The sequence below is a fragment of the Eublepharis macularius genome, chromosome 1, assembly GCF_028583425.1.
Source record: "Eublepharis macularius isolate TG4126 chromosome 1, MPM_Emac_v1.0, whole genome shotgun sequence".
NCBI classification, from domain to species: Eukaryota; Metazoa; Chordata; class Lepidosauria; order Squamata; family Eublepharidae; genus Eublepharis; species Eublepharis macularius.
In genome coordinates, this window is record NC_072790.1 from 157,209,038 (window position 1) to 157,281,126 (window position 72,089).

A 72,089-nucleotide genomic window follows, 5' to 3' on the forward strand; every position below is an offset into this window, starting at 1 on the left:
GACGCCATTTTGGAGAAGGGAAAGGGCAAAACTTCAGTTAAGAACCATAGAGAAAAAACGCCCGACATTTTGATGGACTTAAAGCATTTTTCTTGTTATTTTGACACCAATTGATTAAAATTGGGCATACAAATTAATCAAACTACAGAATTAAGGAAGAGATCAGACTCGTGGGTGGGAAGCAAAGCAAGCCCAACGATGTTGAAGAAAGAATGGCAATCGGCTTTTGATAACTTAGATAAAAAAATGATGGAAGGCAACAGAGAATTAAAAGAGACTATGCAAAGTATGATGAACAACATTAAAAAAACAATAAAATCGGAGGTGGTGGAGCTGGCTAAAAACTTGGAAGAAGTGAAGAAAGAATTACAAACAACGCAGCAGAAAGTTACAGAGGTTGAAGAAAAGACAGAAAAGTTTGCTACGTCTTTTAAAGCGGAGACCACAGGACTGAATGAAGGATTGGCAGTAATGGAGTGCAAAAATATGGATAAACAACTGAGATTTTGTGGCATCCTGGAGGAAGATGGGAAATCCACCCAAGAGCAAATTTTGGAAATATTAGCAGGATTTTTGAATAAACCATTGGAATAAATAGCAAGCAATATTGATGTGGCGTATAGAATTAACTCAAAGTATGCAGCCCAGAAGAATTTACCGAGAGATATGCTTGTGCAGTTAATTACAAAGAGAATGAAAGAAGAAATTATCAGCAGGCAATTCCAAAACCCACTTGTAATGGATGGGGGGGGGGAAGTGAGAATAATGAAAGAACTACCCAAGAGGATTTTGTTTGAAAGGAAGAAATACAGAGATTTGACTCAGATTTTGAAGGAGCTCAATATACGATATAGATGGGAGATACCAGAAAGTCTGAGCTTTGAGTTTCAAGAAAGCAGGAAAATTATCAAATCACGACATGAGATGGAGATGTTCTTTTTGGACTATGAAAAAGATTTACCTAAGCGACCCAGATCATAATCATGGAGTGCAAAATAATATCATGGAATGTAAATGGACTTAATTCACCTTCTAAACGCAAAGCTATTTTTCATTGGCTAATAAAACAACACTGTAATATAACTTGCTTACAAGAAACCCATGTAAAAACACAAGATTTAAAATACCTAAAAAATAACAATTTCGGTAGAGAATTTGTGGCCTCAACAAAGCAGAAAAAAAGAGGAGTTGTTATATACATAAAGGAGGAGCTTCAGCCTAAGATGATTTTTAAAGACCTGCAAGGCAGATTTTTGGCTATGGAATTTGATTGGAACTCTCAAAAGACATTAATTGTAGGGATCTATGCACCAAATGGTGCCAAGGACCTTTTTTTAAAAGAGATATTGAAACAATTAGATCAACTGGCATATGCACAAATTATTTTGGCTGGAGATTTTAATGGTGTGGTGAATTTACAAGATGATAAAAAAACAAAGGGGACAGAAAAGAAAAGGGGGCTGTTACCGAAATCCTTTTTTGAATTACAATGCCAAGAGAATTTGGAAGACGTCTGGAGGAGAAACAACCTTAAATCTAAGCAGTATACCTACTATTCAGCAAGACATGCATCTCTATCGAGGATAGACATGATCTGGGCTTCAAAAGAGTTAACAATATGGACTAAAGATGTTGAAATAATGCCTAAAGTAAGCTCAGATCATAATCCAATTTTGTGGAGATTTGGAAAACGTACTAAGAAGTTCAGATGGAGACTTAATGAAGACTTACTACAACACCAAAACAACTTAAAATTATTACAAAGAGAGACTAAATTCTTTATTCAATACAACTTGGACCAGACAGTACCAATGCACAAAGTATGGGACACTTACAAAGCCATGATGAGAGGGATCCTAATGGACTTAAATGCCAGAGATAAAAAAGCCAAAAAGGAAAAAAGGAAAGAAATTCAAGAAAAAAATAGAAGTGAAAGAACAACAGTTAAAGAAAAGACTGGGGGGGGGGGGAAACTGCAACAGGAGATTCGGATGTTACAAGAACAAATAAAGGCAATGGAAAATAAAGAATTGGAATGGGAACTGAAGGGAATGAACCAGAAGACTTTTGAAGGTGCCAACAAACCTGGAAAATACCTGGCATGGCAATTGAAAAAAAGGAGAGAGAGAAAAATGATAACCAAAATTTTGGATGAGGGAAAAATATTGACTGACCCATCTGCAATTAGTAGAGCATTTTATAAATTTCATGCAAAACTGTATCAGAAGGAGGCTATAGAGGTGAACTGTATTAACCGATATTTGGAGAGAATGAATTTGCCAGCAGTACCAGAGAGGTTAAGAGAAAAACTGAATGCAGAAATTACAGAAGCTGAGATTAAAGAAGCTATACAAATGACAAAGTTGGGGAAAGCGCCAGGGCCAGATGGAATATCAGCTAAATTTTATAAGGTCATGGCAGAAGAGCTTGTACCATTTTTGAAAAAAGTGATGAATGGAATTTTGGAAGGGCGAAATTTGCCAGAAACTTGGAATGAGGCAAATATAACATTGATTCCAAAAGAAGATCAAGATTTGTTAAATGTGAAAAATTATCGTCACGTCTTTGATAAACAACGATTATAAAATTTTTGCCAAGGTAATGGCGGAAAGATTAAAAGAGTGGTTGACAGAATTCATAGCGGAGGAAGAAGCTGGATTTTTGCCTGATAGACAGATTAAAGACAACTTGAGAACTGCAATAAATGTAATTGAATACTATGAAAAACATCCTGAAAAAGAAATTGCTCTCTTCTTTGTAGACGCAGAGAAAGCGTTTGACAATTTAAATTGGGACTTTATGTTCGCCACAATGGAGAAATTGCAACTGGAAAAGAAATTTATTCAAGCTGTCAAAACAATTTATAAAGACCAATGTGCAGCGATTGTAGTAAACGATGAACTTACTAAGAGATTAGAGATAAGAATGGGAACAAGACAAGGTTGCCCACTGTCTCCATTACTGTTCGTTATGGTACTGGAAATTTTATTGACGCAGATACGAGAGGATGATGATATAAGAGGTATGAAGATAAAAGGATTTACATATAAAGTAAGAGCATTTGCAGATGACGTAATGATTATAACAGAAGATCTGATTCAAAATATGCCAAAACTGTTGACTAAGATTAAAGAATTTGGTGATCTGGCGAGATTTTATGTGAATAAAAGAAAGTCTAAGATATTATGTAAAAATATGACCAAGCAAAAACAACAAGAATTAATGGAAATTACAAGTTGCGAGGTAACACAAAAAGTGAAATATTTAGGAATTGAACTTACTGCAAAGAACATAGATATATTTAAGAACAACTATGAGAAGCTGTGGCAACAAATAGACAGAGATATGATTAAATGGAATAAACTGAATTTGTCATGGCTAGGAAGAATAGCAGCAATTAAAATGAATGTGTTACCGAGAATGTTTTTACTGCAAACGATACCAATAATAAGAGATAACAAACAATTTAACAAATGGCAAAGGAAGTTATCAGATTTTGTGTGGCCTGGGAAGAAGCCCAGAGTAAAAATGAAAGTGTTATGTGATGCAAAAGAAAGAGGAGGACAACAATTGCCTAATATAAGATTATATCATGACGCAGTATGTTTAGTGTGGCTCAGAGATTGGATGCTATTAAAAAATCAAAAACTACTTACACTTGAAGGATACAAAAAGCTTTTTGGTTGGCACGCCTACTTATGATATGAAAAACTTAAAGCAGACTCTATGTTCTTGCATCATTATATAAGAAGAAGCCTTTTTACGGTTTGGTCAAAATATAAAAAATATTTAGATGACGGTATCCCGATGTGGGTGGTGCCACTAGAAGTTGTTGAACCAAATATAATTTACAACAGAGAACAATGTTTGACCTATGAAGAAATTTTGAAAAAGGAGCAAAATATGGCTAAGTTGAAAACATGTGATGAGCTGCCAGTTGAATATGGTTGGTTTCAATATAGACAGATCAAAGACTTATACGATTCGGATCGTTTGAAATGTGGATTTAAACTGAAAAACTCTGAATTGGAAGAAAGCATACTGCAAGATGGGGAAAAAAAGATATCTAAAGTTTATAAGGTCCTGTTAAGATGGTACACAGAAGATGAAACAGTTTAAGTGCAAATGGTGAAATGGGCCATAAATTGTAACAGAGACATAACAATGGAGGCGTGGGAACACTTGTGGAAGAACACCTTAAAGATATCAACATGCACCAATATTAAAGAAAATCTATATAAGATGATGTACAGATGGTACTTAACACCGAAGAAAATAGCATACAGAAATAATCAAATGTCTGATAAATGTTGGAAATGTAAGAAGCATGAAGGTTCATTTTATCATATGTGGTGGACTTGTGATGTTGCAAGGCAGTTCTGGAAGAATATTATAGAAGCTATGTCTCAAATTCTACAAATCCAAATAAATAAAAATCCAGAACTGCTTTTGCTGGACTTGAACTTAGACGGAATTATTCCACAAGACAGAACATTAGTATTTTACATGACAACGGCAGCAAGAATATTGTATGCTCAAGTGTGGAAGACACAAGAAGTGCCATCTGTAGAGAATTGGATACAAAAATTACTACATATGGCTGAAATGGACAAATTAACAAGGAAGCAAAGAGAACAAAATCCAGAAGAATTCTTTAAAGACTGGGGGAAATTGAAACAGTATATAGAAAAAAAGTGGGATGTAAAAGGGGAGATGTGGGCATTAGATAATTTTTAGTTTTTGATTAAGGGAGGAGTTAGTGATCATTACAAGGGGGAAATATGGACAATGATGTGAAATAGTAACTGAATTAAGAGAACAATTTATTTGCTAAATAGCCAAATAATATTAAGCAGAGTAGTTAGATATTGGGTTGGAAAGCTGTTGGAAGTCTATAGTAGAAAGGGGGGAGGGAAAGGGTGGGTGAATAGATTAAGAATGGGCAGATTTGGGAAATGTAAACATTTATATTATACTCACCCAATAAATTTTTTTTTTAAAAAAGGATTCTATAAACTTGAGAAATCTATTTTTCCCTCCATCATTCTTCCTTCTAAATTACTCAACTTATCTCAACATTCCAGACCTCCTGAAGAATACTCAGTCCTCATTGGGCTATTCAGGTTTCTCTCACCACCTTTTGGTTCATTTACAAAATCATATTTTTCTGCATATCTGAGGAATTGCTGAATATATACAAATGCCTAATTGCCCATTGGTAGCTCAATTTTTGCCCCTTTTATGATTAAAATTGAGCCAGCTGCTTAACTACAAGAAGGAATTATATAAATCTTTACCTTATTTTATTGGCAGTGCTGCAACAGGCAGGAATACTACTATTTAGTAGCAGTTAAATAATGTGTTCATATTTTAGAAATAAAATAAATTCAGCTTGTTCACCTAACCTGAGATTTTTTTTTATTAGGCTCCTTCCTTTATTTCTTAGATCGTTAGAAATTGTGCAAAAGAGTAATCTTGCTTAATGCATAACCTGTATAGTTTCTTGCACTCATGGAAAAGGAGATTTTTCAATTACACTACATAAAAGTTTTGTCAGACTAAAACTTTAAATCAAAAATAGAGCTCTTCATTCTCTCCTCCATGCTTGCTCTCCTCCCTATTCTTTCAACAGTTTAGAGTTAGAATGTAGCATAATTTTCAAGTTGAAATGGTGGAACTTTTCCCCCAGTATTGATTGTGTTGGCCTGGCATGGGATGCTGAGGAGAGTTTGGCTATCTACTTGGTGTACCGACCACCTAGTGCACCAGTAGCTACCCTGTCAAGCTTGTTAGAGGCAGTGTCGGGGTGGGTGTTGGATCATCCTAAACTGTTGGTCCTGGATGATTTCAACGTCCATGTTGATGACGCCGCCTCTTCTCAGGCTTTGGACCTGGTGTCTTCCATGACAGCACTGGGACTCTCCCAATTTGTTTCAGCTCCTACGCATCAAGCGGGCCACATGCTGGATTTGATCTTTGGGGCAGGGATTCAGGCGGACCTGGACGCTACTAAAGCGGTGCCATGGTCGGACCACCATGTCCTGAGGGCTCATCTGGGTGCGCCAGCCCCCTCCTGCATGGGCGGTGAGCAGATTTATGCTCGCCCGCGGAGACTTATGTATCCAACTGGCTTCTGGAATGCCCTGCGGTACCCGATGCCCCCTGGTGGTTAGTTGGATGATCTGGTGGGGGACTGGCATGACTGTCTTTCAAAAGCCATCAATGAAATTGCTCCCTGTCGCCCTCTCTGTCCTCGTGTCAGACTGGCTCCCTGGTATACAGAGGAGCTACATCTGATGAAGCGGGAACTGAGACGACTAGAGTGAGTGTGGTGGCGGAATTGGGGTGAAGAGGCAAGAACATCTTATAGAGCGTTTATGAAAACCTATGAGGTGGCTGTGAAGGTGACAAAGAAGGAATACTTTGCCGCCTCCATAGCATCTGCAAGCTCATGCCCGGCAAAATTGTTCCAGGTAGTTCAGTCCTTGGTTTCCCTATCTCAGGGAGACCGTCAAACTGGAAATTCGGCTATTAGCTGTGAGGCTTTGGGGAGATTTTTGGAAGTAAAATCTCGTCCCTCTGTCATGATCTGCCGGCCATGATTGATACAGTAAGGGAGCTGGAGACCCCTTGGCCGTCTTCCAGCTCATTTTTGGATCACTTCAGCCTGGTCTCCGGGGAAGAGGTGGACAGGATCCTGCGGCTGGTGAGGCCCAGTACGTGCTCCCTGGACCCCTGCCAATCAGGGTTGGGGGTCCAGTTGGGGGTCATTATTAATACATCATTGAGCTAAAGGAAGCTGTAGTGAGGCCTCTTTTGAAAAAAAACATCTTTGGACCCCACTGACCCATCCAGTTACCACCTGGTATCGAACCTCCCGTTCTTGGGAAAGGTGATTGAGCTGGTGGGGGGGGGATTGGCTACAGGTGTTCCTGGAAGAGACCTCTGTCCTGGACCCATACCAGTCCAGGTTCCGTATGAGTCATGGGGTAGAGACAGTATTGGTTGTCCTCATGGACCATCTCCTTAGGCACCTGGATTGGGGCGGGTCAGTGCTGCTCATCTTGTTAGACCTTTCAGCAGCGTTTGACATGGTCAACCATAAGTTGTTGGCCCACTGCCTCACCGATGTGGGGATTCGTGGGACAGCCTTGCAGTGGCTTGTCTCTTTTCTCCACAGTCGGGGACAGAGGGTGGCACTGGGGGAGAGACTGTCCGTACTCCAGCCATTGGAGTGCAGCGTCCCACAGGGGGTAATACTCTCTCCCCTGTTGTTCAAACTTTACATGCGCCCCCTCACCCAGTTGGTGCAGAGTTTTGGACTGGGTTGTCATCAATATGCAGATGACACCCAGTTGTATCTGTTGATGGGTGGCTGACCTGACTCTGCCTCTGACACCCTGTTGAGAGCACTGGAGGCTGTGTCTGGGTGGGTAGAAAAGAGCAGGCTGAAGTTGAATCCCACAAAGACGGAGGTCCTGTACTTGGGCCATGGGCTGTTGGAGGCAGGGATCCTTCTCCTGGCCTTTGGGGGAGCACCACTTGTGCCCGTACCATCGGTTAGGAGTTTGGGCATGATTCTGGATTCCTCCTTGTCTATGGATGGACGGATCGTGGCTGTGGCTTGGGTGGCTTTTTTCCACCTCGGCAGGCCCAGCAACTGTTGCCCTACCTCTTGGCCCAAGACCTAACAACAGTGATCCATGCAACGGTCACCTCCAGGTTAGACTACTGTAACTCGCTCTATGCAGGGCTGCCCTTGGGCTTGATCTGGAAACTTCAACGGGTCCAGAATGCTGCTGCGCGTGTCCTAACTGGAGCTTCATGCAGGACACACATTACACCTATGTTGCAGCAGCTTCACTGGCTCCCAGTAGAATTCTGGATCCGGTTCAAGGTGTTGGTTTTGACCTATAAAGCCCTAAACGGACTGGGACCAACATACCTAAGGAACCGTCTCTCCCTGTATGTGCCCCAGAGAGCACTTCGTTCAACTGGAAAACATCTACTGGTGGTCCCTGGCCCTAGGGAGGCTTGGCTGGCCTCTACCAGGGCCAGGGCCTTTTTGGTCCTGGCCCCAACCTGGTGGAACGCTCTGTCTGAGGACACTCGGGCCCACTAGGATCTTGTATCATTTAGGCGGGCCTGTAAGACTGAGATGTTCCGCCAGGCATATGGTGGAGGCTAATTTTAGCTCATCATTGCCGAGCCTTCCACCAGTATCCCTCTACAAGGGGTATGGAGAGTCTACTCCCACTGGTTGCCCCGAAAGGGGCACAGTATTTATCTGTTTTTATAATTGATTTTAAGTTGTATTTTAATCAATGTTGTACCTCACCTTGAGCCTGCTTGTGGGGAGGGTGGGTTAAGAATAAATAAATAAATAAATAAATACTTATGATGTTTGGTTTATTTTTTAATTATCAACGTAATATTTTTAAAAATAAAAATTTAAGAACTTAAAGACAGGTTTTAAAAGAATCTGGACAATAATTTATAATAACCAAAGACAGCTATGATGTTGGTAGGCATTTATTCATCCGGGAGGGTAATTCTGATCAGCCATTCCCTAGGAATGTTTTAAAAATAGCAGTCTCAAAATTTGTTTTGTATTATTGAAATGTTAAATTCATTTGTTTTAAATTTGGGATTTTGTAATTGGTTCAAACCAGTATTAATGGATTGACCAGCTAGCTGTTCAAGGTCTTATGACTGTCATTTGTTTTCTATTTTGATATATCAGGTCATAACTGGTTGTGTTATCAAAGTAAATGCATGGTCATCTTGTGGATGGCATTGTTGTTTTTGGTCCAAGTTCTCTTGGAACCAAGCAGTTCTTCCAAGTGTGTAGGTGGATTCTCTAGTTTCAATTCTCTAAACAGTTTACTGTTTTCTGAAAATATTTTGTATATGCATTTATTGTTCCACTGTCTGTGACTAACTGTAAATTATTATTGCTAGTATTAAACGATTTGTTGATATACCTACAACTCTCTTAAGAATCAGAGCAGGGAGAAAAGGCCTAATTTCCTCCTGATACCAAGCACTAATAAAACAAGACTCAAGATTATCATATCTCTGTAATAAGAAATATCGCTTTTTAATAGAGATGTATAGGGGTATGCAAAGGCACACTGTTTCGGGATTCTTGTTTCGGGTACACCCAAAACGAGAATCTGTTTCGGCAACAGCTAAATCCGAAACGGCAAGCTGTTTCTGGTTTAGCGGTTCGGGTATCGTTTCGGGTTGTTTCGGGTTTCTTTTCAATGGGAAAATGCCTCCGTCTTCCCGGACGGCTGGGGGAGGCATTTTCACACCAAATCAAGCCAAGATTGGTGGGGACCTTCCTCTAACTCCTCTCTAACAACCCCCCAAGTTTCAGACCGATTGGACTTTGGGGGACCATGATATGGCCCCCCAAACCAGGTCCCCCTATCCTCGCCTAAAAAAGGGAAACGTGAACGTATTTTTAGCTTGCTGCTGCTAATCTTCTTCATTTTTTCCTATGGGGGAAAAATGAAGAGGCAGGCTTGTCTTGCCAGGGGTGGCATTTTACATGCAAAATGCCCCCCAACCCTCAGGGGCCCTTCTCCCACCTTTCCTCCCACCCCCCACCAAGGCTCAGCCTGCTCCCACTTGGGGGGGGGCATTTCATGGCCTCCCCAAGTAGGTGCTCTTTTCTCCACCAATTCCACCTTGGGGAGGCTTGTCTTGCCAGAGATGGCATTTTGCATGCAAAATGCCCCCAACCCTCTGGGGCCCTTCTCCCACCTCTACTCCCACTCCCCACCAAGTCTCAGCCTGCTGCCACTTGGGGGGGCATTTCATGGCCTCCCCAAGTAGGTGCTCTCAGCCCCCAAAGTCCACCCCCCACAGCCCCACACAAACCCAATTCCCCCCCAGCAGCCACACACAGACTCAAATCCTGATTCCCCACATTAGCCCCTCACAGACCCAAATCCACCCCCAGCAGCCCCAAACCCATAACCCCAGGAATAGGCTGGCAAAGGCCAGCCCTCCCCTTTTGTTCTCTATGCTGGGAACTTCTAAACTCTCTTTCCCAGTGCAATTCCGCACAGCCCAGGGGTGCCACAATGGTGGGCAAACTTCTGTGTGCCAACTTGTCCCTGGGAAAGAGCACCTGACCTGACACACAGACAACCACCCCCTGACACCCCCACCACCTACAGAGAAGCCTGGCCAGCCTGCCGTATTGTTTCCTATGATGGGAACCAACTGCACATCAAAGAATAAAACACAAACAACACAAAATAAATTTTTTAAAAAATTATTTTCTCACTTTCAAAGTACAAGTAGGCAAAGCATTATGACACATTACACCAGCAGTCCCCCACACAGAAAAATAACATGACTCACTTAACATCAGAGAATCACAAAAACACAATTCCTGTCAAAAGCACTTTATTTCTTGAACAGCTTTAGGTTACACAGCAGGGGGGCACACCAAAGGGTATGCCAGAAGTATCTTACACAAAAATAACACAACTCACTTCACATTAAAGAATCACCCGAAAACACAATTGCTTTCAAAAACACTTTATTTCTTTACCTGTTTTAGGTTACACAGTAGGAGGAATTGTATTTTTGTGATTCTCTGATGTTAAGTGAGTTGTGTTATTTTTGTGAGGTGGAATGCTGGAATGCCCTTTGGTGTGCCCTCCTGCTGTGTAACGTAAAGCTTTTCAAGAAATAAAGTGTTTTTGACAGGAATTGTGTTTTTGTGATTCTCTGATGTTAAGTGAGTCATGTTATTTTTCTGTGTGGGGGACTGCTGGTGTAATGTGTCATAATGCTTTGCCTACTTGTACTTTGAAAGTGAGAAATGTTTTTTAAAAAACTTTGTGTTGTTCGTGTTTTATTCTTTGTTGTCCAGTTGGTTCCCATCATAGAGAACAATGGGGCTGGCTGGCCAGCCATCTCTGTAGGTGGTGGGGGAATTTGAGGGAGGGTGTCTGTGGTTCAGGTGCTCTTTCACAGGGACAAGCTGGCACTCAGAAGTGTGTCCACCATTGTGGCATCCCTGGGCTGTGCACATTTGCTCTGGAAAACAGAGTGTTATAGTTCACAGCATAGGAAACAAAGGGATAAGGCTGGCCAGCCTGTTCCTGGGATTGTGTGGGGCTGCTGGGGGTGGATTTGGGCCTGTGAGGAGCTACTGTGGGGATTTGGATCTGTGTGTGGCAGCTGGGGGTGAATTGGGTTTGTGTGGGGCTGTAGGGGGTGGACTTTGGGGGCTGAGAGCACCTACTTTGGGAGGCCATGAAATGCCCCCCCCCAAGTGGGAGCAGGCTGAGCCTTGTGGCTAAGCCTTGGTGTGGGGTGGGAGGAAAGGTAGGAGAAGGGCCCCTGAGGGTTGGAGGCATTTTGCATGCAAAATGCCCTCCCTAGAAAGAGGGCATGCAAAATGCCCTCCCTAGAAAGACAAGCCTGCCTCTTCATTTCCCCCCCATAGGAAACATGGAGATCAGCAGCAACATCCACAACGTAAGAGATCAGCAGCAGCAAGCAAAAACCTTTCCCTTTTAGGCAAGGGAAGCCTCTGTTATTTCCTGGCTGGAAATAGTGGAGAAAGGGGAGGAAGAGCACCTACTTTGGGAGGCTCCCCAAGTGGGAGCAGGCTGAGCCTTGGTGTGGGGTGGGAGGAAAGGTAGGAGAAGGGCCCCTGAGGGTTGGAGGCATTTTGCATGCAAAATGCCACCCCTAGCAAGACAAGCCTCTGTTATTTTCCAGCTGGAAATAGTGCAGAAAGGGGGGGGAAGAGCACCTACTTTGGGAGGCCATGAAATGCCCCCCCCAAGTGGGAGCAGGCTGAGCTTTGGTGGGGGTGGGAGGAAAGGTAGGAGAAGGGCCCCTGAGGGTTGGGGGCATTTTGCATGCAAAATGCCCTCCCTAGAAAGAGGGCATGCAAAATGCCCTCCCTAGAAAGACAAGCCTGCCTCTTCATTTCCCCCCCATAGGAAACATGGAGATCAGCAGCAACATCCACAACGTAAGAGATCAGCAGCAGCAAGCAAAAACCTTTCCCTTTTAGGCAAGGATAGGAGGACCTGTTTTGAGGGGCCATAACTTGGCCCCCCAAAGTCCAATCTTTCTGAAACTTGGAGGGTTGTTAGAGGGGGGTTAGAGGAAGGTCCCCACCAATTTTGGCTTGATTTGGTGGGAAAATGCCTCACCCAGGCTTCCAGGAACCCTGGGGGAGGCTTTTTCCCATTGAAATGCATTACTAAAACAAGCTGAAATACCGAAACGTTTCGGAAATCGCTGTTTCGCATTACCCGAAACGTTTCGGGTTAACCCGAAACAACCCGAAACAGGCTGTTTCGGGTTTTTTTCGGGTATCATATACCCGAATTGCACACCCCTAGAGATGTATGTAGTACCCTGAACTTATAAAGACTATATGGAATTGTCCCATAAATTATGAACAATTTTTTTCTTTTCTTTTTTTTTTCAATTTCCACCTTATTGATTTATTTAGAGAAATTATGTGGTGCCTGTGCAGAGGCCCAGCTAGTAAAACAAGCGTCCCAGTGGACCTTAAAGACTAACAAAACTTTAAGTTTAGTTTTTTAAAGATATATATATATATATATATATATTTATGAACATGGTTTGGATTGTTTGAATTTTTTTTGTTTTCAGATTCTGGAAAGTGAAAGTGCCTGCAATATCACATGACATCACTGCAGACATCCAAGGAAAAGCAATTACTTTTCAGGATTGTTTTGTTGCTGATACACCTTTCATCTTTGCTATTCCAGAAATGAATTTTTCTTTTGCACATGAAGTCAGCATCTCATCTCCACCTGGCAGTAATATCATCCTGTCATGGTCTTCATGTGTTCCAACAAAAGCAGTTTTGGTGACAGAAAGTGGAACTTTCCTAACAATGAATGGATTCAAAACCACAAAAGAAATAAAATTCCCATCCACTCTAATTGATAGCACCCTAGCTTTCAGTGTCACAGATGTAGCCCTAGGCTATAACAACATTTTATTTTTAATACAAGGTAGTGTCTATACTGTAGTAAGCCGTGGTGTTTACAGACTTGGAGGAAGAACTGTTCCAAGAACAGGAATTAAAGGAATAAAGGCAAGAATGTGGTGTGCATCTGAATATCCACAAGACGTGCGTTATTTAAAATACTTGTTTTATATATTGAAAATGCCTTAGTGCCATTCTAAGAAGATTTACTTAGAATCATACTTTGGTAGATTTGTTGGGGCTTACTCCAGGGAAGTGTTCTTAGAATTTCACTGTTTGAGGAATAATTATTTAAACCATACTAATCAATAGGTCCAGGAGCCCAAAGGTCTTTATGGCCTTATTCTGGCATGCTATCTATACTGCCAACAATGTCACACCAGCTCACCACAAAACATAAAACTATGCTTGCATGGCACACAGATTTAGGACTGAAATGCAAAATAAATAATATCTCCTCTTCAAAGCCAGTTTATACTCTCAGGGCAGTGTAAGTAGCCTTTATTAGACAGTCATTATATGTCTGGGAAAAAAATGTCAATAGAAAATGAGGCTTTTAAAAGTCAAAGTTGTTTCAAGCCTAGAAAAGCCAGTTGAGATAGAGGCTTGTGCCCAAGAAGTATCAATTGTAGGTATTATAAAGTTACTATTGTAGGTCCAGGCTGTCAGGGCTTGTCGCTGCTGCCGCTGGGCAGGGCCCCAGCTGGGCCTGCCCTGGCGGCAGAGGGGCACCAGGGATATTGCAGGACCCTGCTCTGTGGAAGGAGGGGCGGTATACATCACCCAGACTCCCTCTCAGTCCACTCACTGGCCTGCTCAACCTGGCCTGCTTACCCTCTGCGTCCTCCTTCATTTCCTTCTCCCAGAACTCTCCTCCAAGCCTCTACTCTTGAACTGCACTGCACTGCACTGCACTGCACTGCACTGCACTGCACTGCACTGCACTGCACTGCACTGCACTGCACTGCACTGCACACCATCACTCCTTACTCACACCCACCACCCCCAGAGCTCTTCCTAGCCACCTTATATAGGGTTTCCTTTCCCCACCCTGCCCCCCTTCTAGGCTTGTTCCCTCTCCTGACTTGGCCCAGATGTGCCTTCCCTCAGGTGTTTCCCTCCTACCACTAATCCCTTCTTGGCTTCCTTGCCTTGCTGGCAGGGCGGGGTTGAATGCGAGCCATCCCCAGCTGAGGTCTCCTTGGCCTTGCTCACGAGGAGCTGCCCCAGCCGGCTTCTGTGCTGCTGAGCATGCCTGGCCTTGCTTGTGAGGAGCTGCCCCAGCCGGCTTCTGTGCTGCTGAGCATGCCTGGCCTTGCTCGCGAGGAGCTGCCCTGGCCAGCTTCTGGGCTGCCTGCTCATTGATGCCGGGCGGGGCTACCCATCTCCTCCCCCAGAATGCCTGTGGCAGCCCCACCTGGAGGGGCTTGGCTCCTAGCACCTCCTGAGCCAGGCTGCTGTCCTCTAGCCAGGGTGCGGCTCTGGGCTGTAGTGGCTGCTTCTCGTCTTTGGCAGGTAAGGGCTCTGTTTGGGCTGTTGCTGGGTCCCTGTTCTCCCTGCCTTGGCCCTTTGCCTCTGTCCTGCTTAGCCCCCTCTCTTCCCCCTGGAGGGTGGGACTGGCTGGTCTCCCCCTGCTCCCCCCAGCCCTTTGAGGCTTGGGCCTTTCGCCTCTTCCCCCTGGAGTGGGCAGGTTCTGGACCTGGTTGCTGGCTGGGGTGGTAGGGCCACTGCCTCCCGGTTGCCTCCCACTGCTCCCTCCTACCAAGTCTGGGGGCTGGGACCCAGACCTCAGACACAGGCATATCTTCTGGAGTTAAAATAGCTGATGATACAAAGACAAAACTGGGGACAGACACAGAGAAGGAAGGCTAGAAGGAAGCTGCAAAATAAATATCGATTTTCTGTTGTTGTTTTATTCACACAAATAACTCTGTGAGGTTGGTTAGGCTGAAAGAGAGCGACCAACCCAAGGTCTCCCAGTGAGCTTCATGGCAGAATGGAGTTTGAACCCAAGGTTCTCCAGCCCTGATCCACCACTCTGGACACTACACCACACTGACTGTTCATCTTCGTTCTTCTGTTCCTCCACACATGGGGACTGCGCAGGCGCAGGCCAGCCGCCGGAGAACTTTCTACAGCTTCTATAGCTCCGAAGGGGCCGTTTGTCGTGCGCCTCAGCGACCGTTTTCCCGCCCAAATGGTCACATGCTCCTCCAGCGACCAACGGCCCCTTCCCTCAGTTCTCTTCTTGCCGCCGCTTGGAGAGAACGTGAGCTTCATTGCTCTGTCACCTTTGGTGTGTTTTTGGATCATCTGGATAGTTGTGACTTTTTGGATCTCTTGGCTTGACTTCGGAACTCTTGACTACGAACTGTTGACTGATTCGGACTTTGTTAGAAACTGGTAATTACGACTCGGACTGTTTGACCCCTCTTTAGCGTGCCCCTGGAGATGGCCTCAAAGGCGCTCTTCAAGCGCTGTGTGAAGTGCCACACGAAGATGGCACAAACTGATGGCCATGATCTGTGCCTCTTTTGCCTGGGGGAGACCCATAACGTGACCGCATGTAAAGTCTGCCAGGGGTTCACCCACAAGGCCCGGCAAGATCGCCAAGCCCGGCTGAACTCCACCTTGTGGAAGTCTGTTATGTCGGAGGCCACCCCGATGCCCTCGTCCAAGGCCGGCCCTAGCCCCTCTGCCGAACGGCGATCTAGAGCAGGTTCGGTGGTCTCAGCGAGGTCGGGGTCGAAATCGTGGCCCCCAAGTGTCTCGGCGTCGAGAGCGGCCTCACCGGCACAAGGTTCGGCAAGGCCGCCCCGAAGCGCATCTTCCACCCGCTCGGAACCGAAAGCACCCTCTTCGGGACCGAGGATCGTGGTGCCGAGCCCCCGGTCGGAGCCAACGTCCGGTTTGATTCCGGTCAGTGCAAAGGGGTCGAAGCTGAGGTCCGCTTCAATGACGAAGAGCCCTTCGGTTCCTAGGTCCTCGTCAGAACCACCGGCCAAGAAAAAGAAAACTAAACATCGCCACCGGTCACCACGTCCCGTTCCACCAGAGGACGTCATTATACTCCCTCGCACACCCTCTCCTCACCTGGGTTCCCCAGAACTGGAGGAGGTCCCGGAACTGATACCGGAACCGATGGCGTTTGAGGTCGTGCCGGGTGAGTTTTCTCCAGGGCCGGAACCAAGCCCCTTAGCGAGTAGGAGCCGACCATCGCCTGCCCGTCGTTCCCCTGCTGCTTCCATCCGTGAACGGCGTCGGTCCTGGGAGAGTGTCGGTTCCGACCGTTCCATCCCATCATCGCCAGGCTTCCTATCTCCCCCGACGTACCACTGTCAGTGGGAAGGGGCACCTGCCGGTTTTTCCTACTCGGAACCGAGGCCTTCTACATCAAGGCAAGCGTGGCTCCCTCCGCCGATCCAGGGAGAGGAATCACAGCACGGTTCCGAAGGTGAAGAAGTGGAGAGCATGGGGGACTACCGTTCCGAGTCCTGCTCCGAGCCTTCACCGGATGACAATGTGGCGCCAAGCACCAGCTCACCATAGGAAGATCTGAGGATCTACTCAGACCAGATGGCCCGGATGGTGCAGGCGCTTGAGATGGACATCTCATCGGCGACCCCCCCAGACCAAGGACAAAATCCTGAAAAGGATTTACGGGGACAATCCAGCATCCATCGGTTTCCCCATGCTGGAAGGCCTTGAGGAGATTGTGGAGAGGGTTTGGAAGGTGCCCTGTGACCAGCCTGCGACTTCCAAGAGGATCGAGCAGCTTTATAAGATCAAGCAGGGCACCTGGCAGGCACTGGTGAAACACCCTCCGCCCTCTTCACTGGTCACGGAAGAGTTCCATCCTCGTCGTTCGGGCCCGCCTTCTGCACCACCAGACAAGGAGGGCAGGAGGCTTGACGCACTTGGCAGGCGCCACTACTCGATCGCTTCTCTGGGCCTTAGGATTGCCAACTACCAGACAATTATGGCTGGTTACCAACTTTATCTCTGGGAAAAGTTGGCATCCTATGTTGGTGACCTCCCACCTGACAAGAAGGCGGTGGTATCTCTTCTACAGACTGAGGTGGTGCGGCTATCAAAGCAACAGATGAACGCGGGGAGCCATGCTGCCGACACTGCTGCTCGGGGAATGGCTTCAGCGGTGGTCCTCAGGCGCCACTCCTGGTTGAGGTCCACCGCCCTCTCACAGGAGGTGCGGTCCAGGGTAGAGAGTATGCCCTTCGAAGGGGGCTCGCTGTTCTCCACTTCCACCGACGAGGCACTAAAAAAGAAGAAGGAGGACAGACAGACAGCACGGTCCTTGGGGCTGGCTCCTTCGGACAAACCCACTTCCAAGCCACGGTACGCTCCCCGGTACGGCCCATATCACTACCAGGGCAGGTACCAGCAGCAGCGACCGGGCTACCAGCAATATCAGGCCTACCCGCAACGGACCTATCCTCCTGCACAACAACAGAGGAGGCGTAGGCCATTCAAGTCTCGCCCGTCACAGCCACCGGCCCAGCAGAGGGATCAGCAGGGTCCCGGGAGGCAGTACTGATGGGACACGCCAGCCGTATCCCCAAATTTTTCGGACAGACTGAGGCCTTTCCTCTTCGAGTGGGAGTCAATAACATCTGACTCATGGGTCTTAACTATTGTTGATGAGGGATACGGGCTGGAATTCATTGAGCTGCCTAGGTGCAGTTCTCCCCTGACAGCTGTGAATAACACTATGGCCGAGCTGGATGCGGAGATCGTGTCGCTCTTGGCCAAGGGTGCTGTGGAAGAGGTGGCCTATGAGGAATCTGTGAAAGGGTTCTTCTCTAGGTTCTTCCTGGTACCCAAGAAGGATGGGGGTTTATGTCCCATTTTAGATTTGAGGGGCCTTAATGCCTTTCTCAAGGTTACCAAATTCAGGATGGTCACGCTGGCAACTGTGATCACCTTGCTGAAGAAGGGGGATTGGTTTGCAGTCCTTGACTTGAAGGACGCCTATTTTCACGTGGGGATACGGGAGGAGCACAGGAAATACCTGAGCTTTGTTTATCGGCGAAGGGTTTTCCGGTATAAGGTGCTTCCCTTTGGCCTATCCATTGCCCCACGAGTGTTCACAAAATGTGTGGCTCCTGTGGTCTCCTTCCTTCGGGAGGAGGGCTGTACCATCTTTCCATACCTTGATGACTGGCTCATCGTGGCTGAGTCAGAGGCTAGGCTGGTGCGGGACATTGGCTTAGTGCTTAGCACTTGTAAACGCTTGGGGCTCTTGGTAAACTTTGAGAAATCCAAGCTGGTGCCCACCTGCAAGGTTTCCTACATTGGTGCACTGTTAGACTCCGTGGAGGGTAAGGCTCTACTCCCCCTGGAGAGGGCTAGGTCCCTAAGAGGTCTTGTGTCCATGTTTAAGAGGAACCGTTTCCAGTCCATGCGCACTATCCAGTGCTTATTAGGTCATATGGCAGCGGCCACCTCTGTGGTCCCCTTCGCTAGGCTGCATATGCGCCCTCTCCAAAACTGGTTTGTACGGAGGTATGATGCCATGCAGCACCCTCTGTCCCTCAAGCTCTCCATCCCACGGGCCATCCTGTCTTCCTTGGACTGGTGGCTGTCTGATGACAGTTTATTTAAAGGGACCCCTTTTGGCTATCAGCATCCTGACATCACAGTGACCACTGACGCCTCTCTGCTGGGATGGGGGGCTTATTGTGGTGATGTATGTGTGCAGGATGTCTGGTCTGAGAGGGAAATAACCCTCCATATTAATGTGCTTGAACTAAGAGCCATTCGTTTCGCACTTGTGTCCCTTACAGCACTGCTGAAAAATCGCCGGGTGTTGGTACAGACGGACAACACGACAGCCATGTACTACATAAATCAGCAAGGGGGCACAGTGTCCCTGGCTCTCTGCCGGGAAGCCACGCTCACTTGGCAGTGGGCAGTCAGGAATGGCGTGACGCTTCGAGCTATACACGTGGCAGGTTCAGACAACACTCGGGCAGATGCCCTGAGCAGGGTCCTCTTGTTGGACCACGAGTGGGAACTGAACGTAGAGTACGTTGGGCCGATCTTTCAGATGTGGGGCCATCCGGACATAGATGTGTTCGCAACTGCGGGCAACACCAAGGCCCAGAGGTTCTGTTCGAGGGCTGGGACCGACCCCCTCTCTATTGGGGATGCGTTCCAATTTATGTGGACCCAGGGATTGCATTACATGTTTCCACCGTTCCCCTTGATTCCCAGGGTCCTGTGCAAAATAGAGGAGGACAGGACGGACTGCATCCTGGTGGCCCCTTTTTGGCCGAGGCAGGTTTGGTTTCCAAAGCTCCTGCGGATGTCCCAACGGACATAGGTGAGTCTGCCCCCTCGGCAGGACCTTCTCCTGAATGGGAGCTTAGTCCATCACGACCCCGGGAAGCTGCACCTAACGGCTTGGCGGATCGTTCCTCCCCTGTAGGTTTTTCGGATCAGGTGGAAAGGGTCCTCCTGAATGCTCGCAGACCGTCCACCAGGCGCTCCTATGAGGCCAAGTGGCACAGATTTGAGGTATGGGCACTTGCTGAAGGAGTGGTGCCTGCCAGCAGCCCCCTGGGGGTTATATTCGACTATTTGTGCTACCTGAGGGACCAGGGCTTGAAGGTTACCTCTCTCAAGGTCCACCTTGCAGCTTTCTCTGCTGCCCATACTCGAGTTGATGGTGGTACAGTATTTTCTCACCCCAAGTCCCGCCAGTTCCTTAAGGGGATGTTCAACCTTTACCCACCAGTGTCGGCACCGGTGCCTCAGTGGTTGCTGTCCCTGGTGCTTTCACGTCTAATGTTGCCTCCGTTCGAGCCTCTGGCAACCTGCCCCTTGGACCTGTTATCGTACAAGGTGGCATTCCTGGTGGCTGTAACCTCTGCCAGAAGGGTCAGTGAGCTGTCTGCATTGAGGTCTGACCCCCCGTTCCTCTTATTCCATCCAAACAGGGTGGTCCTGCGTCCCTGCCTAGGCTTCCTGCCTAAGGTGGTGTCCGCTTTCCACCTCTCGCAGGATATATCGCTGCCTGCATTTTTTCCCCGACCTTCTTCAAAGGGGGAAAAAGCCCTTCATACGTTGGACCTGAAAAGGGCCCTAGCATTCTACTTGGACAAGACTAAGGTCTTCCATGCTAGTCCTCACTTGTTTGTGTGTTTTGGGGCCAAGGATAAGGGTAACAGGGCATCTTCACAGACCCTGTCACGATGGATCGTGTCAGCCATTGCTAAGGCCTATTCTCTGGCTGGGGTGGCTTGCCCGCTTCAGGTCAGGGCCCATTCCACAAGGTCCCAAGCTGCCTCTTCGGCGCCCCTCAGGGTGTGCCCCTGGTTAGCATTTGTAAGGTGGCCACATGGTCCTCTGCTGACACTTTTGTGAGGCATTATGCCGTTGATGTCAATGCAGAGCAGGATGTATCTGTGGCCAAGGCTGTCCTACATTCCCTGTTTTCCTAAGGGAGTCTTGGATGGTATGGTGGTATTACAAGACCTCTTGTGTTTGTATATATATATATATATATATATATATATTTATTGCACATGTTGTGTATATGTGTAGATATTCCTGTATAGTTAGTAGTATATTTATTGCACATGTTGATTGTTACTGTGTTGTATATAATAAAATTGAGTTGGACTTCACCCCACCTTCCTCATTGTGTGAAGCTTGGCACTCTCCCATGTGTGGAGGCACAGAAGAACGAAGATGAAAACAGGGTTGACATACCTGTAACTTATGTTCATCGAGTTCTTCTGTGCTGACACACAACCCTCCCTCCTACCCCGCTGTGAATTCCAATGCACGATGCTGTGATGCCTATAACGAAAATTGGTGTCTTTGAAGGGTTCTGGCTATGTGTATTGGTTAGGCGGCGGCAAGGGAGAACTGAGGGAAGGGGCCGTTGGTCGCTGGAGGAGCATGTGACCGTTTGGGCGGGAAAACGGTCGCTGAGGCGCGCGACAAACGGCCCCTTCAGAGCTATAGAAGTTGTAGAAAGTTCTCCGCCGGCTGGCCTGCGCCTGCGCAGTCCCCATGTGTGTCAGCACAGAAGAACTCGATGAACATAAGTTACAGGTATGTCAACCCTGTTTTATTAATGTAGAAATTATACAAGTGGTGACCTGCAAGGAGTTGTGGGAGGGGGGGGAGATCTCATTTTTACCTCCTCCACCATGTTCTCTTTCCCTTCCCTTCCCTGCCTCATAGCCTCTCCCCCTTTTCCTGCTTCCTTATCTTCTTCCCACCTACCTTTGTGTTCTGCTACTGGGTGGGAATTGACATATACCAATAACTAAGTGACCCTGATTTGAGGATTCTTAAATTGGGAGACTGGAACCATGAATAGACAAGACAGATCTTCCTACCCACCTGAAAAATGTCCCAGGTTTTGCAGAAAAATCTGAAATCTGGAAAAAAATACATTTTTAAAAACAGTTTAGCCTGTATTCCTGGCTTGGTTGCTGTCAGTAAAAGGCAGGGGGAGGGGGCAGGGCTTTCCAGGGCTGTTTTGGCCTTTGAAGGAGGACTGATTGGGGTCAGACCCTTGATGCCACATGACTTGCATGACTCACTCAGGTGTAGCTGTTTGCTACTGTTCAACAATAGCCCCCCCCCCAAAGCCAATGTAGTGTAGTGGTTAGAGTTTCAGTGTAGGAACTGGGACACCCATGTTCAAATCACCATTCTACTGTGGAAGCTCACTGTAACCTTTTATGCATAGGCTCTTTGCTCCCCAATTGGCTTTATACTGTGTCAGATGCTTTTTCTTATTTATGCACAGCATTTGATACCTTCAGTGGTGATCTCATCACTATGCCGGGTTTAATGGATGCTGGTTTCTTGCAGCTCTTTTCTCAACATGAGAACATGTTGTGTCTGACTCCCTTGCAGATGTTTACATTTGCCTTTCCTCCATCCTAGACCCACACCCTGTGCAATAATTGGTCTGTTAATCCCCTCTCCTTCCCTTTCCTTTTCCTCTCCTTTCCTTCCCTTTCTGGTTCCTTGGGGCTGCTTGAGTCCATCTATTGCACACCACAGGCCTCTTACCTTGTTTTGGACATCCATTCAGCACCTGCATTCTATCTGTACAATAGGCTTGCCAAACTCCAGGTGTGGCCTGGAGATCTCCCAAAATTACAATTCCAAAAAACGGGGATCTCCAGACTTCAGTGATCAGTTCCCCTGGGGAAAATGGCTGCTTTGGAAGGTGGACTCTATAGCATTATACCCTGCCGAGATCCCTCATCTCCCCAAACCCTGCCCTCGCCAGGCTCCCCCACACACACCAAATTTCTAGGAATTCCCCAACTTGGAGTTGGCAACCTTACTATGCACATGTAATCTAAAGGTTTCGGGATGAATTGAAACCTGTCATGCCTATTACACAGTGTGATTATAGATAACTCTGCTTACAATCACTGCAATTAGGATCACCCAGAGTAAAAAATGTAAAATAGATTATCGAGGCTCAGCCCCTGTGTTTGTGAGGAGATCCCACTTCACAACAGATTTTAGCTGTAGTGGCCAGGAAGATACTGCCTTAATCTGTCAGTACAAGTTGGTTTTAGAATTTAAATATGCTGCAGTTGTGAGAGAGGACAGTATCTCAGGCAGGATGTTGGTGATTGGTTGCTTTATCAATTGTGCAAAACAAATCAAGTGCAATGAGGTATGCATTTTCAAAAGATCTTTCTTTCAATCAGAACTCTTTTTCCAATAAGGGAGTGGGCTGTGTGTCCAATTTATGTCTGAGAAAAATCCGGCACAGAGATGGAGGTGCATAATGCATCCAAAAAAAATGAGTCAAATAAATGAGTTTTCATTTCTGTAAAGATCAGGAGCAAGGCAAGAGTGCAAAAAGGACCTGGGAGACTTTGATTCAGTCACATACTCGGCCTAACTTACCTCTCAGCATTGTTGTGAGGGTAATATGGAGGCAAGGAGAATGATGTAAGCTGCTTTGGGTCCTCATTGTAGAGAAACGCAGTATACAAATGAAGCAAATTAAGAAATAAAAGTGAATATGGGGAGCAGATAAAAGGAATGTTGTTTAGTAGGTTCGAAGGAGAGAAGAATATGGGGAAAGGTGAGCATATGGGGGCTGCCAGGAAGAGGGAAAGAGGAAATAGTGTGGGGAAGGGGATGCAAGGCAAAATGAAGTACCTCCAGCAAGTCCTTGCAAGTTCCCCACTATGCAACTCTACCTGGATCAGCTGGCACCACATAATTGGACCATAGGGGAGAGGCTGTGGTGGGGTGCTGACGATGGGGGGACAGACAAAGGTGGGTGGGAAGGAGAGAAGGAAGCAGGAAAAGGGAGGGAGGCTATGGGAACAAGGAAGGGAAAGAGGATATGGTGGGGAAGGAGAAAATGAAATGACACCCCTACACACACAGGTTCTTGTGGATTCCTACTTGTTAGACTTTGATACTCTTACCTGCAGGACAGCACAAGCTGTAAGAAGAATTAGAAAACCCAAGGTGGGGGAGTAGCAGCCAGAGGGAGGAGCATGAGGTGATACAGAAAAGCCAGGGGGAACTGGAGATGAAGTCAGAGGAGTGATGGGAAAACAAGCTAGCAGGTGGGACTGTAATTCCTCTCCTCCAGGATTCCTTGCATGTCCCCCACATACCATGTTTAATTTAGCTTCAATGTTATCCATTGGCAATATCTTTATAAACTCCTTAGGTCCTATATTTCAAATTGTTTTTACTTTTAAAGTAATGTCTTCATGCTATTTATGGTAAACTTGGTTAGAGCTTTGAGGAATTTTACTGAATGTTATTTTCTCTTCCCCATCCCCCTTACCCCCGGAAAAGTATTCAGGAATATTAAGTGAATATATCATGTGGACAGAAGATGCAATTTTTCTTGGAAAATATGGCATTTCGTTTTTCCAAATAGCGGATACAATCATCTTAAAGAACCTTCTAGGACTGCGGTCAAATGTTGATATAGATTTGATCAACGCTTGCTATGATTCACTTATTTCTGAAGTTTCCTTCTTGATAGCGTGCACTGGGTGCAGCTCTTCCAGAATGTTTTTACTGGCAGTGTATAATGAAGAGGGTCTGTGGTACTTGAGAGACTTTTTCCTACCTGCACCTACAGGTAGAACTCTAGATATGGCAGTTATAAATTCAGCTGTCTCATCCATGTTGCTGTGGGATAATGACAAGATCTATTATTCTTACAAAGGAAACCAAATTAATGGTTATGTTAAAGAGTCTGGCACAGACAGGCTATTATCTGCAGTATCAGAAGGAACAACTATTCAACAGATTATTATTGGTAAATATAATACACTTTTAATAGACATTTGTGAAATAGTGCAAATTGCTTATTTTTTTGGAAATTATAATAATGTTATAGCTACAAATGGGCAGTATTCTTAGGTTTTATATCCTTACCTTCAGCACCCTGAGATAAGCATAGACCTTCACACTGAAAAGTAGGAGTGCAATTCAATATCTCTAGTCTGAAGACATAGCTGGAAAATACCCTATTAGCATTTTCCAGGTATATTTGGGGATCCCTAATCATTTCAGAATTTTCAGATATCCCAGTATTGCCATTCATGGATAAACATGCAACTATTTGACTTGATTTGAGAATTGCTGCACCAGCATGCTGAAGGTTGCCATCAGTTTGTTTCCCTTCCCCCCTTGACAAGTTTTCCAGTTGCAGAAGGAAGAGGGGAGAAGAGACAGCTCATAGGAAAAGGGGATCTCACACTTGAGGGAGCTCTAACTGTGTGGCCAATCATGGTGATTCTCTCATAGAGTCGCTTTTTTCAAGCTCTTTCTAACCACGAGGAAAGAGCATAAAAGCAGACCTGGGTGGGAGCGGGTATCCCAGGATGCACCTTCTCTTTGCGCATGCTCAAATATTCCTCGACAGTACAGAGCAAATTTGGTAAAATTCGGCCATTGTTTCCAATGGAAAATGTGATTCAGGGCTTTCTGGGGTCCTGAGGAGGCATTTTTGGACCGAATCTAACAAAATTTGCTGGGGATCTACTCCTTTTTTTTTAGTTTAAATTTTTATTTTATTAATGAGATTAAAAGCCTAGTAAAAGACAGAGGAATAGAAGAAAAAAGTAAAGAAAAATGAATACGGAGAAAAAAAGAACAAAAATTAAAAATAACAAAGAAAAATAATACACATTTCATTTTCCATTTTTCTCTACAACAGCTATCATATTTTAACAAACATTATACTTTTAGTTTTAATATCTCCAAAATTTACCCTTTCAATATTGCCCTTTTCTATTTATTTTCCCCAAATTTATCTTCTTAAAAATCAAAACCACAGATCATTAGTTCATTTTTCCTCGCCTCACACAGAAAGTCAATGAGAGGTTTCCAGTTAACCATAAAAGTAGACAATGTTTTATCTCTTATCAGAGCTGTAAGTTTAGACATCTCTGCTACCTCCATCATTTTCACAATCCAGTCCTTGACTGAAGGCAATACTGTACTTTTCCATTTTTGCGCATATAAAAGCCTAGCTGCTGCGGTCATATATAGAAATAAGATACCATGTTTATTTTCAAACTCTTTATCCATTAGTCCCAACAAAAAGGCTTCTGGTTTAAACTCTATATGGATCTTCAACATTTTTTGTATTATCATATGAATTTGTGACCAAATTTTTTTTGCTTTAGGGCATATTCAAATTTAATTCAAAAAATTCTTCCAGCCTTTTTTTTTTACAGTCCTCTACAATTGCCTCTTTCTGTAATAAAGATTCATTTAGTTGCCACCTAAACGTGCTAAATTTGGTTCTGTAACTTACACTTATAGGATTATGGTCTGAAAAAGACTCCAGCAGTATCTCCAGTTTAACAATTTTGGTCACCAAATTTTTCTATACCCAGACCATGAGTTTCTTGTAAGCAAATGATGTCAGCTCTAATTTTTTTCAAATAATGACAAATTTTCCGTCTTTTTTGAGGAGCATTTGCCCCTTTTATATCCCACATTATGCATTTGTAATCCATACTTGGGTTTTAATTATTATCAGAGTCAACATCTTCCTCATCTTTCTGTTCCAATGAGGGCTGTTGTGAATCTTCTGAAAACTCTTCTAAGTCTTTCTTGTATCTTTCAAAAAAAAAAATCTCTTGCTTTTGGAACCAAATTCAACCTGAATCTCTGTTGTTTGAAAGTAAAAATCACTCATTCCAACTTGTCCCATCTAAATGCGATTTTCTTCTGTTTAAGTTTTTCAATTAAAATATATAATCTCTCCATTTCCTCAAGATTCTGAGTGGTACCTCCTTCAAGATAATAACTCCAACTTCCTGTATTCTCAATTTCTTCTTATAATGTTGTTGTAGAATCATAGAATCATAGAATCATAGAGTTGGAAGGGGCCATACAGACCATCTAGTCCAACTCCCTGCCCAGTGCAGGATCAGCCTAAAGCATCTCTGACAAGTATTCATCCAGTAGAACTTGATCTCTTATCGACTTTCTGACAAAATGCACCATGATATCTTTTGGTAGCTTGCTGTGTGTCGCATATCTGGTGGAGACTCTGTATACTTTATCCAATTCCATGTCAACTCTTGGGATATCCATCTATCAAGCTGAAAATTTCCCCCAAACAACAAATTTTATGGAAAAATGGTTCCCTTTTTTTGAATACATTTCTAAAGAAAATCTATATCCTCCCAATAAAATATACCAAACAATCCTGAATCTATAATCCAAAATATATCAGATCATTCAACTTGAATTTGTCTTTCCATGTTTTACCCTTCTCTGTTATGTAGTTTTTAACAATTTACCCATGTTGTATTTCATATTGTAAACAGTTTTGTTAATAATTGAAATAAATATATATATATTAAAAAAAAAAACTCTTGGGATATCCCACTGCAGAAATTCTGCCAGGACTCTACCACCCTGTATTGAATATCTTCTTCTTGTGTCTCCTTAACTCCTCGAACCCTCAGAGCATATTTTTTCTCCCTTAGTTCCAATACGGCTAAGTTATCTTGATGTTTCTCCAACTCTATCAAAGACTGCTGTTCTGCTGTCCAGGTTCTCCACTTGATTGTTCAACTTCTTTACCTCCTCAGAGGTTTTTTTAACAGCACCAATATTTTTAATTTGCTCAGTTAAATCTGTTTTAAATTTCATAAAATTGTCTTCCATTCTCTTTTCAAATTAATCTAATTTATCACCTAGTTGATCAACGAATTTGTGCATCAAATCTGTGGATGAAGGAGTGTTTATAGATGTAGACCATTTTCTTGTACCTTGAGAATTTTCTGCCAAATGGCTCTGCTTCTCTATGAATAGTCTGTGAAAACTTTTTACAGGTAGTGTTTTTACAGATAGTGTTGTTTTCTTTCAGCTTTGTTCAGCTTTGTTTACATTCCATTGCCAATTTTCAAGGCCATTGCTTTAACCTTAGCGTCTTCTATGCAGTTTTATTTTAACAGTCTGGCTAAAACATTTTCTCCCAATATAAATTCAGAAATTACAGAGAAAAATGAACAATAAGCTTTTTGCTTCCCCTTAGTCCATTAAATCTTTCCTTCTCATATGTAGTTTTAAAGCTTCCTGCTGATGATGTATCATTATTTTTATCTCAGTTAAAAGAAAAAGGGGAAAAAGATAAAAGTCCAGGAAAGCAGAATATTATTTCACCACACAATAAATAATTGTGTCATAATGTTGGTTAGTTCTTTGAAGTTGTTAGATTTAAGACTTGAGGGTAGGCTTGCCTTTGAACTCCAATCATAGCTGCGAGTAGATGTTTCCTCCACATCTTCAGAAAGCTCCAAATTTCTAGCCACCACCCAGGGCAAACCTGGGCAGTAAGACCTTCAGCAGAGCTGTCAAACAGAGCACAAGTGGATGAACTCATGTTCCCTCCTTATCCAGAGTGATTTGTCAGCTGGAGTTGCATCTCTAGCCGTTAATCAAAGCTATATTGTCTCTCCCGGCAGGGAAAGCTTCAGGCAGCCATGTCCTCCCATCACGTGACCATGGGGACCTACTCCTAACTTTCCTCTAATGACCCCCCATGTTTCATGAAGATTTAAGTTCAGGGGGCCATTTTATGGCTCCCCAAAGAAGGTGCCCCCAAGCTACCTCCAATCTCCATTATTTCCTATGGGGAAAACTAAGGGAGCTATCTAGGGGAACTATCTAGGGGACTGAAAGCTTATGCTATCTAGGGGAACTGTCTAGGGGACTGTGGTTCTTGAAAGCTTATGCTACAGTAAAGTTGGTTAGTCTTAAAGGTGCTACTGGACTCTTCTGTTTTCATTGAGGTCTTTTGTGCAGGCGCACATACCTTTCCTCCTTTCCCATTGAGTGCTCTTCATACTTACCTGGAGAATGTGGCGGCAAATGAGATACTGAGGGCAGAGGGTGCCACACCTCCTGGGAGTAGGTTGTTTCGGCAGGAAAACAGCCACGCTTGCACTCTGGGAGGTGCTGAATGCCCTCCAGTGGAAAAAAAGCTACAAAGAAACCTGTGGTCAGGAGGTCTGCGCATGCAAAGTCCTGTGTGTGCCTGCACAGAAGACCTCAATGAACAACAGTTACAAGTAGGTGCAACCCTGTTTTTTATTTCTGATACTTTAAAATCCTTTCTTTGCGTTGGTGCTGTTTTTTTTAAAGGTGGTTGTTATGTTAGGCTTTTCTGCTGCACTTCAAGTTTTAAAGGGTTATTGCTTTGGAGTGGGGGTTAGTTGCTGCTTGTGTTGGGATGTTGTGCTAGTTTGTTTAGTTGTCATACTTTAATATTTAAAGGATTATTATTGCTTTGGCGGTAACAGATTCCAGTTGCTGCTGTTGTTGCTTGTTGAGTTGTTGTGCTGCTGTTAGACTCTTTGTGTTCTTTCATTTTAAAATGATTATTAATTTCAGGAGGTTGCTGCTTGTATTTCTTGTTGTTTTGTGTTGGCTGGGCTCTTTGTGTTAGGGTTTTTGTTGCACTTTAATTTCTAAAGGGTTGTTATTATTATTGCTTTGATAGGGGGAGATTTCTAGTTCTTCTTCATGCATCACACATATGAAATTTCTGGTGTGCACACACAGAGCCTTGGAATGTATAAAAGCTATGAAATTGTGAGTGTGAGCTTCCTCCTCCACACACACACACATAATAGCAGCTCCTCATTCATCTGGAGATTTGCACTCACCCATCAGTTCTTCCTCAACTGTTTCAGCAAGAGGAAACTTCCTCTTGTAATTTCTTTAAAATATCTGTTTACATGCTTTATAAAGAAAGATTTATTTAGGGGTGGTCTGTGTGTATATGGCATAGCATACAACATTCAAAAAATGTTCTGCCTACAGGAGAAAAGTCTCATCTGCTGACAGACATACTCTTTGTCCTTTAAGGTTGGGAGAGAAGCATAAGGTGGACTCCTACCTGCATTGCCTTAAGTTTACCAAACAAGCTAGGCATAACAATGATAACAGACAAAAGACTTTTTTTGTGAGAGAAAGCTCTTCGCCCAGATCCAAGAGCTGCATCCTTCCCCACAGTTCCAGTGATGCAAGTCCTGATAGATTCTATGGCATTGGTATCAAACAATTCAAACCCATCTAATGACTCTCACTCTAATTAGCAGAAACAGATCTCTTGTGCAGGGAAGCCTGCTGAATTTAAACCGCAGAAGCAGACATCAAAGGCTGCTGAATGTCAGGCTTCAGCAGAAGTGGTAAATGACAATAAAAAGAAACAAAGAAACAGCAAATCAAAACACAAGGAGCCACCTGCACCCACCAACACTTCAATGAGACCTAAAAAATCAGTGCCAAAACAGAGCACAGAGATTGACACTCCAGTCCTGGAAGTTGTTCAAAAGGACTGGGATATAAGTAGTCTGATGCCAGAGAAGTTAAGATCACTGCCAGCATCCCTGTCATAGGGACAAATTGAGGATACATCAGCAGATAGCAAAAATGCTGGAGGCATTGGGACTGGAAATGAAACTATTGCTGACAGTCTCGAGTCTGGTATTTGGACTACTGGAATTTACTGATCAAGCACCAGTGTCTTTGCCAATGCTTCCATTGTTACTGCAGGTGACAAAGGGTCCATGGGACAAGCCAGCATCAACTTCTGCTAGGTTGTAACAGTAGGTGGTCATGTACAGAGTACCACAGGAAGAGTGCATATTTTTCTTTCTTCACCCTGTACCAAATTCAATCATGGTAGAGGCATCAATGTCAAAAAATAAGCAAAGGATCCATGCATCATCTACTGATAAAGAGAGCAGGAAATTAGATGCTGGAAAATATTTTTCTTCTTAAGGTAAAGAGTTCCTGTAAATAGGCTTGTTAAGTAATTAAGAAGAGACCAGGTGGTGTTTAAAAATAAATAGGATCATAATTATTAGGCTGTCACTATTGGCTTCATTGAAGCCAGGCTTTTAAAAAGAGTTCATATTTCCATCTCCAGGTTAGCCCGCTTTTAGAATATGAAGTCAGAAAGAACCTGTTTTTAAAGAAGTTTTTGAATCAAGCCTAAGTGGTGTTTGTTTTACAAAACAGAAATGTTTGGTTGTGGGCTGTGGGTGTCAAAAAACTGTCTTTGGCTAGTCTGTTTCTTGGTTTTTAAAATGTTTGATTCAGGTTTCTAGGCCTTAATCAGCATAGAAAGTGTGTCCTTGGGAAAGTGGTCATCATGATTCTGCAGTTTTCAGAGGTGAAACTGAAGCATACAGGTGCAAGATAACACCAGAGTTTCAAGGTCAGAAGCTAAAAGGGATTTTTGCATCTATATTTCATCAGCAGCACAAGGGATTCTGAGTGTATGTGCCAGCTGTAGAGGATTATGCAACACCCCTAGTTGGTCAATCAAGGTCAGACCATTGCAGCCAGTTTGGAATAAAGGAAGGATCTTCAGTTTAGTCTGCCCCCCTCCATGCTGTGTGGTTGCTGGTGGATACATGCACTACATGCTCTTTGGATCTCATTACTAGGACTACTGTTCTGTTGTGCTTTTATTGTGACAAGATAACATCTCTGTCAGAGAACCAAAGCCAGTCTAGTACTTAAGGATATTTATTTAGATTTGTTAGTTTCTTTTCTTGTTTGCACATGCACTCTTCTTAATAAATTTTGTTGATGATACCTGTAATTTTGTTGATGATACCTGTAATGATTTCAAGTAAATGTGTGCATGTATCTTTAAATGCTTGGTGTGATATAGATTAAGAGTGAGAGTGAAAGAGAGGGATGAGTGAGTGATATGATTGGTTGATGACTGAGAGTGTGGGTGGAGTGAATGCAGTTTAGACTGAGAGTGGAGAGCAAACTTTCAGTCAGAAGAAAACAGGCTAGCTGTGTGCTTCCTGAGTATGTTGAAGTATTTATGAGAGAAATATGACCTGTATGGAACCTGAACTGAGCATGTTTGTGAAAGAACACTCAGTCAGGGAAAGTGAGGCCAGCTGTGTGCTGCCTGAGCAGATTTAATATTTCTATGAATAATAGTCAAGAGAGAGTAGGCAAGCTGTGTGCAGCCTGAGTAACTTTAAACACGTCTGTGAGAAATATTGAGTTAGAAAAAGAGGCTAACTGTGTGTGAAGCCTTAGAAGAGATCTGTGTGAATGAGTTTAAATGAAGTAACTTAAAGAACCGAGAACTACTTTTATGAAACTGATACGCTTCTTGACAAAATAAAAGTTCATTTTGTTTTGTTATATCCCAGAGTAGCTGTCCTTGCTATATCCCATTCCTGTCCTCAGGGCCACATAGAACCATGAAGGAGCCTGATGCTTAGGCACGTTACCAAAGGTCATAACAGTACCTCTGTGGTGTTACTTGGGGTTTGAGTGTCTCAAACTGAGTCCAGTACTTTTGCTTATCTGCCATAGCTTCCCACATAATTGTTTTGTGGAACTCAGTCTGAAAAGTAGTCTTCTTTGCAGGGCTGACTTTCTGTTCTTTAATACCTGGTAGAGCTTTGAGATTTATCTCTCGGTCTCAAGCTGAGGATTATTCAGAGAGACTATGGTGGTGATTATTACCCTGGGAAGTAAGGATTCACTTCCCAGTTTTGAGTGTTTTGTTCTTGCCTTTCTACTCACAGCAGCTTGTGGATACAACTGTTCATGATGGGGGTGGTACAAAAATTACAGGTTAATGTTGTTAGTGAGTGTATTGCAGCTCAGCTGCAATATACTCACTATGAAAGTAGTCAGACTCCAGGAGAACAAAATGAGCGATAGGAGAGGAATCCCACAGGGACTTCCAGTTTGGGATTAATGGCGATCTAAAGTAGCCTAGGGAGCTGGGCTATCCGAGATACTGTTTTTGGGAAGCGAGGTGCTCGAACACCTGCTACCGTCCCCCCTTCAGGGAGAAGGGGGTCCTGAACACTACACGGCCCCAAGAGGGTGTGATCTTGGTGACGGGAGGGGTTCTGAATCAAGGATTCTCCCCACCACCTTGAGGTCCCCTCAGAGAAGGGCGAGCTACTAACTCTGCAGTACCTCTGGAGTCATTGAATTGGCATAAGATCATCAGAAACCAAGCCTCAGTACCAGATTTGACCAACTAGAAATGGAGGAAGCAGCACGGACAACCCGACAAGGCAGCGTAAGGTAAATATTGCTATCAGACTTTTGAACAGAAAAAGCAGAAAAAAGACCAGATATTAAAGTAATAAAAAGACTTAATGAAATAGAGGAAACAATAAGGAACAATATTTGAGTAAGAAATCTCTAATTTGGCAAGCTTTTAAGTACAAAAAGAGCGATACAAAGGATTGTTTACGCATACTTGCGGTTTGAAGAGAGATAACCGACATGAGAGAGGAGGAGGGAGCTGGGAAATAGTGTTGAAACATCGCAAGAGGAGATGAGACTGGGAGAGGAGGAGACAACGTGTGCCTAGAGAGGACAAGAATAAGCCGGAAGCAGGAAGAACAGTGAGAAGATAGAAGACTCGGAAGCAAAATAAAGTAAGCATTGCGAGAAATTGGGACTAAAGGAACAGGAAATACGCCATTGTAGCTGAGGGAAGAAGCGATTCCAGTTACCATAGAGAAATTGCGCCCGACATTTTGGATCCAAGTTGAATTTTTTTTTCTTTTACCGAGACCAGCAAAGTGAGTAATATTAAGGGGAAAACAATAAAAAGGCAAAACGGATTTAAGAAAGAGAGCAGACACGTGGGGGGCACCAAGCCAAGTCCAAGCATGACGAAAAAATTAGGTAAAGACTGGCAAGCCTCAGTAGATGCAGCGATTGAGGGACTGGAGAAGAAAGTTGCAGAAGGTTATAAAGAATTGAACCAATCAATACAAAAGATGCATGAAACATTGATAAAAGATTTGAAAGATGTAATTAAAACAGAGGTGGCAGAATTGGCTAAGAATATGGAGGGAATTAGAAATGAACTACAAGCAACAAATAATAAGGTGCAAGAAGTGGAACAGAAGACTAATGATTTAGCTACAAATGTGAAGATGGAAAATCAAGTGATGCAGGAGAGGATGGCAGCAATGGAATGTAAGGCAACGGAAAGAAAACTAAGATTTAGGGGCATGCCAGAACCGATGGCGCAAAATGTACAAGACCAAATGACAGATATCTTAGTAGAATTTCTGAATAAACAACCAGAAGAAATTACTGCAAATTTGGATCTAGTATACAGGGTCAACTCCGCATATGCACAACAAAAGAACCTACCGAGAGACATTATTGTACAGTTAATAACAAAAAGAATGAGAGAAGAGATTATCCAAAGACATTTTGTGAATCCCCTATTACTGCAGGGAAATAGGATCAAGATAATGAAAGAGGTACCTAGAAGAATTCTCCAAGAGAGGAGGAAATATAGAGAATTGACCCAGAAGTTGAGAGAGAAAGACATTAGATACAGATGGGAAATAACAGAAGGGTTGAGCTTCTATTTTAATGGTTTGAGAGTCATAATTAAATCAAGACAGGAAATGGAGGAGTTTCTCTCTGAGAATGTAAATGACTTTTCTAGATCGGTAAGGAAATAGAATGATGGGGCACAAATTAATACCATGGAATGTAAATGGACTAAATTCACCACAGAAGAGAAGAACTATTTTTCATTGGCTAAAAAAACAAAATTGTAAGATAATTTGTTTACAAGAAACACATATTAAAGATCAAGATCTCAAGTTCTTAAAAAATAGACAACTAGGAAGAGAATTCATTGCATTGGCAAAACAAAAGAAAAGAGGAGTAGCGATGTATATTAAAGAAGATTTGGATTCAAAATTAGTATTTCGAGATCAAAATGGGGGATATCTTGCTGTGGAAATTAATGTGTGCGATAAGAAGACTTTAATAATAGGTTTATATGCACTCAATGGAGCTAAAGACCAATTCTATAGGGAACTAATAGACAAATTAGATCAAGATGTATATGAACAGATTGTAATGATGGGAGACTTCATTGGGGTTGTAGATTTGCAATTGGATAGGAAAATAAGAGGAGGAAAACAGAAATTGGGGAAGCTACCAAAATCATTTTTTGAACTAGTAGAACAAGAAAAATTGGAGGATATTTGGAGAAAAGAAAATCCTAAAGGCAAAGACTATACGTACTACTCGGCAAGACATCAATCATTTTCAAGAATTGATATGATTTGGAAAACCAAAGAATTGGCATTACGGACAAAAAAAGTGGAAATAATGCCAAGAGTGAGCTCGGACCACAATCCATTGCTTTGGAAAGTTACAATGGGACAGAAGAAATTACGATGGAGAATAAATGAAGACCTACTGCATAATCAAGAAAATATGGAATATTTACAGAAACAAAATATTTTTTTCAAACTAACAAAAATAATGAAGTCTCAACCCGGATGGTATGGGATACATACAAAGCAGTAATAAGAGGAATACTAATTACCTTAAACAACAGAGATAAAAAAAGGAAGCAGGAGAAAGCTCAAGAAATTCAAGAGAAATTACATAAAAAAGAGCAAGAATTAAAGAAGAAACCAGGGGGAAAATCAATAGTACAAGAAATTAAAATATTGCAAGAGCAAGTAAGAGCAATGGAAAATAAAGAATTAGAATGGAAATTGAGGACATTGCAACAAAAATCATTTGAAGGAGCAAATAAGCCTGGAAGGTATCTAGCCTGGCAACTAAAGAAAAAAAGAGAAAAAATAATTAGTAGAATAATTGAAGAGGGGGAAGAAATTAAAGAACACTACAGAATTAAACGAGTGTTTTATAAATAATATGCAAAATTATTTCAAATAAAAGCAATACCACAAGAGAACATAGATCAATATTTGCAGAGAATACATTTACCAACCATATCAACTAGCATGAAAGAGAAGCTGAATGCTCCAATAACAGATGAAGAAATAGAACAAACTATAGATGCGGCAAAGACTGGTAAAGCACCTGGACCAGATGGGATTACAGCGAAGTTTTATAAAGCAATGAAGAAAGACCTAGCTCCAGCCTTAAGAGTTGTAATGAATGATATACTGAAAGGAGAGGGTCTTCCAGATACGTGGAATGAGGCAAATATTACCTTGATGCCAAAAGAGTCACAGGAACTGACTGATGTTAAAAACTACAGACCAATTTTGCTAATAAACAATGACTATAAAATTTTGGCAAGAATACTAGCAGATAGACTTAAAATATCGTTAATGGATTTTGTAGGAGATGATCAGGCGGGGTTTTTACCAAACAGACAATTAAAAGACAATCTGAGGGTGGTTATAAATGCCATTGAATATTATGACAAGCGTCCAGACAAAGAAGTCAGGGGTTTTTTTGCGGATGCAGAGAAAGCCTTTAACAATTTGAATTGGGATTTTATGTTTGCATCAATGGAAAAGATGGATCTAGGTAAAGAATTTATAGAAGCTGTAAAAACAATCTATAAGAACCAGAGAGCAGCAATCTGTGTTAATGATGACCTGACGGAGAAACTTGAAATAAGGAAAGGAACAAGACAAGGTTGTCCACTGTCGCTGCTGTTATTTGTAATGGTCTTAGAAATACTATTGAGGCAGATAAGAGAAGATGAGATTATAAAAGGGATTAAATTAAAGGGGTCTTCATACAAGCTAAGAGCATTTGCAGATGATGTGATGTTTATAGTTGAAGACCCAGTACAAATTCTGCCAAGATTGTTAGCAAAGATCAAAGAGTTTGGAGATCTAGCAGGCTTTTATATAAATAAAAAGAAGTTGAAAATAATAACAAAAATATGACGAAGAAGAAGCAACAAGAATTGATGGAAGTAACAGATTGCGAAGAGGTACAAAAAACAAAGTATTTGGGAATAGAGCTGACAGTTAAAAATATTGATTTGTTTAAAAACAACTATGAAAAGCTCTGGACTCAAATTGAAAAAGATATGATAAAATGGAACAAATTGAATTTATCATGGCTAGGTCGGATTGCTACAATCAAAATGAATGTGCTGCCTAGAGTCGTGTTTTTGATGCAAACGATACCAATTGTTAAGGACAAAAAACAGTTTGAAAAATGGCAGAGGAAAATAACAGAATTCGTGTGGGCAGGAAAGAATCCTAGAGTCAAAATGAAAGTGCTCTGTGACGCAAGAGAAAGAGGTGGCATGCAATTACCTGATTTTCGACTATACCATGAAGCAATATGTTTGGTATGGCTAAAAGAATGGGTGTCCTTATCCAATCATAAGTTGTTAAATTTGGAAGGTTATAACAAGCTTTTTGGATGGCATGCATATTTATGGTATGACAAGTATAAAATGGACGCAATGTTCCAACACCATTACTTGAGAAGAAATTTACTGACAACTTGGTTAACACAAAAAAAATTATAGAGCAAGAGAAACCAATGTGGATTGTCCCTGCAGAAGTAATTAACCCAAATTTGGAATATAAAGGAGATGAATGGCTTACTTATAAAGAATGATTAAAAACCGAAAACAATGAATTGAAACTTAAATCGAATGAAGAATTACCATTTAAATATGGTTGGGTGCAATATTGACAAATTAAAGACTTATTTGAATCAGATCAAAGGAAGGCAGGCTTGAGAAATAAAAACTCAGAATTAGAAGAACTTTTATTGGGGGATAATAATAAAATAATTTCTAAAATGTATAAATTATTGTTAAAATGGTATACTGAAGATGAGATGATTAAGGTTCAAATGGTAAAATGGGCAATAAATTGTAATAATGAGATTATGATGGATGCACGGGAACAGTTCTGGAAAAATACTTTAAAAATTTCAACTTGTACCAGTATTAAAGAGAATGGCTATAAAATGATTTATAGATGGTATTTAACACCGAAAAAGCTAGCCATTGCTAATAACCAGCTATCCAATAAGTGTTGGAAATGTAAAGAACATGAAGGCTCTCTATTTCATATGTGGTGGACTTGTGATAAGGCTAGAGACTTCTGGTCTAAAATATGTACTGAAATGTCTTTAATACTCCAAAATAATGTAGTCAAGAATCCAGAAATGTTATTGTTATCCTTGCATTTAGAGGACATTGATAGAAGGGATAGAGTAATACTGTACTGTACGATAACGGCAGCAAGAACTTTGTATGCACAATATTGGAAGAAAGAAGAAATGCCGAAAACTGAAGAGTGGATACAAAAAGTGTTATATATGGCGGAAATGGACAAATTAACAAGGAAACTGAGAGAACAAGATCCAAAGGAATTTTTTGAGGACTGGGGAAAATTGAAAAAATACTTAGAAAAAAAATGGGATGTTAAAGGACAATTATGGTCTTTTGAGTGTTATTTATTAAGTAAGATAAGATATAATGTAAATCTTTACCATTAAGTTTAAAATGACAACTAAGAGATAGTATTTCTAACAAGAAACGGGGGGTTGGAGTGCTGTTGGAAGTCAATAGAGGAAAGGGGGAGGGGAGGGGGTGGGGAGCATATACTATATTCATAGGGGAATAATTAGTAAGTAAGATGTAATAATATTATATATGTTATGTTAACCGTCCAATAAAAAAAACATTTTATAAAAAAAAAGGAGAGGAATCCCACAGGGAAAGGTAAGGCAGAAGAGTAGTAGGGTGGAGGGGAGGGAGAGAGTTGCAGATCTTCCCCCCACTTGTGTGGAGGCCTGCTCTACAGCTGCCTTCCAGCACCCAAATTCTGGGTGGGGTGCTGCAATGGGGTGCTGCAAGAACCCCTTCATTGAGGCTGCTGCTGGAGTTCCAGCAACAGAGGTGCCTGTAGGCACTGGCACTAGGCTGGGGTCTGCTGCTGAGGCTGCCCCTCCTCCAGTTGTTGTGACCCAGCAGCAGGAGGATGAACAGCCTCAAGTGTCTTTTGGAGTTAACTTGGGGTATGAGAGTCTTACAGCTCTTGAGCTCAACCCAAGGACACAGTGGATGTAGGAGGAACTAGAGGAGAGCAAACCTTTTTCTCCAGTTCCTCCAGAGTCCAGTAGCAGACCTTTCAAGGAGAGACAGGAGAAGAGGCTGAAGGTGGTGCAACAAGAAGAAATGTAGATGTGCCCAGGGTTGCTGCAATCTCAACCCCTTCTTCCTCTCTCTTCTTCCCCAACACAGTGTGTATGACCCAAGCCCCTCACAGGAGGAGGCTCTGGGAGGGGAGCACAGCTGCTACTCAATGTGGGTGCCCTTATATCTCTGCAATCTTGAAGCACTTCCAAATGATGAAGGATACCCACTGTGCACAGTGCCAGTTATGTAGGACCCAGATCAGTTGAGGGAAAAACCTAGCTCATCTCTCAACTACTAAACTCAGGAACCTCTCAAAGAATCACCATCAGGAGGTGCTTCTTTGGGTAGAGAGGAAGAGGCTAGTGCTATGCAGACAGCAGCAAGCTGGGGGGGGGGGTGTTGTTCCATGATCACCTCTGGAGTTCCCCCCCCCAATGTCTCCTGTATGGGAGGGACACCAAACATCCTTGACAGATATATTTGGGGAGAGTGGCCCTAGGGTGCTGAGGAGTGGGCTACAGAAGGCAGAGAAGAGGGCACTTGCTTCATTGATGAGATAATCTCTATAAATGGGCAGCCCTTTTCCATAGTCAAGAATGTTGGGTTCTGCAGGCAATTCTGATACTTATTTCTGGTACACAGTTCCTGCTCACACCACGCTAAGCAGGACTGTGGTGCCCTCTCTTTTCAGGGCTATTAGGGACTGTTTGAAGGCATAATTGTCCTGCACTAGTGGGAGATCTGTGCACTTCAAATCCGACACCTGGACCAGCCTTCACTTGCAGCATGTGTACATCTCACTGACTGCATACTGGTGACGACCTAACAATGCTCTGGATGGAGGTGAAACAACCCATGCTACATAAGGTTAGGCTGGGGGCTGCTGGGCCAGGCTTTGATCCACACTGAGGTCCTCGAAGAGGTGCATATGGTGGCCGACATGTATGCCTCACAAGTAGATTTTTCCACAATGTGGAGGCTACCCATCAGCTGCACCAGAAGCAAGTCCAAACAGGTGTGTTGGTGTACAGCCTGATCAGCGACATGAGCTCTTGCTGGAACTCTATCCACACCATGCTTGAGCATTTGGTAGAGCAAAAGAGCACCCTCACAATATTAATCTCAAAGAGCAACTTTGTGATGGGGAACGTCAGTTCAGTCAAGCAGACTGGCTGGCTCTCTCCAAGACAGTGGAGGTCCTTAAGCCCCTTAAGGTCTTCACCTTGATGATATAATCTGATATGGCAAACTTGGGTCTGGCCATTCCCTTGATCCAGATGTTTCAGGTGAAGATGACTGCCTTTCTGAACTCATGTACAGGACATGCAGACTTTGTTCCAGCAGTGTGTGTGCAGGTGTGAATGCTCCAAGAAGGCACTGACTCCCACTTGGAACCTTTCACCAAGCAGAAGGTCTACATGCTGGCAACCATGTGTGACCCAGACATGAAGGGCAATCTTGTCAATCTTGTCAAGTGGCTGGCCAGCACATCAGCTTAAGAGATGAGGTCTCTCAGTGGGTTGAGTATTTGCTGACCAAGAGGGGAGTGTTGCCTGGAGAGGAGGAGTAGGGGGAAAGCAACTCTACTGTTAACCCCTACACATCCCTTTCTGGACATGCCATCAAGGAGGCAGGCAGATCCTCTGAAATGTGAGGAGCATGCACCAAGATTTGGCAGAGGCAATAGTCAGGGACTAACTTTTGGAGCCCTGCAAGTCACATTCCTCCTGTCCTTTGAGGTGCTGGGCCTGGGAAAAGGCGTCTAGCTAGACTGCTCTTTTGTGACTCAGAGGCTCCTTTCATTACCTCCAACAAGTGTGCCAACCAAGCATGTTTTCTCCCATGTGGGTGACATTGGCAGGTTTCACTCTAGTCTTCTTACCTGGAGGGTTGAGCAGTTGGTCTTCCTCAAGCTTCATTTACCATTCTTCAATTTCCCAGTTCTGAACTTTGAGAGTGGGAGAGGTGAACATAGGGAAGAAGGGAGCTTGGACTCTCAAAAACTTATACCCTGAAAATCTTTTTAAATTTATTTTTTAAAATTTATTTCAGATGGTGGACATATACACAAAAAGCGTAACAAGTCACAAACATCGAAATCATATATTTATAATCATCTACTACTTCAATCATCAGTAATCATCTGGATCGTATATGAAGCTAAACACAACATCTAAATCCTATAATAGAGGAACATAATGAATTAGCTATTATAAATTAAATAAAATTGTCATTAATTAAATAATTTACCTGTATAGAACTTGCCCATATGTATTCCTAGTTTCCTACGTCCATTTCAATATATTTCCATCTATCACCATATTTAATAATAGTTGTTCTTAATTATTCTTAATTTTCAGCTACATAATCAAAAATATTTTCCATTTTTTCTGGAACTCTCAGATTGGCCTATTGTCTATATAAGATGATAATTTTGCCATTGATGCATATTCATATAGCTTGTTCTTCCATTCTGTCAGATCTGGACATCTTTCTGTGGTCCTATTGGCTTATGCCAGGTTGGTTCTGCTGGTACTTTCTGTTTTTATGTTAGTTCGGTTTTGTTACAACATTTGTCCTGGGTTCTGTTTGGCTTCTGTGAGCGACACTGATTCTGTTAAGCTTACAAAATACAACCTTGCTTCAGTTGATTCTGCTGGGATTCTCTGGTTTGATACTGGTTCTGTCATGCTTTGTTGGTTCTATTTGCATGAGGAGACTTTTAGCCATGGTTGCTCTTTTGTGTTTGGGTAAGGCTTCTCTGCCCTGGAGAAAGCACCGTATTCCCCTCCACAGGAAACAGTAGAGAGTAGCTGGGGGCACCTTGTTCAGGTTCTCTTGGACTTTGTTGGTTCTTTTTGCATTGGGAAGCTTTCGGTCAGTGGTTGCTTTTGTGTGTCTGGCAAAAGCTTTTGTGCCTTGAAAAAGCTCTTGATATTTTTTCCCATAGGAAACAGTGGAGAGAAGCTGGGAGCTGGTTGGAGCCCTTGAACCAATCATCTGGCAACTTTGGGGTGTTTAGTGGACAGGCAGCATCAGCTCTGCTCCAAATTTGGTGTAATTTGCATTAAAAACAGCCACTCCAGCCCTCCCCCCACTGGAAGATTGCCCATAGAGAATAATGGACTCAGTTACATTCAGGGGAAAAAACCTTCTCTGAATACCAAACCAGTATGGGAGGACCAATATGTATGGCCTTCCAGATACTTGATTTTAAAAAAAAAAACAAAACAAAACATTTTTGAGTGCACACATCTCTAGCCTTGGCCATCTCTCTCTCTTGAACTGCAGGCCCTGTGCTAGCAAGACAGCATGATGAAAGTGAAGGAAGTAAAGGCCACACAGACTTTCCATTGCAAACAGTCTGCTCTGAGCCAATCAGCACCACAGTGAAACCTCTCTTCACAATCAGAGCAGGCTTCTACAGTGGAAGGTCTACATGCCCCCTCTATTTCTCTCTCTCTCCCCACCCCACTGCAGCCAGCTCATTTCCTGCCATGGTGGTAGTTTTACTCAGGTGCTGGAATGTGAGCACCCATGCCGCAGATAATGAGGTATGTTAGAGAAGACAGCCCCTGTGCCAGTTTCTCACTGGGGGGTGGGGGACCTCTTGCCTTAGCTCCTGTTGCCCACTGCTGCTCAGCTGGGCAGCAGGTTGAAATGTCTGGGTGATATGACATATGATTGGCATCCATGGCATGATGCTGCTGCTTCTGGAGTGTCACATAAGTGATGTCATCACACCAGTTGACAGTCTAACATTCACAGAAAAGACAACAAAAAAAAGGAAGAAAATCCAACAACCCTGCAGAAGAAGGGTAGCTAAAAAGGTTGGAACAAAAAGAATTATGTATAACTAAAATGTGATACAAATAATTAAAACACTCGTATATAATTTAATTCAACAAATAAAAATTAAGAAGTTTGATTAAAAACATCCACAGTGTGCTTCAGTATATAAGTACCATATCCTTGTATATATACACAGTAAAATCATACCTATACAGGTATATTAGTACATTTTATCTCCATATATACAGAATCAGAACCAAGCACACTTTGGCCCAAGGGCCTTTCTCAGTGTATATATATTGCATGTACTGTACTCCATCAATATAGTTAATAAATCAAAAATACAACGCCCAGCACAAAATAGACCTAAAATGCAAAAAAGAAACTTGTTTGTAATAATTATTATCTGTATATTTTGTGGGAAACAAAATTAATTAAAAATGTAAAATTCATATGGTTAAGATAAATAAAATTACTCACAGAGAGATATATAAAACAGCATGGAGTAAATTCGTTCAAGTCCTTCCACAGAACAGATTAAAATGCAATACAGGCAATACATCCAGATTAAAGTTGTTTCTTTCCCTGTAGATCTAAAATTCACATGGAAAATAGTGCCGAGTCAATCCAAATCAAAAATCTATTTTTTAAAAAATATAACCCATTGGAAAAAAATGAAAGTATACAAATCAACGATACAGTGCTGAGCAACAACCAGAAATGAACCAGCATCATACCCACATATTCTATATACTGTAAAGGGGGCAGGGGGTACATGATGCAATAATAATTACAATGAGCTCGTGAGCAGTACCTGACAAAAGATTTCATCAGCTCACAGCAGTATCACTCTGCTGTCTAGCAGCCAACTATGGTAATTATATGTTGAACCACAGTGTGGATTTTTAAATCAAACTTATGCATTTTTATTTGTTAAATTAAATTGTATACCGAAGTTTTAATTGTATCACATTTTTAGTTATACTTCTCTCTAACATTCACCCCAAGCTCTATGGCTTAATTGTAGAGTTTACTATGCTAGAGAGTTGCTATACTAGAACGTCACCCTCAGTGTGATACTGTCATTTCCATGTCACACTGGAAGTGACATCATTGTGCCAGGGACACCAATCCCCCAAACCAGAAGTCCTTGCATACCCCCATCTCCCATAGGTTGCCACTCTATGTCTGGCATTCCTACTTTATTTCACTCCCTAGCACAAGGCCCACTGCTCAAGGATGCTTATAATTTACCCATCCTCCAGTCCCTTCAGCAGGAGCTGTTTCAAGATGGGAACCACCTGCTCACAAGCCTCACCAGGTAATGACCTTACCCATGAAACATGTGGTGGGTACCAGATTGGGCAGTTCGAGGCAGATTGGCACTGCTGGTGTTTGATACGGTCGATCATGATCTGTTGACCCACTGCCTTGCTGATGTGGGGATACGAGGGACAGCCTTGCAATGTCTTTTCTCCTTCCTCCATTGTCAGGGACAGAGGGTGGTGTTAGGTGAGAAGTTGTCATCCTGTCACCCAGGGCTGAATCGCCACCAAAGAGGGGGTGCCGGGCACAGCTGCCAGCCGCCTGGGAGCCCGTCGCAGCTTGCCGCACGGGAGGCTGAGCGCAGGGTTGGGAGGCCCTCGCCAGCACCGCCAATGGTGTGGCTGGCTTGCCGTGCACGCAGGACCTCCCAGCCCTGCGCTCAGCCACCCGTGCAGCAAGCCAGCTTCCCCAGTGCATGCCCTCACCGCTGCCACCAGCTCCGCGGCGCACCATGCGCTGGGGCGGCCGGCTTGCCGTGTGGGCGACACAGGGCAGTGGGGCACATGAACCACGCGGAGGGCCTCCTAGCCCTGCGCTCAGCCAGCCATGTGATAAGCTGGCCACCCCAGTGCATGGTGCACCGCGGAGCTGGCGGTGGCGGCAAGGGCATGCGCTGGGGCAGCTGGTTTGCTGCATGGGTGGCTGAGCGCAGGGCTGGGAGGTCCTGTGCATGCGGCAAGCCAGCCAGCCATCCCAGTGCACAGCCACACCGCCGCTGCCACCAGCTCCATGGCTTACCGGGTGCTGGCGCAGCCGGCTTGCCATGCGGGTGGGCAGGCACGCCTCCCACCCTGCGTGATGACGTCACGAAAGTGACATCATCACGCAGTGCCAGGAGTGCACGCGCGTCCTGCGCACACGTGCAGAGACCCAGGCAAGGGTTGCACCCCGCGCCCCTAGATCCGGCTCTGCTGTCACCTGTTAGTGTGTAGCATCCCTTGGGGGATGATACTCTTCCCAATGTTGTCTAACATCTACAAGTGCCCCTCGCCCACTTGGTGCGAAGTTTTGGACTGGGATATCATCAATATGCCGATGATACCCAGTTGTACCTGTTGATAGATGGCCAATCCGACTCCACCCCAGATGTCTTAGTTAGAACTTTGGAGGCCATGACTGGATGGTTGAAAAGTCTCAACTGAAATTGAATACCATGAAGATGGAGGTCCTGCATTTGGGTCATGGGCTGCCAGAGTTGGGTGTCCAGCTCCTGACTCTCAAAGGGGCACCACTTGTGCTCACTCCAACAGTTAGGAGTCTGGGGGTGATTATGGATGCCTCCTTATCTATGGAGGACCAGGTCACAGCAGTTGCCAAGTCTGCCTTTTTCCATCTGCGACAGGTCAGGCAGCTTGCCCCGTACCTGTCGACCCACAACCTAACAACAGTGATCCAAGCAATAGTCATCTCCACGTTGGACTACTATAACTTGCTCTATGCTATCCTTGGGTTTGTTCCGGAAATTACAGCGGGTCCAGAATGCAGCTCCCTGTGTCCTTACTGCTACTCAGTATAGAGCACATATAACACCTGTACAGCGCTAGCTGCACTGGCTTCCCATGGATTTCTGGACCAGATTCAAGGTTTTGGTTTTAAGCTATAAAGCCCTTAGCAGAGTGGGACCAGTATATCTGCGGAACCGCCTCTCACCGTAAGTGCACTAGAGGGTACTTTGATCTGCCGATAAGCAGCTGCTGGTGTTCTCTGGCCCTTGGGAAGCTCACCTAGCCTCGACCAGAGCCAGGGCTTTTTTGATCCTGGCCCCAGCTGGTGGAACTCTCTGTTGAGACTCTGGCCCAGATAGCCTTTTTCTCCAGTGGGCTATTGCCTTCTTGCTGCTTGTTTGAGACTCTGGCCCAGACAAATTTGTTATCTTTTCACTGGGCCTGTAAGACAGAGATGATCTGCCAGGCATATGGTTGAGGTGGGGCATTAGTGAGATCTTCCTGCCAGTCTCCTGTGGGGAGCATTGTGCCCTCCCACCCTGGTCCTTTCACCAGTTGATTTGTTTCTCCATCCCCCATTCTGATGGAATGTTTGGGCTTATGAAATGTGGATCTGCCGTCAAGAGATGTTTTTACTGAACTGTATGTTTTATTGTTTTAAATGTGATGTGACCTTTTACTGTAGTTTATCTGCTCTGAGCCTGCGAAGTGGGGACAGTGGACAGTGGAATATAAGATTAATAAATAATAATAATGGTGTTCAAAAGATCTACAGGTAAAGCCACATGCAGCTCCGGTGCCAATTAGTATCATTACACTAAATTTCTTGGGACCACAGTATCTCAAGGATCACCTCCTTTCATTTAGTTTATCTCCTACATTGATCGTAATCTCAGAGATCCTTCTCTATGTGCCTCCACCATATGAAACTTAATAGGTGACTATGAATGAGAGGACCTTACTTGTAGCATACCAGAGCTTTGGAATTCTCTCTCAAGGGAAGTCTTGCTTGCCCTGTCTTAGCTGGCCTTCCAACATCTGCTAAAATGGTCCTTTTTAGATGGACCCATGCTGATTATTTTCCAGAACAATTGTTAAAAGTTATTTTTTAATGATACTACTTTTATATATGTAGGTTAAAGGAGAAATTGGAGGCACTTTTTGTAATATGATGTTCTTATTGTAATATTGTTAGTACAGTGTTTTTATTGGAACCTTGTCCTTTGTTTTTAACCTCTTGTAATTGGGAATGAAGGCAGTTGTTACAATCTGGAAACTTAAACCAGATAGTTTATATTTATCTGTTTATTTGTTTTTTGTTTTTGCAGACCATGGTGGAAATGCTATAATAAAAATGAAAAATAATGTCATGTACTACTTTAGATTTAAAATGAAAGATGTTATAAAGCTCCATGCTTGGGAAAATGAAAGCAGAAACTGTATCTTTTATTTGAATCCACAAGGTAGCTTTTATTTGCTGACAGTCAACGGTTCTGATATATATCGCCAGACATATCCCCTGCGAACTGAAGTACTTAGCATCACGCATACTTCACAAGAAGTATGTCCGTATATATCATTTCAACACAATATGAATTCAAATGTTTACTATGTGGACATGGGAAAGAATGTGACTTTTTGGACTCAGATTGTCTTTCTGGAAAACCTGGGATTATTTACAGACATTACAATCCACAGGCCAAACTTGCTGAAACAAAGAACATATCTTAATTATGAAATAGCCCGTGGAATTTGTACTAAAAACAAGGTAAGTGATTTTTTTTGTATATAATATCATTTTAATATTGTCTAAATTGGCTAAATTTATCCCAATACCAGACTGAATTAATCCTAAAATGTACATCAAGTTTTTCTGCCATTCTCTGTAATTAGAGTAACAATTTTTTTTCTCATGATGTATCTGATAATAAGGACTAAATTTTTTCACATTGCTGTATCATGACAAAGGGTTCCAGTTATTAATAGCGACGATGAATGTTTGGTCATGAGGTTCAGCAGGTGAAAAGAAATCCTAAATTTCATCTTTGGTCTTTTTTGGTCCCACAATGGGAATCCACATTCTACATAAGGAGGTGAAATTGTCAAGAGTTTTCAAGAGCTTGAGAGGTGCTTCCCCTCTCACCCACAAGATGTACCTTCCTCCCAAAACTGTCACATCATGCAGGAGAGGAGTGCCTCTGACCCTCTTTCATTTCATTTCTTCACTACTCCTGCTTCAAGTTTCTTCAAGTTTCCTGTTTCGGGGTTTACATTAGGGTTATTTCAGATTTTTTCCCTGCTTCGGGGTTTACCCGAAGCAGGGAAAAAATCTGAAATAACCCTAATGTTTCCAGACAGGAAAACAAGAAAAAAAAAACACTGCCAGAATTCAATCTGCACTTACATATAAAGGTAATCCAATTTTGGTTTTCACTGATCTTTCGAGGGAAATACTAAATAAAAGGAAAAACAACAACAGAAGCATTGAGATGAGTTCATATCAAATACAAATGGATAAATTACACAAAATTACAACTGAGTCACAAAGATATACTTCTCTGTGCCACAATGATTCAGGTTTATTGCTGTTACAAGATATAAATCTGGCTATACCTATGGATCTTGATAAAACATGCCAAAAAAGGAAACTAGCACAGTCATACACTCCTCACAAGGAAAGTAAAATGACTATTTGTCACAACTAATAGAAAATGCAGATGGATTCTGAATACAAAACATTTATCAATTTATTATTATTGCCTAATACCTTAAAATTCTGTGGAAAGTTAATCATTACTGCATATTGCTTATTCAATATACATACTTAAACAAAAATTTAGAATTAACTGTTGGATATTGATAAGTTATTACTCTGTATTAAGTTACTGTTGGTTATTTTTTTCACTACTGATACTGTATTGCTGTATATCTTAACTATTGTAGTTCAAAACAAAGTTTGTAATATTAGTGGTTGTTATTCTACATCAAGTTATAGCTGCTGTCAAGGCACAGAATCACTGAGTTGGAAGGGGCCATACAGACCATCTAGTTCAATCCCCTGCCCAATGCAAGATGAGTCTAAAGCATCCCTGACAAATATTATCTATTCTCTTCTTGAAAACTGCCAGTGAAGGGGAGCTCACCACTTCCCTAGGCAGCTGATTCCACCTTTGAACTACTCTGACCATGAAAAAGTTTTTCCTAATATCCAGCCGGTACCTTTCTGCATGTAATTTAAACCTGTTGCTTCAAGTTCTACCCTCTGCTGTCAACTGGAACAGCTCCTCGCCCTCCTCCAAATGACAGCCTTTCAAATACTTAAAGAGAGCAATCATGCCCCCCCTCAATCTCCTCTTCTCCAAACTAAACATTCTCAAGGCCCTCAGCCTTTCCTCATAGGGCTCAGTCTCCAGACCCCTGATCATTCTCATCGCTCTCTTCTGCACCCTCTCAGTTTTATCCACATCCTTTTTGAAGTGAGGCCTCCAGAACTGCACACAGTACTCCAGGTGCGGCCTGACCAAGGCAGTACAGAGAGGGACTCTGACCTCCTGCAATTTCGATGCAATGGCCCTTCTGATACAACCCAAGACTGAGTTTGCCTTTTTTGCCACCGCATCACACTGATTGCTCATATTTAGTTTACAGTCCACTCTTACTCCAAGATCTCTTTCGCATACACTACTACCCAAAAGTGTATCCCCCATCCTGTATTTATGCTTCCCATTTTTGTGGCCCAGATGTAATACTGTTCACTTATCTACGTTGAATTGCATCCTGTTCACAACCGCCCACTTCTCCAGCGTATTCAGGTCTTGTTGAATTTTAACTCTATCTTCTTGGGTGTTTGCCACTCCTCGCAATTTGGTATCATCAGCAAATTTAATGAGTAGCCCATTTACCTCTTCATCCAGATCACTGATAAAAATATTGAAAAGTACCGGGCCTAAACCTGAGCCCTGTGGCACCCCACTGGACACCTCCCTCCAATCTGATGAAACGCCATTGACCACCACTCTTTGGGTGCAGTCCTCTAACCAGTTCCCTATCCATTAAACTGTCCTATAGTCCAGTCCGCAGTCTTCCAGTTTACCCATTAGAATGTCATGGGGAACCTTATCAAAAACTTTACTGAAATCCAGGTAAATCACATTGAAAGAGTTCCCACGACCCAGTAAGCTCGTCACTTGATCAAAGAAGGAAACCAGGTTGGTCTGACAAGATCTGTTGGGGATAAAACCATGTTGACTTCCCCAGATCACTAAGCGGTCCTTCTGATGCTTACAGATCGATCCCTTTAAAATCTGTTCTAGTATCTTCCCAGCGACAGAAGTCAGACTGACCAGCCTGTAGTTTCCCGGGTCATCCTTCTTCCCTTCCTTAAAGATTGGGATAACATTCGCTCTTCTCCAATCTTATGGCACATCTGTAGGAACGACACGAGACAAGGTCTGGATGCAAAGTTTGCCCCTCCAAAATGGAGGCGAGAGTTTTATTAACTTGTATTCAGGAACTCCCGGATGCCCAAATATGGCTATTACAACAGTTACAAGTTACACATTCCATTCTCAGCCAACGAAGCACAATATTGCTGTGTTCAGACTTTTGTCTTATCTAGGAAGCATAACAGAATGAAAGGTACATCATGAGCTTCTGAGCATAGAAGAATGTTACTTAGAGTGTATGAGAGTATTGTGCTCTGTGAATGGTGAGAGACTTATTGTTACACATTTAAACTACTCCCTGAGTCTTCCCGTGTGGCATGCCAACTCCGGCCCACATATATACCCAGTCCTCTAGGGGGCCTTGAAGATGATGGACAGAGAGGATCTACAAGTTCTCTAGAAAGTTCTTTGAGCACTTTTTATGCTGGTCTTCTACCTGAGAGAACTTATACAACCTCCTGTAATTTTGAGGTCCTAGGTCTGTTTTGAAATACAAACCTTCCCCTCAGTTGCTAGATGTTCTTACAGTAGTGAGTGTAAAGGCTTTGTGTTGTTTGCTATGAGGTAAGTTTTGTGGTAACTGAGAAGAATTCAGAGATCAATGAAGCAGAACGTTTATGAAAATAACAAAGAACATTTATGTATGTACAGGTTGTTTTTAAAGAATAGATCAGAAGCCCTGGGATCCCAATCTTCAAAGGAGAAACCTGGCTGAGGCACATAAACTTAAGCTACTTAAAGCTTCAGACTGTGATTTTAATTCCCTTTAATGCTTTCACAAACAGGCTTTCACTGATTAGTCACCACTAAGCGGTCCTTCAGATGCTTACAGATTGATCCCTTTAAAATCTGCTCTAACATCTTCCCAGCAACAGAAGTCAGACTGACCGGCCTGTAGTTTCCCAGATCATGCTTCTTCCCTTTCTTAAAGATTGGGATAACATTCACTCTTCTCCAATCTTACGGCACATCCCCAGTCCTCCAGGAGGCCTTGAAGATGATGGACAGAGGCTCTACAGGTTCTCTAGAAAGTTCTTTGAGCACTCTTGGGTGCACACCATCCTGCCCAGGGGATTTGTATTCATCCAGTGCAGCCAGGTGCCTCTCCACAACCTCTCTGTCAATGTCAACTAGCCACCCAGGTGTCCTGTTGTATCTGTTACCATCTCTAGATGAGCTCAAGTTCTTCAGGGAGAAAACAGGCAAAAAAGTCATTAAGCCTGTATGCTTTTTATCTGTCCTCCATCAGAGTTTCCCCTTCCACTCCCAACAGCAATCCAATTGCCTCTTTTATCTTATGTTTGCTTCTCACATATCTGTAGAAGTTTTTCTTATTGTAGCAAGCCCCCCTGGCCAGACCCAGCTCATACTGAGCTTTGGCTTCTCTGATGGCTGATCTACAGTACCTAGTAACCCTTATATATTCCTTTTTAGATGTCTGTCCTTCTCTCCATTTCCTGAACATTTCCTTTTTCTCCCTTAGCTTATTCTGGAGCTCTCTGTTCATCCACATCATTTTTTTGGAGCCCTTACCATGTTTTCGTCTTGCTGGAATAGTGAGGGCTTGAGCTTGCAAAAGCTCATGTTTGAGAAGAGCCACCCTTCACTTGCTCCTTTTTCTTCCAGCACACTCCACCATGGAATGACTCTCATCAAGCCTCTGAGTTCATTAAAGTTGGCCCTATGAAAATCTAATCTATGAGTCTGGCCACAAACTTCCTTGGCCCCCCACAGCAACTGGAATTCAAGGTGGATATGGTCACTTCCCCCTAAGTTCCCCACCACCTTTACCCCATCTACCAATTCTTCCCTGTTGGTTAATATTAAATCTAGTATGGCTGAGCCCCTTGTAGCTTCCTCCACCATCTGAAATTCTTAAAGTTCTGTGATAATGCATTTGAACCTTAACATAACCTCTCTTAATGTGCAAAGTCTTAATAATCCAATCAAAAGAAAATGAATCTTAATGAATCTGGCTAAGCTAAAGCCAGATGTTACACTTCTTCAAGAAACTCACACTCCACAAATAGCAACAAACTGAAAGCTAATTGGATTCAGTTTCAGTACCATCCCAAAGGGCCCTCAAAAGCCCATGGTGTATCAATTCTAATCTCAAAACAATCATGTTTTCAGTACAAAGCAACATTAAAGGATCCACAAGGTAGATTTCCATTCATAAAACAATCAATAGAAAACCAAATTTTAACATTTGCCGCAATAAATGATCCTAATAACAATCAGCTCAAATTTATAAAGGAGCCTCTTCAAACACTGACAAAATTCCAAGAAGGAAAAGTGATCATAGGAGGCAACTTTAACTTCATACCGAACCATGTCATTGACTGTACATATTTCAACAAGCGAAAAGGGAAAGGGAAAAATCAATCCACTCATTTAGCTGAAGTAACCAACAACCATCAACTGGTGGACATATGGCTTCTGATGCATCCCTCTGAAAAAAATTACACCTATTTTTCAGCAAGGCCAGAACTGACTTCATTCTAATCTTGGACTCATTGACAAACCAAGTCCTAACTTCAGGTATTGGAAATATTACATGGTCTGACCATGCCTGGGTAAGTTGCACTCTAGAATTATGTCCTAAAACATAAATGGAAAAGAGATGGACTTTAAATAGAGCACTTCTATTTACTTAAAAGAATACTAAAGAAATAGAAAAAGCCATCAAACAATATCTTAAAGACACCTCACCGCATATAGTATAGGATGCCATGAAAGTGGTATTAAGAGGTCAATTAATATCAATGTCCACATACTTGAATAAAAGTTAGAGAGCCATCAGACAGGTATTAATGGATCAAATCAAGACACTTGAAAGCCTGCACAAAGCAAGAGAAAGTAAAAAGATATAACATGAACTTCTTGCTGACCACAAACTGTTAGATTATCTGGAAACTATCTGCATACAAAAAAATCTTATATACCTGAAACAAAAGCATTGATAGAACACTCCAAAATCACTTCGCTATCTATTATGGAGGACAAAAAAGAAACAGATGTCCAGAACAGTTAAAGTAATCCAAGAAACTAAAGGCCACCATTACTCAAAGTCTGCACAAGCCTACACAAAGCAAGAGAAAGTAAAAAGATATAACATGAACTTCTTGCTGACCACAAACTATTAGATTATCTGGAAACTATCTGCATACAAAAAAATCTTATATACCTGAAACAAAAGCATTGATAGAACACTCCAAAATCACTTCACTATCTATTATGGAGGACAAAAAACAAACAGATGTCCAGAACAGTTAAAGTAATCCAAGAAACTAAAGGCCACCGTTACTCAAAGTCTAAAGATATAACTCGTTTTCAGTGACTTCTACAAGCAGCTGTACTCAACAACGAACCCAAAGTCTCAATCTACTGCATCTACTGCAACATACAAAAATTTAAAAAAACTAGAAGCATCTCACCGTTTACTATTAGAAGACCCTAGTAATATACAGGAAATTATAGTTGCCATTTAAAAACTTGAAGAATAATAAGGCAGTGGGCCCTGATAGCTACCCATTGGAGCTTTACAAGAAATATGCCTCTGTTCTTGCTCATCCATTAATGGAAACTTGTAATATTCTTAATACAGGAAATCTTCCCCCATCATGGTCCATGGCATCAATAATAGTCATACCCAAACACAGCAAGAACCTTCTAAATCCAGATTCATTCAGACAGATCTCCTTGTTAAACTTAGATTATAAAATATTTACCTCCATTATAGCCAAACATATCAATATCTTCATAACAAAATATATTCAGCAAGATCAGTCTGGCTTTATCCCAGGGAGAGATCTAACAAACAATATATATAAAACCTTAAGCATACTTGAATCACAGCAAATCAGAAGCTCTTTTTCTATTGCTGGATATTGAAAAAGCATTTGACTTTTTGGAAATCCCATATCTATATGCCTTGCTACAACATATGGGCTTTGGAGATAACTTTCTTAGAATCATCAAGTCAATCTATTCTAAACCCACAGCACAAATCAAAGTGAATGGGTTAACCTCGGAATCTATACTCTTGGAAAGTGGGACCAGACAAGGCTGTCCTCTCTCGCCAACACTATTTGCACTTGCTTTAGAACCTCTTGAGGAAGCAATCAGAGATAATGATCAGATACAAGGAATAACAATTGCATCCAACAATTTTGCTGATGACATGTTACTATACATCAAAAAGCCAGTAAACTCTCTTCCCCAACTTTAAGAAATGCTCTCAACATTCAGACATATATCAGGACTGAAAGTCAATCAAACCAAATCTGGATTACTTACTATTAATCTACCTCCTGAAACAGCAAAATTAATTCATTAACAATTTAAATTTCAATGGATTGACAATAATCTATTTTACCTAGGGATCTTAAACAACTTGATTAAGGTCAATCATATTCCAAAATTAAAGGAAATAAAGCAAAATTTATTCAAATGGAATCAACAACTATCTTGGTATGAGTGTTATCATCTCATCAAGTCCTTTGTACTCCCGAAATTAATCTTCCTGTTTTGAACTTTACCTGTTGAAATATCTGCTACATTATTGAAAATTGGCAGACTACCCTCAATAATTTCCTATGGCAACATAAACGTCCACGGGTTGCATTTTCCACTCTGACTCTAAAAAAGACACATGGAGGCTTCAACTCTCCAGATGTTGATATTTACGCCAAATCAATAAAAATAGCAAACATAGGGCTAATGCTGCAGATGGGTGATTGGATAGGCCACTCCATCACCCTCTATCCATAAAAGAGCTGATCTGGAGTAAAGCTAATTTACGTCCCGTGATGAGCAACCAAAATACCATCCTGGTGTCCACACTTAAAGCGTGAGATATTCATAAAAGCAAATTAGTGCCGGAAACGTCCCGATTTTCCACATTCACAGCTCAAATTTGGTTTCCACCCAGTCAGGATCTAGCCTCTAGAGAACTCTGGAATCATCAGAATGTCATGCGTTTGATAGAAGAAAAATACAAAAAAGGATCCCATTGTACTCTTATCTACAGCTCAAACACATGACCACACAGATTAAAACAACTGACATACTGGCCAAAACTAAATCAGAATTTGAGGAAATCTTAGATAATCCAATACCAGTTCATAAAGGCTTAATTTCAGAAATTTACAATGCAATCCTCCTTACTTGTAACAATAAAGTTCCAACATGCCAAGTTAAATGGCAGCAGGAGCGCACAAATCTGAACTCTAATGATCAATGGAAGTCTATAGGGACCTCAAATATTCTCAATTCACCAGTGGTTAATACCAAGCTACAAAGTTACAAAATAATACATCATTGGTACTGAACACCTAAGAAATTGTCCACAATATCTTCAGCAAAAGCCCCTCTATGTTGGAAAGGATGTGGAGAAATGGGCACCTATGGCCACTGCTGGTGGGAGTGCAAACACATTGAAAAATTCTGGAAAGAAATCTTGGAAAACATAACCCACATAACTGACTATTTGCTAACAATAAGGCCTGAAATAATTTTTCTGAACCAATGGCAGAATACAACTATATCACATATCAGCCGCAATCTCGTAAGGATCTTCTTGGTGGCAGCAAAAACTGCAATAGCTTCAAAATGGAAATCACAGAAACCTCCTACACCAGCAAATTGGGACCACTACATTATAGAGAAAATCATAGATTGCCTCCTTCAAACTGAAATATACTCCAGAACAATGGATTTTATAGAAAAATGGCTCCCCTTCGTTGAACATCTAGCCAAGAACGACATACAACCAAAAAATCCAGTGTACGAAACCATGATGTTATGAAAATTTCAAATCTATGAATACTTATGACTATACATCCTTTCAGACATCACACGACAACAAATGACATGCACAAACAACTTACTCAATCATTTGGTTCATCATGATACATCTTATCCTCCTGAACAATCAACAACAAAATTAAGCTTTAATTCTTGTGTAACATCAAAAGAATCCACGCAGATAACCTGAGTTATTGACTCAACAGACATATAACATAGGAATGTCAATATTGTATCTTGCAGCAGCTGATTTTATTGTTATCTTTAATGTTATTGTTGTTTACCTTTATTTATTTATTTATGTCATTTATAATCTGCCTTTCTCACTGAGATTCAATCTTATATAGTGTGAGATTAGTACAATCAGTAGCAAGAAAAGGGCAGGCATTTCCATACAGTGTCAAGAACATTTCCATAAACAATGTCATAGGGTAAAAGAATACAAGTTTACAAAGACATAGCAATTAGCAAGGATCCAATATGGGGTTGAAGAATTGCCAAAACAACATAATCAATTCTAGGACTGTCCTTAAACAACATGAAGCACATGTAGTATATACGAATACATATTTAAAGCAACAGATAATATGTAAGACAATATAATGGTGAAGTCTATGGTTCCTAACTCATTAGCAAAACATCTGAGACCCCCCTCTCTGCAATACCACCCTCCTATCTGAGAAAAAAAGCCTTTTTGAATAATTCGGTTTTGCATTGTTTGTGGAAAGCCAGGAGAGTGGGGGCTCTCTTGACCTCCTCAAGGAGGCTGTTCCATAGGGTAGGGGCGACCACAGGGAAAGCCTGTGTATGGGCTGCTGTTGATTTCGCCCATGTGTAGGCTGGCACCTGCAAGAGACCCTGTTCAGATGAGCGAAGCTGCTGTGGAGGGACATAGGAAGGGAGGTGGTCCCATAGGTATGTTGAGCCAAGGCCATGAAGAGCTTTGTATGTAATAACCAATATCTTGAATTGCATGGTAACTGACAGGTAGCCAATGGAGTGACTGTAGGATGGGAGTGATGCTCTTGCTTCTGCTTGCTCCTGCTAACAGTCGAACTGCAGCATTTTGCACCAATTGGAGCCTCCCAGTTAACTTAGATGGGAGACCAATGTATAGTGTATTACAACAGTCAAGTTTTGATGTTACCATAGCATGGATTCAGGTGGCCAAGTCAGCTGTGTCGAGATAAGAAGCCATCTTCCAGGCTAAAGTGAGATTGTAGTAAGCATTTTTTTGCAGCTGCCTTTTTTTTTCTAGTAGTAGCGCTGGTTCCAGTATAATCCCTAGGCTCTTAACTGAGTCTGCAAGGGTCAAATGTTATCATTGTTTATGAGAAGTTAAAATCAGTATTAATAAATGTTTTAAAATTTAAAAATTTCTCCAAGTCTTCTACTATATCTAGTACTATTCTAACATTGTCTTTCAACTGTCTTCATGATGTTTTAAGATCAAACTTTAGTCTTTCTACTAAAATTGTAGTAAACAGCTTATAATCATTGTTCAGTAGTGAAATTGGTTTATAGTTTTTTCATAAGGTCAAACCTTGACCTTCTTTACATATCATTGTTATATTGGCCTCCTTCTAAGTCTCAGGCATCTTTCCTCCCTGCAAAATTGAATTCATTTTAGTCTGCAAAGGTTGTAGAATATCTTCGTCAAAACATTTATAATACCAGCCTGATAATCCATTTGGGCCTGGCGCCTTTCCCAATTTCATCTTTTCAATTGCTTCAACATCTCTCTCATTGTTATTGGACCATTCATAACTTGTTGTTCTTCTGCAATCTTGGATAAATTCTGTTTTATAATATACAAATTTGAATAGTAGCTTTAAAAAGTCTTTTGGATAGTCCCATTATCTATTAATAAAATATTCCCATTTTTTTCTTTTCTCAATTTATGAGCCAACCATCTTCCTGGTTTATTAGCAAACTCAAAATTTATCTGCTTAGTATATTCATTTTTTTCTCCAGTTTCCTTATTGATAACATGGATAACTGTTATTGCAAGCATTTTATCTCTTGTACATCTTAACAATGCCTGGAGCCTTTTTTCCTTTGACTTTTTTGTTTTTCTTCTTTTTGTTTTAATGAGATTTTAAACTTTTCATTAAAATAAAAAATCTTTTTTAAAAAATTAAAGAATATAGACCCAAAATTATGCAGACTGATAACCACACATTATTCCTTCTCTGTCTTTGTGAATCACACAATGTAGCTATGTATTTTGTTTGCTAATAGTTCACTCCTAAAACCAGTAGCAACAGAGCTTCTTCCTCTGAGGCAGCGGACTTCTGGGTGGGTGATTCTCAACCTCCAATCAAAGAGGCAGGAACAAAGTATTTCCACTTCCTGTCTCCTTGGTGGGAGTCACCCATCTCCTAGGTTCTTTCCCTCACTTAAGAGGAAGAGCAGTTTAGAATAGACAATATTTCACCTATTCATTTTTTTCTTTTCTTTTCAACTTACTTCTAATTCTAGATTCTTATTGTTGTGCCTTTCTTCAGTTCTTTATAATTTCTTCACTAATCTATTTTGTGTATCTACATGAAGAAACTTCAAGGAAAGACTTCTTCAGTGAGAAGAACATATTGGCTGTGGTGGCCATTTTTTCCAAATCTGACAGCATTACAAAGCATGTTTCCCAACCACTCTGAAATAGAAAACTGTGAGAGCAGTGATGACTTCCTCTCTGAAGAAGTGTTAGAAGCATCCCTCACCACTGTTCCTGGCAACAACACCAGTGCAATCAGCATAGATCACACAGAGACCACAGTGGATGTCATTCATAGTGTGAAAAGATCAGAGGCTCAAAAAAGCACCAAAAGAGGTGACATTCCTCCCTACCTAAGGAAACTGCAGCAGCCATATCAGGCTCTGCTGACAGGTAACCTTGCCAACTCACCTGAAGGTGGCTGCAGAGGGGTTTCCCCACGTCCATAAGCCAATCAATGGGTGTAATACTTCACCAAGTATTACCATCCCAAGGCTGAAGTAACCAATGCCCTGACATCCCAATGGTCTTCGGTTCGCCTATCCTTCTATCCCAGTTCTTCCAAAATTGATCAGAAAGATAAAAAACCAGAAGGCAGACATCATAGTAGTAGCACCATATTGGCACCTGTGCCTGTGGTTTTCTGCCCTTCAGCAGCTGTCAACACATCCACCTCTAACCCTTCCAGTATCTCTGGACGTACTTCAACAGGGCCCAGTTTGACAACATCTGGACTGGCTGCTTGGAGATTGAACAGAACAACTTCTTACAACTAGGTTGTTCCAGGTAGATGACCAACACCTTACTAGCTTCTAGGAAACATTCTACTAACAGAAAATACAACACATCACGGAAAGCCTTCATCAAGTGGAACAAAAGAAAAGGTGTCAACCCTTTGAATCGTAAGATCAAATCTACTCCATCTTTTCTGCAAGACATCTACATTAGCAGACTCAAGTCTTCTACACTAAGACAACAGGTAGCATGATTCCAGGGGCTGAACCTATCCAGACACCCCCACATATGTCGCTTTCTCAAAGGTACTACTCTAAAAGACCCACCACAAACACAGAAATTTCCAACATGGAAATTACACACTATGCTCTCAGCCTTTACCAGCCGTCCCTAATCTGTTAGATTAGATTTCATCGATTTGGTGGACTTTAACTATATGTTTGACTACTCAGCTTTTTGGAACGGCTTTATTTGAGTGAATGTATGCTTTGATCACGTTTTGATTGTTCTTGTGATTTTTCGTCTTCATTGTACTTAAATATATTATAATTTTGTAGTTTCGTATATTTGATTGGCTACTTTATTATTATTATTATTATTATTATTATTATTATTATTATTTTCCTTCACATACAGTTTGTTCTGTTTAAGTGGATATTCATTTTCAGTTGGCATTGTGCATTCAAAACCTCCTGGGCCTTATGGCCACCACAATGGCCCTTCTTGGAAAATTCGATCCCTCATGCCACTCTCTAAATCTTTATTTTATTATCCCCAGAAAGATTGTGCAGCCTTTTGCTTTGTTGTCCCAGTTTATTTAGGGGCTGTCAGTTTTGCATCCTTGTATCCTGACAAGTATGCTTCTGTAGTGGGTTATGTTGCTCACTGTAAGGATCTCTCTACAGGGGGTATATGGCCCCCTCCCCTTGGAAAAGAGTTTATGTACATGTGTGTTGGATTTGAAAGCTGTTAGTTATGCCTGATTTCTTATAAAACTTCTCTGAAAAAGAAAGTTATTCAAACAAACAACACTACTGTAATATACTTCCTGAACAAACAGTAAGGGACAGACTCCCACACTGTGCAAGAGCAGTGGCTATCTGGAATGGGGCCAGAAAACACAATTCTATACTCTAAGCAATTCACATGGCAGGCATGAACAATTTCTGAGAAGACACCCTCAGCAGGACCATGAATGGGCCAATCAGACTGTAATGTCCATCCATTTTTTCTGTAATGGGTTTCCTACCTGTGAATCTTTTTGCAAGGAAAGTGAACACTCATCCTTCTGCTCCCTGGCAGAGAGTGTCCCTCTTCCTTGGGCATGCTTTCCATAACTGTTGAATAGGAACTCTATTCTTCGCCTTCTCTCTTATTCCCTTAATCAACAGGGTCTTCTGCAAGATGTGCAGGAAGGGCAAATCTTTTGCAAATTTGGTGGAGTTTGCTTGAAAAATGACACACACACCAATAATGGCTGGATACATTGGGGATTTTCTAACCAGATTAGAGAATCTGACCCACATTTCAGGGATACCAATTTTTTGACATCCTTGAAACCTGGATTTTGGGGGGGGGGAGCACACCCCTACTGGTGACCTCCAGGGTCACCTAGTCCAATTCCCTGCACAATGCAGGAAATTCACATCTACCTTCCCTCCACACACCCCAGTGACCCCTGCTCCAAACACCAACAGGATCCCTAGCCAAAATGGCCTGGGGAAAATTGCTTCCTGACCCCAAGGGGGCAATTGGCACTACTCTGGGCATGTAAGAAGGGACATCTGCTGCCAACTGCAGATCACAGCTCAATCTATCAGGCCACAGGCATCTTCCACCATTTTTCTCCAGAGATTTCTACCCTATAAGACACCTGCAAGACTGTTATATGGTTTTCTCTGTCCACCTTTTCCAAACACAATTATTGGATATAAATTCAGCAGTGGAAAAAGTTATCCATATAAACCCATATAGTTCTATTTATTAATTATTATTACTGTTGCATATTATCTCTTCTAGACAATAACATTTTATCATGAACAAGATTACAGTCAATCACTCAATTACAGAGATAAAGTGTAAGTACAGTTCTTGTTTTTAAAAAACTATATAGATACTAATACAGAAGAGCAAATTGCACTACATTCCAGGCATCCTTGAGCATATAGTTATAGCTGCATCCAGCTTTAAACACCAAGCAACTTAAAACTATGTCCCTTCTTTAAAATATAAAGAAGGATTTATCATGGAGTACTGCTATGGCAAAACCTAAGGGTAGATTCTTCTGGACATTTATTTATTTAGAGTATCTCATTCATCTATTATTGTACACAAGACAGTTTATTAAATACAAAAAGCATCAAAGCAAAATGGAGTAAAATCATCAGACATCTGCTTCTGCAGTGAGCATAGCAGAAACTAGAAAGAGTCCAGTAGCACCTTTAAGACTAACCAATTTTATTTTATTGTAGCATAAGCTTTCGAGAATCAAGTTCTCTTCATCAGATGCCTGATCCGAACTGGTCAAATACAGAAGAGGAGGGGAGGGGAAAGAACGGACATATATCACAAGAAGACAGGATGCAATTAGTGTGAAGGCAATCAAAACATTCCTTTGCTTGTAAATGTAAACATCTCCTTTTGGTGTGGAGTCAGTTTGCCGCAGTGAAGGTATACAATTCCTATGTAGTATAAGCCCTCGATAACCACAGCTCTCCCTGCCAGCTGCATCTGACAAAGAGAACTGTGGTCCCCGAAAGCCCACACCCACTCAGGCTGAGATAATTGACAAACAAAGCCCACACCAGGCATCTCTGGGCTCCCCCAGACCACGCCTCTGTAAAGGAAATCTGTTACCTGTGATAATGTGATAACCATTCATAGTCTCTATTCAGTCCCAGCTTGACAGAGTCAAATTTGCATATGAATTCCAATTCAGCAGCCTCCCGTTGGATTTTGTTTTTGAAGGGTTTCTGTTGAACCACAGCGACTTTTAAGTCTTTGGTGGAATGTCCTGGTAGATTGAAGTGTTCTCCCACTGGTTTTTGGACGTTTCCATTTCTAATGTCAGATTTGTGTCCATTTATTCTTTTGCGTAGAGGTTGGCTGGTTTGTCCAATGTACAGAGCAGAAGGACATTGTTGGCACATGAGGGCATATATCAGATTGGAGGATGAGCAGCTGTAAGAGCCAGAGACAGTGTAGTTGATGCCATTGGGTCCTGTAATTGTATTCCCTGGGTAGATATAGGGGCAGAGCTGGCATCTGGGTCTGTTGCAGGGCCTGGTACCTGTGCTGGTGGCCCTGCTGGCCGATTCATGATTGTAAGTGAGAAGTCGTTTAAGATTGGGGGGCTGTCTGTAGGCAAGGAAAGGTCTTCCACCCAGGACTTCTGAGAGAGAGGTATCATTTTCCAGGATGGGCTGTAGCTCCCTGATGATACGTTGGATGGGTTTGAGCTGGGAGCTATAGGTGACAACCAGTGGTGTTCTGTTGTTAGTTCCTTTAGGTATGTCCTGGAGCAGACTGTTTCTGGGTACTAGTCTGGCCCTGTTGATTTGTTTCTTCACTTCATTTGGTGGGTACTGTAGTCTCAAAAATGCTTGTTGTAAATCTCTTAAGTGTGAGTCTCGGTCGAGAGCATCGGAGCAGATACGGTTGTAACGTAAGGCTTGGCTGTAGACAATAGACCGAGTGGTATGTTTAGGGTGGAAGCTGGAGGCATGTAGATATGAGTATCGGTCTGTTGGTTTCCGGTATAAGGTGGTATTTATTCGTCCATTATGTAGTTGTACAGTGGTGTCCAGGAAGTGTACCTGTTGTGTAGAGTGGTCCAGGCTTAGGTTGATAGTAGGGTGAAAGTTATTGAAGTCCTGATGAAATCTCTCAAGGGCTTCCTTCCCATGGGTCCAAATGATGAAGATGTCATCCAGGAATCTTAAGTATAGTAGTGGTTCCAGTGGATGGGAGCTGAGGAAGCGTTGCTCCAAGTCCACCATGAATATGTTAGCATATTGTGGTGCCATGCGTGTGCCCATGGCTGTGCCATTAACCTGTAGATATAAGTTGTCACCAAATTCGAAGTAATTGTGAGTGAGTACGAAGTGACAAAGTTCAGTGGCGAGGTGTGCTGTGGTTTTGTCCGTGATAATATTCCGTATGGCTTGCAGTCCATCTGCATGTGGGATATTGGTGTACAGGGCCTCCACATCCATGGTTGCTAGGATGGTGTCATCTGGTAGGTTGTCAATGGACTGTATTTTCCTGAGGAAGTCAGTGGTGTCCCGTAAGTAGCTGCGTGTGCTGGTGGCACAGGGCCTGAGGATAGAGTCCATGTATCCCGAGACTCCTACTGTGATGGTGCATTTTCCTGAAACAATTGGGCGTCCTGGGTTACCTGGTTTGTGGATTTTGGGTAGTAGGTAGAATCTTCCTGGTCGTGGTTCCTGGGGTGTGTCCATATGGATGCATTCTTGTATGTCCATGGGGAGTGTTTTTAATATTTTATTGAGTTCCCTTTTGTATTGCTCCGTGGGGTCAGAAGGTAGTATTTTATAGAATGTTGTGTTGGAGAGTTGTCTTTCTGCTTCTTGTATATAATTTTGTTTGTCCATGATGACAACTGCTCCGCCTTTGTCAGCTTCCTTGATTACGATGCCAGAATTATTTTGGAGGCTGTTTATGGCCTCTCTTTCTCCACGGCTGAGATTCTGCTTTAGGTGTTGTTGTTTGTCAATTATCTCAGCCTGAGCACGTCTACGGAAGCATTCAATGTAAAAGTCCAATGAGGAGTTACGGCCCTCAGGGGGTGTCCATGTGGAATTCTTTTTCCTGGAGTTTTGTAACGATGGTTGCGTATTGCTGGGTTGGGGGGGTGGGGGCTGCTGAGGCTGCAGTGATAGTGTCTGTTCAGTGCTTTGTTCATCGTTTTGTTCAGCAGAGTAGTTGAAGAATTCTTTCAGTCTTAGGCGTCTAAAATAGGCCTTGTGGAGACCTGGAGGCCTATTTCCTTTACAGAGGCATGGTCTGGGGGAGCCCAGAGATGCCTGGTGTGGGCTTTGTTTGTCAATTATCTCAGCCTGAGTGTGTGTGGGCTTTCGGGGACCACAGTTCTCTTTGTCAGATGCAGCTGGCAGGGAGAGCTGTGGTTATCGAGGGCTTATACTACATAGGAATTGTATACCTTCACTGCGGCAAACTGACTCCACACCAAAAGGAGATGTTTACATTTACAAGCAAAGGAATGTTTTGATTGCCTTCACACTAATTGCATCCTGTCTTCTTGTGATATATGTCCGTTCTTTCCCCTCCCCTCCTCTTCTGTATTTGACCAGTTCGGATCAGGCATCTGATGAAGAGAACTTGATTCTCGAAAGCTTATGCTACAATAAAATAAAATTGGTTAGTCTTAAAGGTGCTACTGGACTCTTTTTGATTTTGCTACTACAGACTAACACGGCTAACTCCTCTGGATCTATAGCAGAAACTAGGAACTGGAACAGGATTTTCTCAAAGAAAAGGTATCTCTTACAATAGTTCTGAACTATGATCACTGAGTTTTTATGATGGTGCCTAATGCTACCTGTAATGATTCCATTCCAAATCAGTTTGTAGATTGGCACTAGCCTAATGTGGACTGTGGAGGAGAGAGAGATTAATTCATGTATCTGTAATTTGTAAAGCACAGTGAAAAACTGATACTGTGAAGTACTGTATGATCTCTAGAATATGTTTATTAAACAAGGCCCTTAATATAGGTTATGTACAAATGGGAAGCCATACTGTTTCATCTTCACAGAGAGAAAAAAAATACATGTAACAAGCAGGTAGGCAAAAGCCCAATAACTTTCTCAAACTGAAATAAACCTGTCATTTACCCATAAAATCAAAACATGCAGAGACTTGTTACCAAATGGTTAGTATTCACAGATTCCTTCTTATTTCTGTATGGGGTTCAAGATCAGGTGCAAGATGTAGATATTGTCACACTGGGAACAGTGACACAATTCCTTTCAGCCTTTATGTCAATGGGAGGAAAGCCAACAACCAAAAATAAAATCACATTGATTTTTTAAAAAAACTTTACAAAAATGAGGGGACTAATCAGAAGAAAGAGAGAATCAAGAGGACCAAATCTGTCCAGCATGCTTGGAAGCTATTTAAAACCACTCCCACTGAGGCTCAGAGCCAAGCTACAAGTGACGAATTACACTTGAACGGCAAGTGAACAAACTCACGTGTATTCCTCCCTGTTCACTTGCCATTCACTTGCACTCCATTTGATGACTATGTGGTCAAGTAGAGCACAAGTGAATGGCAAGTGAACAGGGAGGAATACACATGAGTCTGTTTACTTGCCATTCAAGTGTAATTCGTCACTTGTAGCTTGGCTTTTAGACAGAAGGCATACTTTAGGTTAGGAAAGTAACACCAAGTCTAAAAGGATGCCTGTGTGGTTAACAACCCAGGTCAAGAAAGCCATAACAGGCTTTCTTTAAAAAATGAAAGGTTTACACAATGAAGCAAACACCTAAAGAAGCTTAGGTTCTGGTTTAACAAATCTAAGTTAACAATAAGATAAACAAAACAGTAATTTAACAAGCAGATTGCTAAAAAGACAAGCATTTCTTCAAACATACCAGGAACAGGAAGTCAGGCAGGCAGTTGGCCTAGTGGATGATGGAGTGAAAAGATTGCTAAAGGAAAATGAAGAGATGGCAGAGACACAATGAATTTTTTGTTTTCATTCTGGAAAATGTGGGACATGTACTCATGCCAAAGCCTGTCTCTGTGAATGTTGTCAGAAGAACTGAGTTAAATTGAGGTGATGAGAGATGGAGTTCTAAGACTACTGGGCAAATCACAGATTGATAAATCTCTGGGTCCAGCTGGCCTGCACCCAAGCCTTCTTAAGGAACTAAAGTGTCATGCTTTTGATCTTTTAACCAGCAAACGAAATTTGTTGCTAAAATTGGCATCCATACTGGAGGACTGGAGAGTAATAAACATCACACCATTTAAATAATAAAAAAAGTCCAGAAGGGAACCAGGAAATTATAGGCTAGTTAACCAAACATTTGTTCCAGGTAAATTAGTAGAAAATATTATTAAAGATAGAATTATTTAGCACATAGTGGAATCAGGTCCTGCGCCAGGGTTTCTGGTGCCTGAGGTCGGGTGGGGGGAGCAGCTTCAGGACTGCTCCTGGTCCCGTGCATGCACCCGGACTGCGGGGCGGGAGGGCTGGGAGGCTGCCGGTCCAGCCAGGCACAGCAGGTGGCTGAGGAGATGCACGTGCATCCTCTCAGCCCTCCCACTCTGTTGCTCCGCGCACCACCCTGGATGCCTGTTGCACCTGGCCCACGGCTGCTGCTCCCGGCCAGGGATGCATGTTGGCGGTGGCAGCAGTGCGGGAGAGCTGGGAGGCTGCAGTAGCTGTAGGCTAGGCATGGCAGGGGCTGGGACAGCACATGGGCAGCTTCCCATCCCTCCTGGTCAGCCGCCCGCCCGCATGCCTCGCTGCCCCCAGCGCCCCCTCCAGCGCCTCAGCGCTGGAGGTGGTCACCAGGCTTGCCTCAATGGAGGCGCTGGCCCTGAGTGGAATAAAACCTGCTCAGGGAAAATCAGCATGGCTTCTGCAAAGGGAGTCCTGCCTCATCAACCTTTTGTAATTCTCTGAGGAAGTTAACAACTGTGTAGATAAAGATGACCCAGTAGACATCATGTAATTGGACTTGTAAAAGGCTTTTGACAAGGTTCCTCACTATGACTCCTGAGTAAACCTATCAGTCATAGAATAAGAAGATAGGTCCTCTTATTGATTAGAAATTGGTTAAACAACTACAAAAAGAAAGTAAGAATACATAGACAGTTCTTGCAAAGGAAGTAAGTATGCAGTAGGATACCATAAGGACATTGAGTTAGGTGCTATTTAATTTATTAATAAATGATCTGGAATTGGGAGTGAGTAGCATGTGGCCAAGTCTTCAGATAATACCAAATGATTCAGAATGATAAAAACAGTGGATGGTGAAAAGCTCCCGGAGGATCTCTCTAAATTGGGTGAGTGGCAACAATGTGGTAAATGAATTTCAATGTTGGTAAGTGTAAGGTGTGATGCATTCTGGAACAAAAACATGCAGTTGAAAATAAAAGGAAAAGTAATATAGTCTAATCTCTGGTTCATTATTAATGGAACCTTGTTCAGACTGGGTCTCAATTTTGAAAAGACCACATCCTCCTCTATTAGATTATTTGGGGGGTGGGAAAGACACTAAGTAGTTATCAAGAAGAAGATGGCTGTGGGAATCCAGTTAGCTAGACTCTTACTTAACAGCCGACCCATCAAGAAAGTAGGAATTGTTCTTGGATTGAAGGAAAACACACATACCATAGGGACAGATGGATCTTTGAAGTGAACATAAACAGTTTCAAACAGCTAAGATGTAGCTAATCATTCCTTAAAGTAATCTTACAGGAAATGTTAATTTACGACTATGCCCAGCCCATGCTAGCCTGATCTTGTCACCTATGTGCTACGTCAGTCTGAGTTATGGTAAATAATGCACAGACACTGTCTTATGGTTTGAATGGCCACAACTTTATTGATTACAGCTAGAAGGTAAATATGACCTTGCCAGGCATATGGGCAACGGATCCTCGCTGGCATCAGAAGGCCCACTCGCTGTCCGATGCATGTCCTACCAGCCCCATGCTGGCTGGTGGACCACAGCACATGTTCTTCCACTGCCAGCCATGCTGGTCAGCTGTTGCCTCCAGATCCATTGGGGTGAGCTGCCCAAATGCTCCAGTCACCCTTTGAGGATCCAGCCCAATGCCTCAAAACTGCCAAACCTATAAAGTTGTGACAAACCCCCCCTCTGCCCAGAGAGCAGAGGGTGGGTGGGGAATGTGTTGATCCTGCCAGGGCTGCTCAGAAAATGGCATTGACCACGCTGCTGGCCAGAGGAGGGATGGGCACTCCTCCTCTTTGTCAGGACCACGCTTCCACTTCAGCCTTGTCCTGGTTCCAATTCCGCCCACCGGTGAGTCTGCAAGCTTCTCTTATCAGATCTTGGAAGCTAAACAAGGTTGGCTTTGGTTAGTAATTGGATGGGAGACCTCCAAGGAAGACCAAGGTTGCTATGCAGAGGTGGTCAATCGCAAACCACCTCTGTTAGAGCAAAGCTAATATGATGCCAGGATGCCAAGCATTTGTTCTTTGATGTGTCAGGTGATGCAATTTTACCTGGGAACTATAGTTTTAAAAGACAGAGCTGCTTAGGATCGCTGGGGAGAGGAAGGGTTCTCTCATTGTTCTCCACTGCCTCTGCTGGTTACTCCCTCTCCGGCTGCTATTACTGCTGGAACAATGATGAAACTTGACAATTATTTTCTTTAGCAATCTTAATGGGGACAGGAACAACCTGCTCTCCCCCTGCCCCATTCTGGATGGAATCCACTGTTTAAATGCCTTATAAAGGTAAGCAAGCCAGATGCCAAGTCTTAAAATAAAAGTTCCATCTCTAGCACAACAAAGACAAAATTAGATTAGGAGCCCTATGATCACAGTTTACTTTTGTTGTTACTTAAAAAGAAACTACAAGGTCCTGTACTGGTGTGTGCATTCATACTGTCAAGCTTTCCCTTATAGAACACCAGGACCTGGGGAGGGTAATTTAGTTGGTGAAAATAGTACAGAGAGAAAGGTTTAAAGGATCTCTACCACCACTTCTGCAATCAAATTAGCAGCCTCATGTGGTTGTTTTTTAAAAAAATTAATGAAGGAAATCTCACAGATCTCTTGCATTATTGTCCTGTTTGAGCCCCAAATTTTCAGCATTGTCCCTAGGGGAGGAAGGGAGTGGAGGAGCTGGGTGTTCCTCTCTCCACTGAAATTGCTCAAGAAAACAATTACATAGTTCCTCTCCTGCTGCGATCCTGTCTTTGAAAACGGTCTTTGAAAACTACAATTCCCAGGTAAAATTATGTAACTTGACATGTTAAAGAAAACAAGCCTGGAATCACATTTAGCTTGGCACTGAGTCTATTACCTTGAAAACCCCAGGAAGGATCACCCTAAGTCAACTGCACCTTCCACTACCATGACTAAATATACCCCAACAGGGATTTCAACATCACATCAATCATATGTATTTGCATGTTCACTAAAAGTTAACCAAATTACATCAACTGAACCTTTACAAAATAATAAGCCAGTGTGAGGAAATTGAGGTGTTGTTTTTAAACCAGGGAGACCTAAGTTCAAAACCTGCTTCTCCATGAACCTCATTCACTAGGGATCTTGGGGACAGTCACTATGTATCAGACTAAAATTTTTCACAGAGATGTTCTTAAGTGGAGGAGGGCAACTATGTATGCCTCTTAAACTTCATAGATTTAGTATGGGGCAACAACCGGAAAAGACTTTTGCTTCTGTGCCCTGCTTATAAACTTTTCAAGGGCATCTAGTTGGCAACTATGTGAAACAGGAAGCTAGACTATATGGTCTGATTCAGCACAGCTATTTTTACTCTATTTGTTGCTTACCAAAAAGTTGGATGGCCTAGGCTAGCTTGATCTTATCGGTTCTTGGATGCTAAGCAAGGTTGGCTCTGGTTAGTACTTGAATGTGAGATCACCAAGGAAGACCAGGGTTGCTATGCAGAAGGAGGCAATAGCAAACCACCCCTACAGGTTTCTGAATATCTCCTGTCTTGAAAACCCATACGTTGGCTGCAACTGGAGAGCATTTTCCACCACGACCACCACTGAGTATAAGAAAACTTCTCTGACATAAAAAATTACATATGGAGATTGACAGTAGGCCAAAATAAGGAATATATTGATTTCATTTAAGATCAATTTTAGAACATGCTTGTAGTTTTATATCTATTTATATGGCGCATATTTTCTTGCAGGAGTAAGTCACTTGGTATTATAACTGTTGAACTGCAACCTTCTTCAACAGGACGGATATGTACTGCTATCCCCAAGGTAAATTTTAGCATGTCTTTAGCATTATGATAGTGGTGTATAATACAAAATTGACAAAATTGACACAGCTGCTGGCGAAACGTCAGGAACTACAATGCCAAGACCACGGCAATACAGCCCGGAAAACCCCCAACAACCATCAAAATTGACAAAGACTGTTTGAATATAGGCTGCAAGGTTTGACATTCAGTCATTATGGGGTTAATGCGTTTACCCAGTGTGCTCTTGTTTTGTATTGGCCTGGAAGGGAAACCTGGCAGAGAGCCAATAGCCTTATCTACCTCAAAGCCTAGGAAAATAAGATGTGTTTGTAAACTACTATTGGTCAATAGGCCAGGTGATTTCCTCTCTAGGATCAAGAAGAAAGAGAAGATTCTCCATTACTCGTGCTAGTATAAGTTTGTACTCCAAAGTGTAGATTTCTTTGTTTTGTAGGAAACCCGTGTACTCTTTTCCTTTAGAAGTAAATGTTTTTAAAAGCAAAGAAAGCATCTGACCCTCTATTGATTCAAGATCCATTGCAACTCTGAATGTAAACTATTTTTAATCTCTTTTCCCAGCAAAATTTGTTGCAGAGGACAGTTGGGATGTATGCAATGCTAGTTAATGATTTTTTGAATGACTCAAAGGATCTTTAGAGAGACGCTAAGCTAATTAGACAAAGAGGCTTGGATTTTAAAACTCCCCTGCACACAGCAGATTGTAATAAGGAAAGGAAAATCTCAGATAAGCATTTGAGAGCTTTGCCTAGAACTGATCTGCATTTGCAAACTGCTGCAGTAGATTGCTTTTTGAGGTTTCTTCTCCCTCAAATGCAAATGGAGCTCCTACAAGCCAAGAGAAGCCTGCAGCAAATGCCACCAATCTTCTCCAGCTGAACTGAGAAGGAACCTTAACGCTGCGTGTGCCAGTGAATTCTGTCTAAAACTCAAGGATGAGCACTCCCAGTTCTTCAAATCAAAGGGACTTGAATACATGGAAACCCAATGACTCTAGCCCAGGGAGGATGAGTTTGCCCTGTTTGAACCAGAACAATTTTAGCTGGTGGAATAGTGCCCTGAAGAATTAGCTACAAACACATGGAGCCTCAGATGTGTTAACCAAGGAAACCCCAGCAGATGGGCAAGGAAGGATTGACTTTCTTAAGCAAGATGGCTTGGCAAAATCTTTAATTATTAGCTCAGTAATTCACCATGAGGTACTTAACTTGCATACCCTGGAAACTACAAAAGCCATGCTTGAATTTTTAAAGAAAAAGTATGAAGGCCAGACATCCAGTAAAATCCTGTACGTAAAGAGTCAGCTGTATGATTTTAAAGTGAGAGAAGGTGATCCATTGCCTGCTCAATTAAAAAAGGTTTTTACATTCAATATACAAGGATTAGACCATGTGTCGTTACTCGTATCCAACAGCGCATATAACTCAAAGTTTGTGAAACAAGCTGATTAATTCTTGCCAGCCGCTTGTAGGGCAAAAAGGAGGGGGGCCCCCTTGGGTCCCTCTTTATCCATACTTCTCCACCTGAAAGACACAGGAATTTACAAGAATTTTACTCATTTATGGGCCTCCGCTGCTTTACTTACCTGTTCTTCGTTCCGAGCAGGGACAGAAACGGCATCACCCGGCAGTGCTTTCTCACCTTCTTGGGATCTTCAGTTTCTTGTTCCACAGTGTATTGAACCACATTTTGAACAGAGGACTATATTTATATTTGAAGACTTTGAGTTATATGCGCTGTTGGATACGAGTAACGACACACGGTCTAATCCTTGTATATTGAATGTAAAAACCTTGTTTAGAGCTGATTGTTTACTTACCTTGAATTGAACTGACATTTTTGTATTGACACAAGTGTTTTTGAGTATTTGATTACTTTATTCTGAATTTTGTCACGTAGTTTAGTGGATTCCATTCCCGGGAATTGAGTTTCTGGTGCTATGGATTTATTCCTTGGGACTACCTCTTTTTTTTTGGCACTGCTCAATTAAAAAGGCTCATGGGAATCTATAACCAATTGAAAAATTTGGGAAGGTTACCTGAAGACCAAGATGATATTGTAGTGATTTTAAAAAACCTCCAAATTACAAGGGATGTGTACTTTACCAGAGACACCAAAAGGGTTTGTCTCTTGATGATCTGTTGTCAGTTTTAAGAGAGGAAACTGATTCATGTGAAGCTGATGACTCAGAGGCTGTGTCTAATAAAATGGCTGTTTTAAGTTTGAAACATGGATATAAGAATAAAAAGACTCATTGGTTGTTGTGGGTTTTCTGGGCTGTATTGCCGTGGTCTTGGCATTGTAGTTCCTGACGTTTCGCCAGCAGCTGTGGCTGGCATCTTCAGAGGTGTAGCACCAAAAGACAGAGATCTCTCAGTGTCACAGTGAGAGGACTCGTTGCTTTTCATGTGGGGGAAATCATTTCTCCAGAGACTGTGAATCAAAGAGGGCGCATGGCCAAAAGCCTACTGGCTCACATGCTCACTATGGAAGACCACCACCTGCTGGCAGAGGAAATTTTAGCAACAGAAGAAATTTTAGACCTCATACCAGAGGGAACTTTAATGCAATTAGAGGCAATGGAAGACATGCTCAGAGGAATGTTG